Source organism: Muntiacus reevesi, chromosome 1 (genome assembly GCF_963930625.1).
Source record: "Muntiacus reevesi chromosome 1, mMunRee1.1, whole genome shotgun sequence".
NCBI classification, from domain to species: Eukaryota; Metazoa; Chordata; class Mammalia; order Artiodactyla; family Cervidae; genus Muntiacus; species Muntiacus reevesi.
The window spans coordinates 161679287-161751375 of NC_089249.1; the positions used below are offsets into that span (position 1 = coordinate 161679287).

The 72089-nt window shown below is 41.8% G+C and overlaps 5 protein-coding genes, 1 non-coding gene and 1 pseudogene across 6 annotated transcripts; 3 read left to right on the top strand and 4 right to left on the bottom strand.

The window, feature by feature from the left end:
* Positions 1-4619: 4619 nt before the first annotated feature.
* Positions 4620-4691, bottom strand: TRNAW-CCA (transfer RNA tryptophan (anticodon CCA)). The gene has a single exon. It is a non-coding gene; the product is annotated as a tRNA-Trp (tRNA).
* A 332-nt stretch (positions 4692-5023) lies between these two features.
* Positions 5024-5962, top strand: LOC136153208 (olfactory receptor 2A12-like). The gene has a single exon (XM_065914810.1). The coding sequence runs from the start codon at positions 5024-5026 to the stop codon at positions 5960-5962; it is 939 nt and encodes a 312-aa protein (XP_065770882.1).
* A 9482-nt stretch (positions 5963-15444) lies between these two features.
* On the top strand, positions 15445-17261 carry LOC136150922 (olfactory receptor 2A5-like). The gene is made up of 2 exons (XM_065911838.1): positions 15445-15512; positions 16307-17261. Exons 1-2 carry the CDS (start codon positions 15445-15447, stop codon positions 17259-17261), a joined length of 1023 nt encoding a protein of 340 aa, XP_065767910.1.
* An 11108-nt stretch (positions 17262-28369) lies between these two features.
* LOC136153197 (putative olfactory receptor 2B3) lies at positions 28370-29317 on the top strand. The gene has a single exon (XM_065914800.1). The coding sequence runs from the start codon at positions 28370-28372 to the stop codon at positions 29315-29317; it is 948 nt and encodes a 315-aa protein (XP_065770872.1).
* Positions 29318-33883: 4566 nt separating this feature from the next.
* On the bottom strand, positions 33884-35290 carry LOC136151030 (corepressor interacting with RBPJ 1 pseudogene; annotated as a pseudogene).
* A 10281-nt stretch (positions 35291-45571) lies between these two features.
* LOC136153188 (olfactory receptor 2A12-like) lies at positions 45572-46519 on the bottom strand. Its single transcript, XM_065914791.1, has one exon. It carries the CDS (start codon positions 46517-46519, stop codon positions 45572-45574), a length of 948 nt encoding a protein of 315 aa, XP_065770863.1.
* Positions 46520-64672: 18153 nt separating this feature from the next.
* Positions 64673-65605, bottom strand: LOC136151087 (olfactory receptor 2A5-like). The gene has a single exon (XM_065912041.1). It carries the CDS (start codon positions 65603-65605, stop codon positions 64673-64675), a length of 933 nt encoding a protein of 310 aa, XP_065768113.1.
* Between the last annotated feature and the right edge of the window lie 6484 nt (positions 65606-72089).

Genomic DNA, 72089 nt, shown 5'->3' on the forward strand with positions numbered 1-72089 from the left:
TCTGGGAAAGGGGGAAATGGAACCAATGTCTGGGCTTGGTCCATGATGTATTCACTGCACCTAAAAAGGGTTGTCAGCAAGAGGATGGTTCTCTCAGCAAAGAAGAAATGGATAGTCATTCAACTAGTGTTTGCCATGATAAAATGTATGTAAAGCGTGATGTCACTGAGGTGAGAAAAAAAATCCACTTTCATTTAAGGATGGGAAAAAATTTGAGAAATATCCACAAGTCATAACTAAAATTTTCTTTGTCGTGTGGAAGGAACTAGAAGGTAATTATTTTCTCCTTTCTACCTTCCTGGGTCTGTGAATTTTTCTTGATGAACACGATCACTGTTGTAACTCAGAAACAAGGGAAGATTCTCTCAGGAGTTATCCTGGGTGTGAAGGAATCCAGACTAAGAATCAGAATTCTCGATTTCCCATTCAGCCTCCACCAACTTGCAGCTCAGGTAGAGCCCGGAGAAACAACTCAAGATCCTGGAAAGTCTGCAGTCCAATTGGGGGAAGGGGTGTTAGTAAAGCCGAGGGAAGGGCTGCAGGTGAGAGACCTGGGTGGTCCTGACTTGTCATCCCCACTGCCCACCTCAAGCAGAGTGAGCTTGCGGCCCTTTACAATCAGGCAGGCCTAGGTGGGGATCTCAGCTGTTTGTGCTTGGAGAGGGCTTTGCATGGCTCTGAACTTTAGCGTCCTCTTCTTGAATGTGGAAATAATGTGCTTCTTGTACAGAGTAGTTGGAGGACTAAATGGAATGATGCCTCTGAAGTGCTGGGCACACAGAAGGTGTTCAGTAAATGTTGGTTCCTTTCCCCTCCTAGCCCCAGGAGAACATGTATCCGACAGAAGCCCCCAAAGAGCTTTCTGCCTTTAAAAGTTGTGGCTCTTGAGTTTAGAGTGAGTTAGTCAATCACTTCCCACTGTACGTGTGACTCTGTCCTTCCTACCCGAGAGGCTGTGAGACTCCCCGCCTCTGGTCTGACTTGTGTTGGATCATGACAGTGGGTTCAGTGCTGGTTAGGAGCAGAGCCTGGTGGTCTGAAAAGAATCCCAGCTCCACACAGCCTGCTTAGTGCTCCAAGTTTCCTTTTCTGTACCTGTAAAATGAGGGTAATAATGCTGCATGAATTTAGTATACATCAAATGTCTTGCCCATAATCACTATTCAACACAAAGAAACCCAATGAGAAGTCTTGTTATGTTACAGGGAACACAGCTCCATCTCACAGAGAGGAAGCTAAATGACTTGGCCAGGTCACAGTGACCGGGTCTCTCTGACAACAAATCCTTGTGCATCGGATGTTTCCCCAGAGGTTTTTCCTGGGAGCCCTTAGCCGCTGAGCAGAGAGGCGGGGCCATCCTGTGATGCCAGCAGGAAGTCTGCTGGGGCTGCTGCCTGGCATTAAATGCAAGAGATGGGAGTAGGGATCAGCTTAAGCAGAAAGGGTGGGATCAGGGCATGAGAGCTTATCAAGGGGAAGAGGATGACCCAGACAGCCCCACTTACCCTCATAAGGAGAGGTGAGACAGGTAAGCCTATGGCATTGAAATGCAGACTGGGGACTCAGGAGAACAGAGGAGAGGTGGGAGAGTGCAGGGGCAGAGTCTGAGAGAGCACACCACTGGGGTCATAATGGACCAGTACTGAGCTTTAGCTCAGAATGAGAAAGTATTTTATGAAGGGTAGATTCAAGGCTACATAAACTTCCTTGAGAAACAATCAGCCCGCTGTCCTTGGAAGAATGTGAACAGGAGCTGGAACATCTTTTGCCAGGTAGGTTGCAGAGAAGATGTGTGCCCTGGTAGGGGCTGGATTCTCCAAGACTGCCTCCAGCCCCAACGTCTGATGAATCTCTGAAGTTGCCCAGAACAGATCTATGGGGTGTCACCAAGGACTCAGGGAGAGACCTGCAACACAGAACACAACAAAGCAAGATGCTCTGGACTGCTTGCTCCGGACCTGGGCCCGAAATTATCCTGAGCTCACCATCAGCCACTGTAGTCTCAGGCCCCTCCCAGACACAGACCTGAGAAGGACTGGGTGAGCCCTATTTGACTGGGAGGGGAAGACCAGGACTGGGTCAGGGTCTTACTCTGAAGGTAGCATCTGTCTTCAGTGTGTGGGGAGGTTGAAAGTTTCTGGCATTTGTCTAGGTGTGCCCTGGCAAGAGTGGGTGGATGAAGGTAGCAGCTGCCCCAGGTTTCCTGCCAGAAGCTCCTGAGAGCCAACACTGCTCCCTGGGGGTCAGCTCCAAGGGCTCTCTGGCCCATGGATTCTGTTTCCAGTTTTCAACCTTTTTCAGTCTAGTGACACTGCCCAGTTCTTTTTCTTCTTCCCACACTGAGAGATTCAGAGCACTTGGTGCCAACTCTCCCAATCTTCCTCCTTCAACCACCTTACGCCCTGATTCCTCCTGGGCAACAATCTTCTCTGCATCTCTGAGGAACAGGAACGAAAAGTGTAGGGAGAGAAAGAATGTCTATATTCTTTCTTTTCTCTTTTTACCCTAGCTTCTCCACGTCTCCCTGTACGTAGATCATTCAGTAAGTACTTACAAGGTCTTACCATCTGTCAGGCTCTGCATTAAGTAAGGAAGTTACTGTGGGGGAAAAGTAAAATTATGAACGGTGAAGTCAAACTGCTAATGGGTGATATGTCTGCCCTGCAGAATTTCCAAGTTATCTTGGACTTGCCTTAAGTTAAGACAGAACCCAAAGAGCTGGCCAGCTGGCATCCTGGAGTTCTGGGTCCTCATCTCTGTGACAGAACCCCCCTGAGACTTGGAATGCATCTCCTTTCTATGTCTCCTCCTTGTACCTGGCATCTCAGGTGACTGTGATGCCATTTCAGTCCTTGCAGCAGCTGGAGATCTCTTTAAAGTGTCTGATCGACCTTGGAGTCTGGTGAACAAAACTGAGCCTTGCTTTAAGGAGTGAAGCCAGGGTATTTGTCTACCTCTCTTAGTCTTTTCCCTGTAGGTAAGGGAGTCACCAAAAGGTTGAAGGGGGAGCCCGGTCAGATTTTTGTTTTAGAATGGGTACTCTGAAGTCCAGGGCAGAGAAAATGGACTGAAACCAGACTCTTAAACAGCAAACACATTCATTGACTATAAGGGAAAACTGAAAACTTAGAAATGGCAGCACATTTGTCAACTCTTGGCCCCACGAGTGAATATTCTCATATCTTTGGAATTCCTCTAAGGAAGAATGTGGCTTATAAGGTAGATATTTTTATTCCCATTTTACAGTTGAGGTAACTGAGACCTAGGAAGTAAACTAACAACCCAAGTTCACATAGAAAGTAAAGCCAGAGACAGGATTCAAATAAAACCCTCTGTCTCTAAATCTTTCTCCTTTTCCACACTCTTGTATGGTTTCTCTTCTTGGAGACCACGTGCCCCAAATACATAATACTTTATATAGAAACTGAGGCCAACCTGTGGGTACAATGTGATCTACAAAGTCTCTATGGTGAAAGGGATTTAATAAGAATAATTACCTGTCAGCTACTGGATAATGTCTGTGAAGGTCTTAGAAAAGGGCCTAGCATATGAGAGGTTCCAATTGCGTGCAGTCCTTTAAACAAAGTCAAGAAACCACCCAGTGTAGCAGATGTAGACACAGGTTCTTGTGAAGACTCATTAGTGGTATCTGAAGGAAAACAAGCAGATTGGAGAACAAGTAGGATGAATCCAATATAATGGTACCAGGAGAAGGAATAATACTGACAGCCTCAAGATTGCTTCATTCCCTGAGTACACAATACACATGACACCTCTTCAGTGATGCTGGCTTCTTCCTGTTCTGCATGAAGAAATGAAGGTTCAGGAAGGCGAAGTTGGGGAAGAGCTAAGAGTCAGTAAGAAGTTAAAGGATGGAATGAAATGCTGGCTTTTGTGGGGAGAAGAAACAGAAGGTAGGCATCTAGGGGAGTGAAAATTGATTGTGAGCATCAAATATGGTGAAGTAGTTCTCAAGATGTTTGCTTGCATAGCTTGGACCTGAATCCTATTACCTGTATATGGAGAACCATCCAGAAATGCAATTTACATTTATTATGTATCTGTCACATTAGGTCCTCTGTATGATGCTTTCATGCCAAAATACCAGTCAATCTTTGCAGCAAATTTGTAACAAAGAGATAATTACTCTCATTTTGTACTCAAGGAAGTGGCCTCAAAGGGTTAGAGGGCAGGGTAAAGTGCTTACTCAAGGTCATTCACTTAATAAACCTTAAAATCGGGACTTAGCACTCAGTGTGCCTTCTAACACACCATGACTTGTGATGGAGTAGGTGTTGGTCAGAGAGCTGTCCTCACTGGGAGCAATCTGAGGGTGTAATTAAAGTGGAAAAATAAACTGATGTCCTCAACAAGACCAAGTAGTTTTTCTCACTGTAATTTGCCAAACTGCATAATCTGTATGACAATGTTTATCTCTAAACACTTGGCTGCCTTACTAAGGAGAAGAGGCTGCTGAAAGTGAAAAGTGAAAGTGAAGTCACTCAGTCGTGTCCGACTCTTTGCGACCCCATGGACAGTAGCCTACCAGGCTCCTCCGTCCATGGGATTCTCCAGGCAAGAATACTGGAGTGGGTTGCCATTTCCTTCTCCAGGGGATCTTCCCAACCCAGGGATTGAACCTGGGTCTCCCGCATTGGAGGCAGACGCTTTAACCTCTGAGCCACCAGGGAAGCCTGAAGAGGCTGCTAAGAGGAGGTAAAGATCACCTACCTGATGCTTTCACTTCATAGCTGAGTAAAGTGAGGCTGAGATGAGGAATTGCTGGTGGGTCAGAGGCAGAGCCAGGCCATGTGGAAGCCCTTTCCTCTTCATAACTTCCCTGAAAGTGGTGGCAGTGGACAAGGGGAGGTAAAATAACCTGTCATGGGGGATCATGATGTTTCATTGTAACTGGACACTGACCACTACCCCAACCCCATCAGCAACACTTATCCTGGTACATAGTTTAGCTAATCTTCTGTCTAAAGTGGTGTCTTTCTTTTTCATTCAGAAGTAGAACACAATGCAAGAGCCTAATCAGTCTTCTGTGACTGAATTCATCCTTCTGGGTTTCTCCTTCAGCCCCAGAACCACTCCTCTCTTCTTCTCAGCCTTCCTGACAACCTACCTGCTGATCATTCTGGGCAATGGTTTAATCATCATCCTCATCTCCCTGGACTCGCACCTCCACACACCCATGTACTTCTTCATTGTCACCCTTTCCATGTTAGATCTGGGCTATACCACCACAACTATGCCCCAGATGTTGGCACATCTGGCAAGCCAGAAGAAGACCATCTCTTTTGCCAGCTGTGTGGCCCAAATGTACATTTTCTTGGTGTTAGGCATTACTGAGTCCTGGCTCTTTGCCATCATGTCTATAGACAGGTATGTGGCCATCTGCCACCCACTCAGGTACAAGGTCATCATGAGTCCATGGCTGTGTAGGGTAATGGTCTTGTTCTGTGGACTCTGGGGTGTCGTCTCTGCTCTTGTCTACACTGTTTTTGCCATGCGTCTGCCCTACTGTGGTCCCAACAAGATCAACCACTTCTTCTGTGAAGTCCCTGCTGTCTTGAAACTGGCCTGTGCAGACACCTCAGTCAATGACCAGGTAGACTTCATTCTTGGCTTTAATGTCATCCTGGTTCCACTTTCTCTCATCCTTGTCATTTACATCAATATCTTCATTGCCATCTTAAGGATTCGTTCAGCCCAGGGACGGCTGAAGGCCTTCTCCACCTGTGCCTCCCACATCACTGTGGTCACCATGTTCTGTGTGCCTGCCATGGTCATGTACATGAAGCCTGGCTCAGAGGCCTCCCCAGAAGAGGACAAGAAGCTGGCCCTGTTTTACAATGTCATCTCTGCCTTCCTCAACCCCATCATCTACAGCCTCCGGAACAAAGATGTGAAGAGGGCTTTCCTCAAGGTGATGGGCTGGGGCAGGGCCCCAGAATGAGGCTGTGAAAGAGGTGCTGGGGGGTCAGAGGAACAAGACTCATGATACACAGTCAATGCCCTAAACACTCATTCATATGACCCACCAGCACCAGTACCTCCCCATCCCCATGCCCAGCCTGGAATCTCAACTTTATTCAGGCCGTTGGGGACAGACCTATCATGTAGTGTCTTCCAGGCATATCAATCTTTTATTTTCATCTTGTTCTAGTCTCGGTGATTTACAAAAGAAGGGTATCTGAGCCATTAAAATCTTTGATTGAAACAGAGGAATGAGCATTGGGGAATGACTTGTGGCTGAATCTTGAGAAAGGTACAATAGCCTCCAGAAACTGCACTCATGGTATTAGGTCAGTTGGTATTAGGTCATGAATGACTTGTGGCTGAATCTTGAGAAAGGTACAATACCCTCCGGAAACTGCACTCATGGTAATAGGTCAGTTAGGGCAAAGACATGGACATTGCAGGACTCCTGGCCAAGGGAGGAGACAGGGTGAATGAGGCCATGTACAATCTGGCCCCCGTGGCCTTCCCAGACTCATCTCAGGTCACTCTGCTCCTCTTTCTCTCACTCCAAGTAAGCTGGATTTCTATCTTTGCCTTGAATGTGTCATGCTCTTTCCCACTCATTTCAGGGTTTCTACATAGGCTATGCCTTCTCTTCTCACCCTTAACCTCACCCCATTATGCCATTGATGTCCTATTCATCCGTCAGGTCTTGGATTAAACTGCAGCTGCTCAAAGAAGCCTTTCCTTGAGCTCCCAGAGTGGGTTAACCTTCCAAAGCATGCTGTAACTCTCATAATAACAAAGGCACATGGTTCTGAGTTCTCTATTAGACAGCAAGTTCCACAAGGCAGGGATCCTGATTATCTAGTTGAGTGCTGTATCCCTAGAATCTAGCCCATGCTGCTTACCTACTGGCCTTCAATGGATATTTTACGAGTGAAGGCGTAACAGTCCACCCAGTCAGAAAGGGAAGATGAAGTCAGTGAGTGGAAGAGTTGATGGATTCAGACTAGCAAAATGTAAGAAACACTGGCAGATACAAAAAGTGTGTGTGCAACTCAGTCATGTCAGACTCTTTGTGACCCCATAGACTATAGCCTGCCAGGCTCCTTTATCCATGGAATTCTCCAGATAAGAATGGCGAGGAGATAAAAAGGATTACATCTTGTTCAGCTATCATCACATGGAAGAAATGTTTTACTTTGTTATTAATAAAGATGAATTGAATCATTTTCATCATCAAACTAGCAAAGTTTATGTAAATGATGATGCCCAATGCTGGGAAGTATACAGTAAGACTTACACTCATGTTTGTTACTGAAAAGAATATCATTGGCTCTACCTTTTCAGAGCAGTGCCTTCCACAGAGTAGGCACTCAATAAATCTGTTAAATAAGGAATTATGTCTGTACTTACTAAACACTTTTGTGCCAATAAAGTTTTAAGAATTTTACATATATTCATTTACTTAATAAAAATATCATATGGAAAGCATATAATAATCTGTATCATGAACCTTCACAATGTTATAATCAGGTCCAGAAATTTCACTTCTAGGACTTTGTCCTAATGTTACAGAGTCCCAGCTTGCTGACTGAGAAGATGGCAGACTGATGTCTCAAAAGAGCCATATCATCTATCAGGGTCTGGATACCAGGTTCTTTTGTGGATCAGAGGTGGGGGGAGGTGATGAAACAATATAAAAAAACTGTTTAATCTTGCAAATATCTCCCAGAATGGCAAGTCTTAGGCACAGAATGTGTTAATTTCTTCCTTCCTGCCATCTACACAAGTACAGAGTTCTGAGCAAAGGCACTTTAGTTTAATAATCAGGCAGAGGGACAAGTCCCTTGGACAGCAAGGAGATCCAACCAGTCCATCCTAAAGGAAATCAGTCCTGAATATTCATTGGAAGGACTGATGCTGAAGCTGAAACTCCAATACTTTGGCCACCTGATATGAAGAACTGACTCATTGGAAAAGATCCTGATGTTGGGAAAGATTGAAAGCAGGAGGAGAAGGGGACGACAGAGGATGAGATGGTTGGATGGCATCACCAACTCAATGGACATAAGTTTGAGTAAGCTCTGGGAGTTGGTGATGGACAGGGAAGCCTGGCATGCTGCAGTCCATGGGGTCGCAAAGAGTCAGACATGATTGAGTGACTGAACTGAGTGAGAGGGGCAAGATTCTGAGACAGGCCATTATGTATGATTATAATAACAAAAGCAATGCAAAGCAAGTCAAAATGACAGTTCCAACAGGGAGTCAGAACTGGCTTTTCCTGGCAACACTAAGAACAAAGTCAGAAACATTGACAAAGTTTTCTGTTCAAATATATTCATCAAAGAACTATTGGAGGACTTCCCTGGTGTTCCAGTGGTTAAGAATCTGCCTTCTAGTGCAGGGGACATGGGTTTGATCCCTGGTCAGGGAACTAAGATCCCACATGTGCATGCTAAGTCACTTCAGTTTTGACCCCATGGACTCTAGCCAACCAGGCTCTTCTGTCTATAGGATTCTCCAGGCAAGAATACTGAAGTGGGTTGCTGTGCCCTCCTCTAGGGAATCTTCCTGACCCAGGGATGGAGCCCCAGCCTCTTATGTCTCCTGCAATGGCAGGGAGGTTCTTTACCACTAGCGCCATCTGGGAAGCTCAAGATCCCACATGCTGTGGGGCAAAAGAGCCTGTGTGCCTCAACTAGAGAGAAATCGTGCTCCACAATGAAAGGTCCTATATGTCATAATGAAAATCCTGCATACCACAACTAAGACTCAAAGAAGTAAAAATAAAATAAATAGTAGAGTAAATATTAAAAAAGAATGATTTGAAACAGCTGCAAATATCATATGTCAACTTTATGAAATACTATGCAACTAATATTATTTATCATATTTAAAGCATTATTCAATTACAGTGAAAAGTATGATATAATGTTAGGTGGAAAAATTCAAAATGTAAAATTGTATGTATAAAGTTAATCCAATTTTTATAAAATATGCATACATTCATATTTAAAAGCCTGAAAGGATATATATTAACATGTTAACATTGGCTCTCTCTGGATAGTAAGATTACAATTGATTTTTATTTTTGGTCACATTTTTCTCTACTTTCTAAAATTTCTACAATCAGCACAGATTGTCTTTATAGCAGAAAGAAATAAAGATGACTTGAAAAATACCTGTTATCAGAGAAAAGAAAGTGAGCCATGATGTTGGCATCATTTATTCATTCATCAAATATTAATTGATGCTTACTGGCATCTCATGTCAGGCATAATGCTAGGTTCTGTGGATGCAGGCATAAATAATGCAAGTCCCAGTCTAGTGGGGGAGAGACACATACTAAGAGTCGTATCCAACTCTTTGTGACCCCATGGACTGCAGCACGCCAGGCTTCCCTATCCTTCACTATCTCCTAGAGTTTGCTCAGATTCATGTCCATTGAGCCAATGATGCCATCCAATCATCTCACCCTCTACCATCACCTTCTCCTCCTGCCTTCAATCTTTCTCAGCATCAGGGTCTTTTCCAATGAGTCAGTACTTTGCATCAGGTGGTCAAAGGAGGGAGCTTCAGTATCAGTCCTTCCAATGAATATTCAGGGTTGATTTCTTTTAGGATTGACTGGTTTGATCTTGCTGTCCAAGGGACTCTCAAGAGTTTTCTCCAACACCACAGTTCAATGTATATGCAGAGTACATTGTGCAAAATGCCAGGCTGGATGCATCACAAGCTGGAATCAAGATTGCTGGGAGAAATATCAGCAACCTCATATTTGCAGATGATACCACTCTAATGGTAGAAAGTGAAGAGGAACTAAAGAACCTCTTGATGAGGGTGAAAGAGGAGAGTGAAAAAGTTGACTTAAAACTAAATATTAAGAAAACTAAGATCATGGCATCCAGTCCCATCACTTCATGCCGGATAAATGGGGGGAAATACCAGCAGAGCAGCTAAAACTTGGGTCCTGGTATTAACTGCCTAGCTGTACTCATCTAGCATGCCCCCACCTGGAGGCCTGAGTAAAGGGACAAAACTTCACACTGCTTCTGAGTTCTGCTGCTGCTGCTAAGTCACATCAGGTTGTGTCCGACTCTGTGCGACCCCATTGATGGCAGCCCACCAGGCTCCCATCCCTGGGATTCTCCAGGCAAGAATACTGGAGTGGGTTGCCATTTCCTTCTCCAGTGCATGAAAGTGAAAATTGAACGTGAAGTCGTGCAGTCGTGTCCGACTTTTCACAACCCCATGGACTGCAGCCCACCAGGCTCCTCCATCCATTGGATTTTCCAGGCAAGAGTACTGGAGTGGGGTGCCATTGCCTTCTCCTTTCTGTAGTTCTAGTTCTCCCCAATTCTTAGGATTCCTTTGGAGGCACATTTAGCCCTTCTTTCTCTATTCAGATGACTCCCTGCTTACTGAACAATCCCTTGAGGAATGGTGTCCCTTAGGATTAGAAGACTCCTGAGGTGACATCAGGATCTATTTGGCTGCACCCTTAGGGACTCTTTGATCCCCAATACCCATGGGCCTCATTAATACACCAATTAGGTATTTCCCAGGGAGTTGCTGAGATGTGGCAACTTCTGGAGAGTAGCTAAAACAGGATTCTCTTATACCCAAGGCAGTTATAGCACATGGGTGTGGAGGAAGGGTGTGTATTGGACTTGGGATAAGGTGAGGGTGAAAAGACAGGTAAGGGCATGAAAGACAAAACCAGAATCCTGGGGTGGGTTCTCCCACCAGATCTCTGTCAGCAATAGTCCTGACAGAGCATCACTTGTAGATGGTGCAGAAGCAGCAGAGCCCAGTGAAGAGTGGACTTTGGAGAAAGACCTGGGTTGTGCCCTTTAAAACAGTGCAATATCAGAAAAGCTACCCTGTTTCCCAATTTCCTTTTTTCTAAAAACTCATAGCTTTTTAGAAAGACTTGTTGTGGGATAAAATAGTAACAATAATAATAACTACTCACTTTAGAGCAATACTCTGCAGTCTTAGTGTTAAGCAAATTTACATGTGCTGTTTCAATTAATCATTAAGACAATCCTTTGAGATTAGTGATATCATTATCACAGGTTTCTAGAAGAAGATGTAGACACACACAGTTTAGGTAACACTCCCAAGGTCACTCTACTAATTAGCAATGGAGTCAGTACTCAAACCCAAGTCTGATTCTAGTGCCATATGTGCTGTGTTCAGTTACTCAGTCATGTCCAACTCTTTCGGACCTCGTGGACTATAGTACCATACTCTTAATGATTTTCTTATCCTGGATGTAAACTAATTGGCCCACAATGAGCGCTTAATGAAAATGGGTTTTATCTCTGCTTCATCCCCTACCTAATGACATGTCTAGTTGCACAGACTAAGACTGGAAGAGAAGCACATTTGAGGAAGATAATACAAGGACTGCCTGTGTGTTCTTGATTTCATTTTTCCTGTTTCCCTTTTAATGTTATTTCAGTTACCAACTTGCCAAGAAGAGGATTTTAGTTATTCTGGGCATGGATAACCCAGGTAGACGTCACCGAGAAAGAAGACCTGGGTAGTAATTTTGAAAGAGAAAGTGATGGGGAAACCATTGGACTGGGAGTCCATTCTTGCAATAAACTCACTCTTATGCCATTGACATAACTTCACAAAGGCATTAATCTGACATTTATTAGCAACGACCCATACATTGTGCTAAGAATTGGAGATAGGAAGGTAAGATATGGTTTTTCATCTTCAAGGAATTCCACAAACTGGTGTGTATACGGGTGTGGGGAATAATAAAAGCACATTAAAGGTGTATCAGAGCCCAGAGGAAGAAGAAGTTATGAGGAGACTTACAGAATACTTCCATGAATAGGATTTTTACCAAGAGATAAAAGCAGGGGAGGCCGTTTCAACTGGAGGGTGATTTAACATTAGCAGTAATAATAACTGACACTTATTGCTATAGTTTACATACACTTAAAATATCATTTAATCGTCACAAAAACCTTCAAGTTATATGCTATTCTCCCATTTTCGCAGATGATGAAATGGGATTTGAGATTAATGACTTTCTCTGGGTTGTGCTGTTGGTAAGTGGCAGAGCGGGACTCAAACCAAATTTGACCCCAGAGCCCTACTGTCTCCTTGGTTCATACTGCCTCACGGAAAATAGATTTGTGAAAGGACCTGGACTATTTGGAGGGTCATGAATGAGCTGGTTTGCCTTCAGCTGGAGAGAGCAAACCATTCTTGTAAAGGATCAGATCGTAAATATTTTAAGTTCTGTGGGACATATATGACCTCTATTACAGTTTCTCAACTCTTGTTGTAAGGCAAAGCAGCCACAGACATAAATGAATATTTTTTCAACCATATCAAAAAGCAAAAATCATTCCATTCCTAGTTAACAAGTCATATAAAGCACACAAGATGAATCAAAAAAGAGGAAATAAAGCTAGAATGCCAGGTAGATAAGAATCAAGTTCCAAAGTTTTGAAAACCAAGCTAAGGAATTTAGGCATTAGCTCATAGATAGTGAGAGTTTTTTTTAGGGTTTGTAAACAGGGGAATATCATGATCATCTCTGCCTTTTTTGAAAGTCATTCTGGCAGTGTGTAGATTGGGTTGGATGGAAAAAAGACTACAACAGAAAAGATCAGGGAAGACACTCCTCTTCTTCTTCAGCGAAAATATTCTTCTGAAATGTTTCTCTTCTCCACTCTGTCCTGGATGTTGTGTAGTCCTCCTGTGATTTACATATAGTTGCTACTTAACAACTTCTAAAATTGTCTATATTTTCCCAGTTTGATTCTTAGAACATTCTCTCAAAGGACACAAGAATAAAGAACTTTAAACAAGAAAGCATAACAAAGATTTAATGCAGGGTTTATAATAGTGTTCTCCCTTCAGCTTGTAGTCTGCTATTTTTCCTAAGCTTTCCTTTCTTCTTTCTGGATAGAGCCTAGGTGGGACCTTCTCAGGAGCAGGAGAGTAACCCCTCCCTCCTAGGTATCAATCATAGCTCCCAAGGGAGTTCCATATCTGCACAAATAAGACAGGAGGAACTTTAAACTATCTTTTGAAATTTTATATTACAGTTGATAAATACTGTATTCTCACTTTCTTTCAGACTTCCTTGGTTCTCATTATTAACATATGACTTTGTTTTGACTCTAGACTCTGTTATGAGGTTGGGTACATAGTGAGAAGTTGCCCCTAAAATGATAGATTCTATGAATCTTGGTGTCATTGAGCTTTGTAATCTTAGGATGTTTATGACAAAGCTTAATTTTAATGTAATACATCAAAGTCTCACATCCAAAGCAGTGATACTATACCTGAGTGACATGGCCTTATAGCTTATGCTTGAAAATGAAAAATGAAGATACTACTCATTATTGAATAGTATTAATCACCACAAGTTTCTTGTGTTTTTTTTTTTTTTTTTTTTTTTGTAGCTGAGCTTAAAATTTTCCTTTTTGCAACTTTTGCCAAATATTTCCAATTTTCTTCCCTTCAGGAATATACAGTACACATTTCTACCTTTTTATGCATGACAACCATCAGAATATTTAGTGAGATCTCTTAAGTTCCTCATAAGTCTCCCAGCTAAGCTTTCTCAGCCTCTTCCATTCTTTCATAAATAACAAGGTTTCATGGATTCCTTACTGATAAGCTCTTTTCTCTGTATAGAGAAGCTCTAGTTTGTGTTTTTCCTTTTAAATTGCAGGTTCAAAAGTTAAAAACAGTGCTCTGGGTGGCCCTTGGGTTTTTTGCTTAACTCTGATAAATATCAGTTTCCTTAGTTGTAAAATGCAGCTAATAGTAGGTATTGACTTTGTGGGATGACCATGGATAATGTATGTAAATGGTCTGGACCAGTCCGAGTTCAGAAATCTGTTGTTTAGTCGCTAAGTCATGTCTGACTCTTTTGCAGCCCTATAGACTGTAGCCCTCCAAGCTCTTCTGTCCATGTGATTTCCCAGGCAAGAATACTGGAATGGGTTGCCATTTCCTTCTGCAGGGGATTTTCCCAACCCAGGGATCAAGCCTATGTCTCCTTTGTCTCTTGCATTGCAGCTGGATTCTTCACCACTGAGCCACCAGGAAAGAAATCTGTTGATAGCTATGTAAATCCAAAGGAAAGCCTCAGAATGTGGTCAACTCCATTGCTAGCTCACTAGGAAGCAAAGTTCAACAACAAGGATAGCTCCCCTAAGTACAAATAGCACCAACTGATGCCCTTGGTGGGTCAGCTTGGACTCAGCCCTTTCATTTATCCAACATTTAAAATGCCTATATGCTAGGCACTGCTCTAGAACCTGGTAATATAGAATAAATCAAGAAGATAAAAATTCCTGAATTCTTGTGAGGGAAACTGATGATTTCAAAAAATCATTTTGTACATTAGAAGTTGCTAACTATTATGAAGATAGATAAAGCAGAAAATGTACGGAGTATGGGATATTTCAGATTCAAACAAGATGATCAGGAAAGATTCAAGTCTTCCCTGCAAAGATGACAATTGAGTAAATTCTTAAATGAGAGAAAAGCATGAACCATATCCACTAATTCTTATACTACTGCAAACAGCCTCTAATGTGAGTATTAATATAATTTTTCTCATTTATCCAAGCCTGAGTCCTGTCCACGGCTTTATGTAGTGTTATTTTAACACAAATTGTGAGCTATCAGCCAGATTTGTCATGCCAGTGCAATGCTCTAAATGTTGAAATTCTGATCCAAAGTTTTGAGATTCCCTATGAAAAACACTTGATAATTTGCAACGTTTTGCAATATGAACTTTCTGCTCTCTAAAAGTGTTGATACACAGGTCAGCTTTCTCTCACGAAGTTACCTGAAGTGGGTCTATTTTGTGTTTGTGTGTTCTTAGTCACTCAGTTATGTCCAACTCTTTGTGACTCCATGGACTATAGCCCATCAAGCTCCTCTGTCTATGGGATTTTCTAGGCAAGAATACTGGAGTGGATAGCCTTTCCCTTCCCCAGGAGATCTTCCTAACCAAGGAATCAAACCCAGGCCTCCTATATTTATTTGCAAGAGGACACTTTACCGTCTGAGCCATCAGGGAAACCGGTTAAACCCTGCATGAAATTGGTGTGAGGGACACATTTGGGACTTGGACTTTGAGTCCTGGCTCCATCATTTACTCTGTCTAACCTTGGACAGGTGATTTTATGAAAAGGAAGTAGTGATACTGACCTCAGTGGGTTGTGGTGATAATCAAATGAGATCACATTTATTAAAACATTTTCATAGAATGCCATTTCATAAAAGACCATTTCCTTCTTTGGTGTCTGGAAAAGGTGTGTATCCAGCAGTTATGGTTCTGTTGCAAAATGACTAAGAAAAAAGGATGGTCAGCCTTGTGTTCTGTGTCTAGGCCGGCCAAGGTGAGATGGAGGATTGAGTTCAAATCACACTGAAGATCCATTCCGACGCAATGCTCAACTCTCTCCTGTGAGTAACATGGCTATGGAGGAGTCCTTACTAGTTTTCAAGAAAAGCTTCGTGACACACAGGCACCTAATTTCCAGGTAAATAAGCTTCATTTTCTTGAGAAATGCCAGGAGCACAGACATGTTCTCTAGGTTTCAATTCTTGAGTCTCTGGTTGTCTTTATATGTCAGTTGTAACCACTGCAGGTAATGCTGGAATGGTGGGAGTGAGGGAAATAAAAGTTCTATAGGAAAGATTTCTTTTCCCAAAATATCTTCCTTGAAACTTCCCCTTTTTCTGAAAATTTATGGTATGTGGGTTTTCAAAGGTACAGCATCAGAGAGGAAGGCAAAGGCAAGAAGCAAGGGTTTTTGTTTGTTTCACCTTTACACTGTCCTTGGTAGCACCTGCTTCTCTTGACATTTGAAAGAAAGACTTTAGGAACTATAGAGTGCTCTACAACTTTTTGGTTTACCGTAAAACATTTAATATTTCCCTAGCCTCCTTCCTTTGGTGTATGGGATGGGTATGTGTGTGTGTTCTTCAAAATAAGATTTATGCCATGTACGTTTTTTCCATAGGGCCCTTGGAACTTTATTAAAGCTAATTAGACAGATCAATATTATTTCTATAATCCCTACCAAGTGCCTAGAGCAATGTGAAGCCAATTTGGACAGAATGTTCCCTGGCATGGAGAAGGATATCTTGGTTTGATTGCTTGCTTAGTTCTGAGATGCCTTCAGTCCCTGCAACTGTGGATCTTACACGGCATTCTCTCACTGAGACCACAAGGTATGTAGGAATATGTCCTTTTTTTCATTTATTTTTATTAGTTGGAGGCTAATTACTTTACAATATTGTAGTGGTTTTTGCCCTTTTCTTTCCCCAGTAGGAAGGCCGCCTATAGCCAAAGTTGGAAAAATCAAAGCTCTGTAACCGAGTTTATCCTCCTGGGCTTCTCCAGAAATCCCAGAACCAACTGGATCCTTTTCTTTCTTTTCCTCTTCCTTTACTTATTTACAGTCCTGGGCAATGGTCTCATTGTTACCTTGATCAGAGCAGATGCACGGCTCCACACCCCCATGTACTTCTTCCTCAGCATCCTCTCTCTATTGGATCTCAGCTATGCTACCACCACAGTGCCCCAGATGTTGATCCATCTAGTAAGCAAGAGTAAAACTATCTCTTATGTTGGGTGTGTGGTCCAGATGTATGTTTTCCTAACCTTGGGCATCACTGAGACCTGGATTTTTGCAGCTATGGCCTATGACAGATATGTTGCCATATGCCACCCACTCCATTATGGGGTCAAGATGAGCCAAACCCTGTGTGTACTCCTGGCAGTCAGCTCTGCCCTCTGTGGTCTCACCTGCGCCCTCGTCTACACAGTCTTTGCAATGAATCTGCCCTACTGTGGCCCCAATGAGATCAACCACTTCTTTTGTGAAATTCCTGCTGTCTTGAAGTTGGCTTGTGCAGATACATCCCTCAATGACCAAGTGGACTTTATCTTGGGCTTTGTATTGCTCCTGATTCCGTTGTCCCTCATTCTGGCCTCATATGTTCGCATCTTCATTGCTATTCTAAAGATTCGCTCCACCCAGGGCCGAATCAAGGCCTTCTCCACCTGTGCCTCACACATCACTGTGGTCACCATGTTTTGTATTCCATGTATGGTCATGTACATGAGGCCTGGCTCTGAAGCCTCCCCAGAAGATGACAAGAAGCTGGCTCTGTTCTACAATGTCATTTCTGCCTTCCTCAACCCCATCATCTACAGTCTCCGGAACAAGGATGTAAAGAGGGCTTTCTTCAAGTTAGTTGGAACGAGTGAGGACACTCAGTAGGCCACGGATGAGGGCTGTCTGCTGTGCCTCTGGTCTCTGTCTATGACATCCACACTTTCACTAAAATCACTGGACTAAAGAAGAAGCCCAGAATAGGGAAGATATCTAGAAAAAAACACTTTTGCATTTAATTAGGCTACTGGAAACATTAGGAAAGAAAGAATTGTGTTCAGGGATGAAATAAATCATTGACTTTCTGTGGCTTTGAAAACATCAACTCATTTCTCTGAGATTTAATTTTTATATCTGTACAATGTGTTCCAGAATATTCTTTGAGCCTAAATAATAACTACCTTTATTGATCACTTTTCATATGACAAACATTGTCTAAGTACTTTATATGTACTTTATTTTAATTCTTATAACAACTCCAGAGGTATGTGTTATGATCTTCTTCATAAATTTAAAACAAATAAACAAAAAACTGAGGCACAGATTAAACAAGTTGCAAAGGCCACCCAGCTGGAAAGTAACACAAGTGAGATTTGACCCCAGGTTGCATAGTTTCAGAGTCCAGGCTCTTCTCTATTATATTATGCCACATCTCAAGGAGTCAGTAGAGCTTTTTGAGGCTCAGCTGAGATAGTGGATAGGATACCATTGAGGAAAATTCAAAATATTTAGGATTATGATTCTAAGTCACAGCTATAGGGTCAGATCCATCAAGTCAGAGCTCTATTGGCTACTTTAGATCTTCCTCACCAGTGTTTCACAGCCTAAGCAAGTAACATCTTGCAGTGGAATAGTAACTTCTCAATAAATGTTTGTTGAGTGATTTCCTAGCCCTTCTCCATCCCTGGTCTGTCCACCTCCACACTTCTTCTTTTAGAGCTTCTTCACTTTCATGGATCCCTCTCTTATTTCCATTGTACCTACCCCACCATGACTTTCAGCAATCCAGACCTATATTTACAAAGAGAGTATGTTGGTTTACACAACTGGCTTACCCTTAAATTTCCTCTGCCACCTTAGAGAACAGGGGGAAGGGCCCCAAACTTTAGTCTTGACATAATTTGATCTTGGAAAAACCACCTAATCTCTCTGGAGCTCAGGCCCCTATCCATAAAATGGAGTCTGATATGGGGATAATGATCATATCAGACTCTGACTATACCATAATATTATTCTTAGGTTCAAGTAGAAATAGGCCTTAGAACTTAAATAATTGTATAAATTATCATTCAATAGTCATTGCCTTCAAAGCCAGATACCTTAGAAAATAGTCATTACTTTATTAACAGTAGCTTGTATTTGTCAGCTACAATGTTAATATCAGGCTTATTGTGAGGTCAGAATATATGAGTTGGATACTATTGATGGTAATTGAAAGCATATAAGGGCTTCCCTGGTAGTTCAGATAGTAAAGAATCTGCCTGAAATGCAGGAGACCTGGGTTTGATCCCTGGGTCTGGAAGATCCTCTGGAGAAGGGACTGGCACCCCACTCCAGTATTCTTGCCTGGAGAATTCCATGGACAGAGGATCCTGGCGGGCTACAGTGCATGGGGTCACAAAGGGTCAGACACAACTGCACAACTAACACTTCCTCTTTCACAGAGTCCTACCTTTAGCACACACACACACATACACACACACACACACACATCAAGATTAGTGGAATGCAATCACATCAGTTTTCATTCCAATCCCAAAGAAGGGCAATGCCAAAGAATGTTCAAACAACTGCACTCATCTCACACACTAGTAAAGTAATGCTCAAAATTCTCCAAGTCAGGCTTCAAGAGTACCTGAATCGCGAAATTCCAGATATTCAAGTTGGATTTAGAAAAGGCAGAAGAACCAGAGATCAAATTGCCAACATCCTTTGGATCATCGAAAAACAAGGGAATTCCAGAAAAACATCTACTTCTGTTTTATTAGGGGCTTCCCTGGTGGCTCAAATGGTAAAGCACCTGCCTGCAATGGGGGAGACCCGGGTTCCATCCTTGGGTCAGGAAGATCCTCTGGAAAAAGAAACGCAACCCACTCCAGTACTCTTGCCTGGAAAATTCCATGGACGGAGGAGCCTGACAGGCTGTAGTCCATGGGGTTGCAAAGAGTCGGACACAACTGAGCGAATTCACTTTCTTTCTTTCTTTATGATTTATTGATTACACCAAAGCCTTTGACTGTGTGGATCACAACAAACTGTGGAAAATTCTTCAAGAGATGGGAACACCAGACCACCTTAGCTGAGAAATCTATGTGCAGGTCAAGAATCAACAGTTAGAACTGGACGTGGAAAAACAGACTGGTTCTAAATTGGGAAAGGAGTATGTCAAGGCTGTATATTGTCACCCTGCTTATTTAACTTATATGCAGAGTACATCATGTGAAATGCTAGGCTGGATGAAGCACAAGCTGGAAACAAGATTGCCGGGAGAAATATCAATAACCTCAGATATGCAGATAACACCACCCTTATGGTAGAGTGAAGAGGAACTAAAGAGCCTCTTGATGAAAGTGAAAGAGGAGAGTGAAAAAGCTGGCTTGAAACTCAACATTCAAAAAACTAAGATTATGGCATCTGGTCCCATCACTCATGGCAAATAGATGGGGAAACAATGGAAAGAGTGAGAGACTTTATTTTGGGGGAGCTCCAAAATCACTGCAGATGGTGCCTGCAGCCATGAAATTAAAAGATGCTTGCTCCTTGAAAGAAGAGCTATGACCAACCTAGACAGCATATTAAAAAGCAAAGACATTATGTTGCCAACCAAGGTCCATAGAGTCAAAGCTATTGTTTTTCCAGTAGCCATGTATGGATGTGACAGTTGGACCACAAAGAAAGCTGAGCACCAAAGAATTGGTACTTTTGAACTGTGGTATTGGAGAAGACTCTTGAGAGTCCCTTGGACTGCAAGGAGATCAAACCAGTCAATTCTAAAGGAAATTAGTCCTGAATATTCATTGGAAGGACTGAAGCTCCAATACTTTGGTCACCTGATGCAAAGAACTGACTCATTGGAAAAGACCCTGATGCTGAGAAAGATTGAAGGCAGGAGGAGAAGGGAACGACAGGAGATGAGATGGTTGGATGGCATCACTGACTTGATAGACAGGAGTTTGAGCAAGCACCGGGAGTTGGTGATGGACAGGGAAGCCTGGTGTGCTGCAGTCCATGGGGTGGCAAAGAGTCAGACATGACTGAGCGACTGAACTGAACTAAACTGAATCGTATCAGCTGCCACAGTAACCAGGAACTAAACTCATGCTGTCAAAGTAAATTTAAATTTATCTCCTCTGGGGTCAGATAAATATTAATTGCTTTGTAAAAAGCAATACAAGATAAATCTTGTAAATTGGCTACTCTCTACAAGTCTAATAGGATTCAATTATCAAAATATTCTAATTGCACTTAGTTGCTTAGAAACAAGTTTTATTTGTAAACCAAGGATTATCTGGATGTTGAGAAAACACTAAAGAGTACTAAATGCTAAGAGTACACTTTGCTTATTAGCAACTTTCCCCAGGAGATAAATTTAGGGGAGTTGACATCCTAGAGAGCTCTTAGCAATCCCCAAGCATTAAGGGAACATAGGCCCTAAGAGTGATATGGATGGATTGTGAGAAGGGAAGAGCCTACTCTAGTCCCAGGGTTTCTGCCTGAAGGCTGTAGCCTCTAAGAAGAGAAGTCTGGAGGAAAGAGGAGCCTTGATTTTCTGGAGGAAAAAGATGAAATTGTCAGCAAGACATTCTGATTGTGTTTCCTGAGGGCTTATTAAGAAAATTGTTCTGGGGCCATTAGAAAGGATATGTGAGAGGACTTCCCCAGCAGTCCAGGGGTTAGGACTCCATGATTCTAAAGCACAGGGTGCAGATCTGATCCCTGGTTGGGGAATTAAGATCCCACATGCTGCATGGCATGGCCAGTAAATAAATAAATAAAAAGGAAGGGCATGTGAGGATTATCTGCTGACACGATTGGACCTTATTTTTCAGAGCTCTCAGGGCAGTAGAAACCCACAGCAGGCCCACCTAATTTCCCCACCTCCCAACATGATCCCTTACTCTGGCCAGTCCTGACTCCCCAAGTCTTTGCATAGGCTACTCCACCTGGAGTGTCCGCCTCACTCTTGCCTACTATCCCCTTACTTGTTCATCAAGGCCTCGTATGGGTCTCTTCTCAGGAAGCTTTCTAACTACTTTCATCTAGGATGAAAGATTTTTTTCTACTCCCCAAACTCAGTGCCACCAACTAAACTCTCAACTTTGGCCTCAGAAACACATAGAGATCTTAAAGGGTGTAGCTTTCGGGAGGGGGGATCGGGATGGGGAACACATGTAAATCCATGACTGATTCATGTCAATGTATGGCAAAAACCACTATAATATTGTAAAGTAATTAGCCTCCAACTAATAAAAATAAATAAAAAAGAAAAAAAAAGGATCTAACTCTCATCTCATCCCTGAGTCCCTTTGACAATAAGAACTACTTACGCATCATTCAGACATATTTGCATAAAGCTATTTCAAATGCTTATGACTACAAATGTCCTTTCCCCACATTGATGATTTGAAAAAAAAAACAAAACTCAGTGAACTGGAAATGAAAGGAAATTTCCTTATTCTGACCAAAAAAAAAAAAAAGAAAAAAAGAAAAAAATCTACATTAAAACCTCCAACTAACATCACAAAATGATGAAAGATTAAATGCTTTCCCTCCTAAAATCAGTACCAAAACAAGGATGCTGGCTCTCAACAATCCTATTCAAAATAGCACTGTAAACTTTAGCCAGTACAATAAGGCTAGGAAAGAGAATACAGGAAAGGAAGAAGTAAAATTGCATCTATTTTCAAATAACCTAGTTGTCTATGTGAAAAATCAAGGATTCTACATTAAAACTCCTATAATTAATTAGTTTAGTAATGTTACAGGGTTCAGGATGAATACATAAAAATCAATTTTATTCCTATATACTAGCAATGAACAATTGGAAACTAGAATTAAATACATAATATTATTTATGATGGGCTTCCCAGGCAGCTCAATGGTAAAGAATCTGCCTGCTAATGCAGGAGCCACAGGAGATGCAGGTTTGATCCCTGGGTCAGCAAGATCCACTGGAGAAGAAAATGGCAACACACTCCAGTATTCTTGTTGAGATAATCCTGTGGACAGAAGGTCCTGGTGGGCTACAGTCCATGGGAGTTGCAAAGAGTCAGAAACAACTGAGCAACTGAGCATGCATGAACATTATTTTTAACCCCATAAAAATAAAATTCTTAGGAATAAATTAACAAAACATAAACTTCATACCCTTCAAAACAGCCTAAAGAGGGTAGATTTTGCAGTAATAGAGATAAAAGAGGCATGACATCATCCATTAAGAACCACGACGCCACCATCTTAAGAACCATTAAGAACCAGATTTACATCTGGAATGATCACTCTGGCTCTCATGTGGAAACTAAATTGAAGGAGAAGGATACCAGCTGCTGCACTCATTCAGGCAGGAACTGATGAGAAACTGAACTATTAAATAAAAGAGTAATTACTGAACATGAGAGGTTGGTTTTAAATAAGAGGTCTTTATGAGGTAGACTCTATGGGTCTAGGTACCTCATTAGGAAATGGTGAGGTAGACAGAGGAGTCAAGGATGAATCCCAGGTCTGGTTAATCAAATGAGTGATGGAGCCATTCACTGAGACTGGGAACAGGGGATTGGGAAGGGAGGTCAGGAGGACAGATAATGAGTTTAGTTGGACTAAGGGAGCTTGTGGGACCCTCGTTATCTATTGAATTGATGAGGTTAGCACTCAAGAGAAAGGTCTAAAGATAGGAATCTGAGTGTCATTAGCACTTCTGTGGAAACTGAAGCCATTGGAGGGGATGAGATCACCCAGAGGAAGAGTGTAGAAGGAGAAAAGAGCTACAAACAGAGTTCTGTCCAGTACTACAGGTATCTTGTCCAATACTGCACCATCAGTTAAGTGGTAGAACCAGGATTTGATCACAGGTCTTTGAATTGTTCAAGGCTTTGCTCCTATGTTGGAGAAGGAAATGGCAACCCACTCCAGTATTCTTGCCTGGAGAACACCGTGGACAGAGGAGCCTGGTAGGCTACAGTCCATGTGGTTGCAAGAGTCAGACACGACTTAGTGATTAAACCACCATTGCTCCTATGTGGAATATTTATCAGCTGTTCATCCTGATCCAGGTTCCATGAAGGATCTCTTAGGGCATATTCACTTCTCTACAGGATGCCACAGTCTTTTGAAATCCTAAGATATAATGCAGACCAGTACCCAGCAGGGCATGATGAAGACAGGGTCCTGGGGGATGAGTGCAGAGTGTAGCCCTTTCCTGATCCCCAAACCTATTCTTTATGGTGCATAGAAACCTTCCCTGGCTTGCCTGCCCAGCCCTCCCAACCCCTCTGCCATTTCTCAATCCAAGCACTTGCTCTAACTGATACTCATATTTCTGGCCCGTTGAACTGTAAAGCTGAGTAGGGAGCGCCTGAAACAAACAGGAGGCATCGGGATGGGAGGATCAGACTCTTGAGTGTTTGGTCTTCAGTGCTACACTGAGAGGGTGAAAAGTGAGTCTGGGGCTTGGGAGGGCTGCTGTGGGGCTTGGAGAATCCCACAGAGGCTCATTAAAAAATCTGATCTGTCCTCCCTGAGGATCAGGAGCAGAATGCTAAAGGAGGACCCAGCAGGCCCCCAATGCATCCCACCCTGAACCCGGCACCAGGTAAGGAGAAGGGCCTGAAACAGGGAACTGAAGCATGCTCTGTCACTCCTGGGCAACCCTGTGTTCCCCACATGTCTGGCTGTGTGCCTGCCTGCTTCCACCTCCTTTCCATCCACATCAGGCCACCCAGGCCTGCTCCCTGACCTTTGTCCTCCTCTGTTCACTGATTTCTCTGTGAACAGTGATCTGTCTGTCTCTTTGTCTATTCTTTCCTTCTTTATTTGTTTTCTGGGTGAGCTCCTCAACTGAGGGAGAGGAAAGTAGAAGAAAGTGAAGGCTGTTGTATGGAGCTGAGGCATTTGACTCTCCTCTGAAGCCCAGTGAGGATACAGGTCAAGACATTGGTAAGGATAGATAAAGGTGTTGAGGACAAGTTAATAGAAGTTGGAGCCTGGAAGGAGACATTACAAGTGGGAAGAGCTGTGAAGTTCTCATTTGGGAAGGGGAGAGATGTAACTGCTACTAAACAGGATATTGGTATCCTAGCACTGCTTCCTGGTACAGCCTTAGGCCAGGCCTTGGGATGGATGGAAAGACGGCTCATAGTGGGCTTGGAGCTCCCCACTCACTTCCTCCTGGTCCTTCTATCCCTCTGCACATTCCTCACTCTGGTCCCTGAGTATGTGGTAAAGACTACAAGTGGGATGCTTACTGAGAGACTACTACGATGGTCCAGGCATCAGGCATCAGGTCCAGATGAAGCTGAAAGAAGAAGTGCATAGAAGGATGACAAAGTCCTAACTCCTCCAGAAATGGTGAACCAGAGACCTTCCTACCTGACCAGCAGGACTGGTCGCAGTGACACTTTGTTTGATCCTCTTATGGGGTCAGCAAGTTCACTATCTCCCAGGTCAGTTGATCCTATCCATGATCTGCCCTCACTAATGTAAGTTAGTTATATTTTGCTGGAACTTACCTCCCTAGTATAATTCACAAGTGCACTTTTTAGGACCTGGAACAAGTCTCATCCATCTTCCACATGAAAACCTTTCAGAGAGTAGGCCCTCAGCTTCCAGAATTCTCCTACCCTTTCATTCCACATGGCAAACACCCCTACTTACCTCAACTCTTCCTCACATCATGTTGTTTCCAGACGTTTCATTACAACCTCTTTCAACTTACCTATTGTCCCCTTAAAAAGTGGCCCCAGAAGGTGGTCTGGCTTCTGCAGACATAGTTCCATGACACCTCCTGTGATCTCACAGTATCTTTTCTCAGTTTTGTCACTTTACGATGATGCTTTAGAAACACCGTTGTTTTGATCCCCTTTCAGTCTTCAGGTATTTCTCAGCTGAACTGGCTATGTATGAATGGCTCTGTGAGCACAAGGGAGGGACAGGGAACTTTACATTGGTGCTATAGCATTTCTTTTGGCTGGCATACACTTCTTGTTCTATCCAGTTGAGATTTGAAATCTGATTTGCAATCAGGTGATCAGAGCTTCTTCCTCACCACCTACATGAGATGTGAAGAAAGAACCTGTGAGACTGGTCCATGGGAATGTGATCTTGAATTTCCTGGTGGTCACAGTTAAATGTCAGAAATGACTGAGTGCATACACACACAGAGTTAAATGATCGGTATCCTCCTCATTCGTGCATCGTCCCCTTTGTTTTTGCTCTATTGAAACTGCCTCTCAAGACTGGTGCTCTTAGTTTTGTTGCTGTCTGCTTCCTCAGAGACCATACAATAGCACCTCTTTCCCTCTCTTTTGGATTTCCCCCAGTGTAATACACAGTCTGAACTCTCTTTTATCTTAAGAAAATGACAAAGGAAACAAAACACTCCGTCCACCTTATGTCCCAATCTTAGATATCTCCTCATCTCAGTCCTTCTCTTTATAGTCAAGTTCACTTCTCATAACTCACTGATACCTGATTTCTGACTTCATCACTCCATGGAAATTTCCCACATCCAAGCCACTAATAACTTTGGCATTATTACATTTTTTGAACAGTTTTAATTCCTCTTGCTCTCTCTATAGCATTTAGCATCATATGCACCCTTGGAGATGGTGGCTTCCTGAAGTTACACTGTCAAGCTCTCCTGCCTCCCTGGATGCTCTTGTTCAAGTTGATCTCTTCTCCTGCTGATCTCTCCAGTGTTCCTCCTCCCAGCTTGCATCTTTGGAGCCTCTACACTCTCTCTGAGTTATCTCTGAGAGTTCTCCTCCATTCTGTGCCTTAATTACCTTCTAAAGTTTGATTTTCTGCTCAAATCTCTTTCCTGAGCTCCAAGGCAATCTGTCTAACTCTTTGATGATCAGATCCTCAAGGACACTCAGTGTTTCAAACTCTGCATGTCTATAATAGAATTAATAATGACTTTCTGGCCATTTTCTCCCCCACTCCATCACTCTTTCTTTCACCCCCACCTGTCTTGTAATGGTAATACTGTCAACTTAGCTTCCCAGGTCTGAAACCTCAAACTCATCCTTGTTTCCTCCCTCTTCCTCATCTTCTGTACCTCTCAGTTACCAAGTCCTGCACACCTCACTCTAATCTCGCTTCTCTTCTTTGTTGTCAGGAATATTACCCTTTTTCTGTCTTTCCTTCATACCTCCCAGCTGGTCTTTCTCCAGTGTCTTTTCCTAACTTCCACCCAAACAGTGATTTTCTAAAATCTAAGCCTCAATGAATTACTTCTCTGCTTAAAACTCATCTGATACTTGACATGGCCTAAATGATCAAGTCCATGCTCATTACCAAGGTACACAATACCTTTTTCTTTCTATTGTTTGCAAACCAGCCTGCCCTCAGACCTTATCACATGTGTTCCCTGGTTGCACAAAGCTCTCTCTTCGTTTGACACTTTGTACCTACTACTCCATTTGCTTGCAAAACTCTTCTTTGATTTCTTTGCTTAGCTAATTCCTATTCATGTTTTAAGATTCACATCATGGGCCCTCTTCTTGGAGAAGTCTAGCTTTCAAAGCTAGTTCAGGAGCTCCTTTAATGGGTCCCCATGACCCCCTATACTTACTCTTGTCACAGCACTTATCATTTGAGTACCATTAACTGTGTATCTGTCTCCTTCCTATATGTGTTCTTTGAGGTAGAAGTTTTTTATTTCTGTATCCCTAGTGCTTAGCACAGAGCATTGACTGCCAGCCCATATTTCCATCAGAGTGCTAAATACATTGGAATGTGGTTTGTGTCTTTATTCTACTTCCCCAAAAAGACCGTGAACTTCTTCAAGATTAGGAATATACCATGTTTGTTCTGGTCTCTTTCAGTTTTTGTTTACCATTTGATGAACAACACCAGGAAGACAGTTTCACTGGAATGAACATCACTGAGCTTCCAGTTTGTGCCGGGAACAGTGCCGTGTATGCCATGCATGTCATATATTACTTCTCACAGGTTCCGTTCCTATTCCTGGTAGATAGTATGTAGATTTTACAGAGAAGGGAATGAGGCTCAAGGAGATTAAGTTATTTGAACAGGCCACAGTTGAAGTACCAAGACTTGACTATCCATCTTCCGATTTCAAATCCCATGTTCCTACACTAGAACCACTTCCTATGACTCCACAAACGAAGAATAAACTCTAACTTTTGAGATATAAACTAAACTCTGGGGCTCCCTGACTGTCATAAATCTTGACTCTAGGAGAAAAAGAGACCCCAAAGTACTGATTAGCACTGGGAGGGTATTCCCTTCAAGCAGAAAGGGTCAGAGATGCCAAAGTCGACTTTAGGCTGAAAAGACAGCTATTATTCTGCCTCAGTGATAGTTTGAGGGTCAAACAGGAAAACTTCTTTTCAGTTGTGAATCAGGCCAAGAAGAGGCCCAGTGGTGAGCAACTCCATCTGAAAGAAAATCAGATATGAGGAAGCTTCCAGAGACACCAAAGATTCAAGAAACACAGGCCTGGGTAAAATTTCCAAAAAATTTTTCATGTTTCTGGAGTCATATAATCTTGCCCATATTTCTGACTTGCCCTGCCTATATATATGTAGTGATCTGAAGTTTAAAGCACCAAAGGAAAGAGTTTTGAGTGATTTGGTTTTTTACAGGAGGGAGAAGGAAACTTCAAATCTTTGTCATCACACTCTATACCAAGACTAAGGCAGAAGAACCTCAAGCAATGAGCTGTGTGATGGTGGCTCCTGAAGCACAAGAAAGCAGGTGGCCTTGCTAGGACTAAGAGAGGGAACACAATGAGAAACTGGAAGTTTTGATGAAAAATTCATACTTGAGAAAATGAAAATCTCATAAAGTTTTCCCTCCCCTTCCCAAATTTAGCCTCATCCTAGATAGGCCTCAGTCAATGACCTGGGATTAATCCCAAGTAGTATCTGAATAAAATCACCGGCCTTGCCAACAACTGAACAATCATGGTAATTGATATGTATCCTAAGCTAGACTAATAGTTGGTTCATTTCTCTTTCTGCAGCTGAAGGAGAATGCAGGATTTCCTCTGGGAGAACCAGAGCTCTGTGTCTGAGTTCATCCTTCTGGGCTTCTCCAAGGATTCCCAAATTAATGCAATCCTCTTCAACATCTTCCTCTTCCTCTACCTCTCTACCCTTGTGGGCAACGGGCTCATTGTCTCCATAATCCACCTGGACTCCCGCCTCCACACACCCATGTACTTTTTCCTCAGTGTCCTCTCTCTGCTGGATATGAGCTATGTCACCACCACTGTGCCCCAGATGCTGGTGCATCTGGTCTGTCAGAAGAAAACTATCTCTTATGTTGGGTGTGTGGCCCAGATGTACATCTTTCTGGTGCTGGGCATCACTGAGGGCTGGCTGTTCTCTGTCATGGCCTATGATAGATATGTGGCCATCTGCTACCCACTCAGGTACAAGGTTATCATGAGCCCATGGCTGTGTGGGGCAATGGTGGTCTTTTGTGGACTTTGGGGGGTCAGCTGCTCTCTAGTTTACACTGTCTTCACTATGCGCCTGCCCTACTGTGGCCCCAATGAGATCAACCACTTCTTCTGTGAGGTTCCTGCTGTTCTGAAGCTGGCCTGTGCAGATACATCCCTCAATGACCAAGTAGATTTCATCCTAGGTTTCATCCTTCTTCTGGTACCCCTTTTCTTCATTCTGACTTCTTACATCCGCATCTTTGCCACCATATTGAGAATACGCTCAGCCCAAGGTCGGCTCAAGGCCTTCTCCACCTGTGCCTCCCACATCACTGTGGTCACCATGTTCTGTGGACCTGCCATGTTTATGTACATGAACCCTGGGGCCAATGCCTCCCCGGAGCGGGACAAGAAACTGGCCCTGTTCTACAACGTCATCTCTGCCTTTCTCAACCCCATCATCTACAGCCTCAGAAACAAAGATGTAAAGAGGGCTTTCCTTAAGCTAACAGGCTGGGGCAGGCCCACTGAATGAGGTCCCTGGAACACAGAAGGCTACGACCAGGCCTGAAACCATAGGTTCTGTGGTCCTTCCACCCTATTCCCTCCTATAACCCTATGGACAGGCAAGAATCACTGACTGTTAGGGGAGATGATATGTGAAAGTAAGTACCTGGGTGGGACATGATGATGGCTCCAGTGGGCTATCTTCAAACACCAAGAGACTAACTATGGAAATCTTGCCGAGCAAAGACCCATGTCTAATTCTTTCCTGTTTCCCCAGGGCCCAGCAAAGAGTTTGACAAATCAAAGCATTTACTGAAAGCAAATGTTGAGTAACTGAAGTCGTGAAGATTGGACCTATTAAATCAACTCTAGGTAGATGGGACAAGATGTCTCATAGGACTCAGATTAGTGAACTTTATTTTATCTCAATCGAGAGCATGAACAGATCTAAAGAAACATAGTTTCAGGGTAAAGGAAAGGTGACCTTTGGAATGGGATTCAAGGGTTGGTGATTGTCCATCCAGAATTTACATGATGTGCCCCTGCTATAGTGAAGAGATACTTTGAGGGTCTCTCAGTACACAGGTAAAATGTCACCCAAAAGAAATTGTAGTGGGTCAGAGCTCATATTTTGCAGCAAACCATCACTTTATAGGATTGTTGTGAGAAGTCAATGTAGGTAACATTCTCAAAACAGTGCTTGATACACTGCTTGCTTTACATAAACATTGCCATTCTTCTTGTTATAGTTGACTTCTTTTTCCTAATGACTCAATTACCAAGCTAACAGCTGAGACCATTTCCACTTACAGAGAGGAGCCATTCTGCTCTCTGGAAAGGGATAGCTAGCAATACAATTGAAAAGGTTGGTATTTGTGTATACTTCATTCTTGGTGAGTTCAAGAAATAGGATCTGTCACCAAGAAGCTTATCAGCAAAACTGTAGAAAAATAATATCCCTTCAAGATACCAAACAAAGAAGTCCTGACTGCAAACAACCACTGCTCCTCAGGGATACCTTCATCTATGTTCTCCCAGGGTAGAACTTTCAAAATAAATATTTGTTCAAATCTGAATTGAGTAATAATGGTGTTAACAGAGTACTTTATTCAAGAGGATATCAACAGGTATGGAAGGATATAAAGATCATAATCGGTGCTGGCTTCTCTTACCAGTGTCAGAGCCTTTTATCCATGACTGTGGCCACTTAGAGTCCCCAACACCTTCTAGGAGGCACAGAAAAATTGCTCCACAGAATCTTAGGAATTGTACTGGCCACACAGCATCTATCATACCAAGAAAAGCAAGGAATACCTCAGTGAAGTCTGAGTCAGAGAGGTAAGCTTTCACCTTGAGAGAATCACTTCCAAGTTTTGCTTTCACCCTTTCTACTACTAGAGAACAAACAGAAAAAGAGGCAGAAGTCCCTGGCATTTATTTTATCCTTGTCATCATCCTGATATCCCACAGTTTATAGAGCCATCCCAGACTTTCCCATTCCAAATTTAGCTTTGAATTTGAAAGTCTAAATCACCTAGTAGAAAAAATGACAGGTTATTCAAAGAAATGGTGTCATGGTGAAATATTGTTAGATTCTTGCTTTGAAACCAAAGGAAATTTAAAACTATTAGGCTCCCTTCTGACAAATACTGGGACTCTTTAGCATCAGAATTGAATATACATTAATTAATAGTCCTCAGTAAAAAAGTGATGGTTCCCATGAAGGTGATACAGATTCAATCTAACTGAGTACCAGTGAAGCTGCTTTGGACTCATTAAGAAAGAACTGATGATTGTGGTGTTGATGACAGTTAGGATGAATATAACCTGTAGAGGAAGAATAATGTTTGACCTTCCCACTCCACAGCAGGTTATAGAATGTTTGCTGACCATGTTTTGAAAAGTAGTAAGGAGCAAGTCTTGAGGAGAGATCCTGGGGCACTGGGAGAGCAGGCAAGCATGTACAAAGACTGGCAGGATGCACCAAGCCCCCAAATCACAAAGGCAAAGGAAGGATAGGAGTTGATGACGCTATCCAGGCTACATCAAGATATTAGTGGTACAATAGGAAGAAATGAGAAGACAAAGGGGTTTGATTAAGCCAGAGAACAGCATGGTAGGGTTAGAAGTTGGAGAGAAAAGAGAAGAGACTGTGTTGCAGAAAATTTAGAATTGAGAGTGGAGACTATTGAAAGAGTTTCTGAATAAGCCCATCTGAGAGTGTTGTCCCTAGGGAAATTTCAGATTTTTGGTAAAGAGATAGAAGGCAAATTCAGTGAAGAGACTTTGGGGTGTGGTTTAACTTTAGGAAACAGGATTTCAGAGAGAAGTTGCAGGGAGGAGAGATGAAACTCAGTATGGGATGGAACATATGGGATGCATGGATGTTCAGGGGCTGAATATTTTGGTAGGCCAATATTTTGTATTGACCATATTTTTGGCCAGTACATTGGCTAAAGATGAAATAGACAAAACAGGCTTGGAAACCCAGCTCCTCCATTTACTAATTTTGAGACTTCAGCTGCAGTTCCTAACCACACTGAGCAATTGTTATTGAAGCTTCAGATTTTCTCTACAGTAAAATGGAGATAATGATACTTACTTTGAAAGGTTTAGAGAGATTGCAGCTCTCTAGGTCCAAAAAAGAGATACCTCTCTAGGTCTAAATGGTTATAGAAGGGAAACTTGATGTAAAGGAGTGTTAACCACAATAAGAGTAACATATAAGAAGCTCAATATGGTATCCAAGGGCCAAGGGATAGTAGCCAAGGAAGAATAGACCTGGGAGGGATTCAGACCTCATCGGAGAAGGTATGGTTCAGGCACTGAATTGCAAAGGAGTTCACAGATATCTTCTGGTTCCTCCCTATAGCTCAGATGGTAAAGAACCTACCCACAGTGTAGGAGACCTGGGTTCAATCTCTGGGTTGGGAAGATCCCCTGGAGAAGGGAATGGCAACCCACTCCAGTATTCTTGCCTGGAGAATTCCATGGACAGAGGAACCTGGTGGGTTTTGGGATTCAGTCCATGGGATTGAAGAGGGTCGGACACGACTGAGTGACTAACACTTACTTACTTACTTCATGGATTTAGACAAGCCAGAGTTAGTCTGAAGTTAGTCTGAAGCAACCTATAGGTCACCTTCCAGGGTGCAAGTAAGCTGAAACTATATATTTTTAAGGTGAACTTATATATTTTTAAAGAAATATGAATTGGACGTTTTTAGCCATTGGTTTGCTTGCATTCTCTGAATTCTGAAGCTATTTTAGTAGCTTTGAAAAGTTCAGTTCAGTTCAGTTCATTCACTCAGTTGTGTCCAACTCTTTGTGACCCCATGGTCTGCAACGCGCCAGGCCTCCCTGTCCATCACCAACTCCCAGAGTTCACTCAAACTCATGTCCATTGACTCAGTGACGCCATCCAAACACCTCATCCTCTGTCACCCCCTTCTCCTCCTGCCTTCAACATATGTGAAATGAAGAACAGATGTGCAGTGACTGACAGCCTTAGAAAGAAGTGATAATTGTTCACTAATCATTATGCATCTGCTATTTATGTAGTGATTTATGGCCTGAAGAGCTAGCAGTAAGTTGCATTTACTCAGTTATTTGGTAAACAGTATTGTTGAGAAACTACTATTATTCAATTTCACCTTGACTGCTGAAGTTCATTCATGTTTGTAGTTGCTTAGTCGCTACGCTGTGTCCAACTCTTGTGACCCCATGGCTTTAGCCTCCCAGGCTCCTCTGTCCATGGGATTTTCCAGACAAGAATACTGGAGTGGGTTGCCATTTCCTTCTCCAGGGGATCTTCCCAACCCTGGGATCGAACCTATCTCTCCTGCCTTGGCAGGCAGTTTCTTTACTACTGAGCCACCAGGGAAGCCCCCCCCATGCATGCTAAAATCAAGCAAAACAAGAATACCCTGCACTCGTGTTGGGAACTGCTGGTTCCTGCCTGTCGTTCAATGTATGGAATTGTATTTTAAACCAATGTGACGGATAATACTTCCTACACCCTGATTATACTTTATTTAAGGGCTGTAATGGCAGAGGATGTGATGTAAATGAGTTCTTTGAAGTATACCTCTCAAATTAAGTGAATTGATTCCATTTTCTATGCGCCAAAAAAAAAAAAAAAAAAAAGGCAGAGGAGGAGGGACGAAGGAAGGTACACAGTTTTTAAATCCTTTAAACTACTTGTATCAATAACTTACTATTTTCTTTACCAGTGTGAACTGCTGTCAACCTGAGTTCTCTCTCTCTCTCTTTTTTTTTTTTTTGAGTAATAAGGGGTTTTTATTTCAGTATAGGGTACAATAAATATGTGTCAACAGAATATATTTTTACAGCCTCTAAATAGATTACTTACAAATATTTGCAAAGTTTATTCTTATGGGATTCATGTAGTTTTGTACTTGATGTAACAGTTCACAGAGATGAAAAATTAAAATAGAGCCTCTTATTAGAAAGACAACAGTATACAATTTAGCCCTTGCTAAAGGTATTCAAGAAAAAAGTGGAGATATTTTTATTCTCGGTTAACCGTCGCATGGAAGTCTCTAGTCTCTACTTCTGCTCCATTCTTTTGGCATCACTCTAGTATGTTTATCTCCCGATAATGCTCTCTATGCACTTTCCCTCCTCTGTACGCATCCATGCCACGGCATCTGGCGTCACTTCTGTCCCACTCTTCGCTTGGACTGCGCCGCGGCCGTTTCCTTATTTCTCTCGGCTTGTAACTGCTGTGACTTCTGCTTCGGCTTCTCCTCCTCTCATCCCTGCTCTGTCCTGCTGCTCCTCTCCTTTCTTCCAGATCCTCTCTTCTCTGGATTCTGGTCATGGCTTCTGGGCTTTCTGTCAGAATCAGAATGGCTCCATTTGCTGTTCTCCCCAGAACTCTCTTGTTTTAAAAACTTAGGCTTTTCCTTGTTACTGTGACTGCAAGAACGTTCTTCACCCCATTTTCTCTTCTTAGACTTGTCTGTCTCTTCAGAATCACTGTTGTTATTCCCTGAACCCTTGTTTTTCTTTCTTTTCTTCTTCTGTACTTTTTTCCTTTGCTGTCACTCTCACTGCTGCTTTCTGAACTGTCACTAGGGGAGGAGGAGGAGGAGGAAGAGAGTGGGAGGGGGAGGAGGAGGAGGAGGAGGGCTTGTTTTTATGTTTTTTGTGTTTACTTCTGCTCTTCTGAAGCTTTTTATTTTTTCTGTCTTTTTTCTTTTTCTATGTTTTCTTCTCAAGTCGATCTAATTTCCTGAGGAGTTTCTGTTTTTGTTTGATTGTTAATGACTTTAAAAATTCAACTTCTGGATCTTCTTCACCCTCGCTTGCAGCATACTCCTGTGATGGATCATTCACGGTCAAGTTTCTCCCCAGTACATTTCGTTTCAGTGCAAACCCACTGTTCCTCATCTCCGCTATTAGCTCCAAGGGGTGCATCGATGGCCCTGAGCCATCAGTGGGAACTGAACTTGCATTAATTCCAGAAAGACCAAACAAAGGACATTCTCGATCTGTGTTGACATGACCCCATTTGTGACATTTAACGCATCTCACATTTCGAACCTGATTACCAAAGGGCTGACCTCTGATGTTCATGTCATCTTTGGCATATTTTTCCCGTGAGGCCCCTTTCTGCCATTCAAATTTTTATTCGGTCTCTCCTTCTGTTTCTTCTGTCTCTTTGTTTTCTTTCTTAGCCCCTGGTGAAACCTCATACATGAAATTAAGGCCATTCTTTACACATTCATCTCCCATTAGCAATCTATTATCATATGATTCTTGTTCTTTTAGATATTGTTGCATTAACTCTTCTTGTTTCTTCTTATCATATGATATTTTCTGTTCTGCCATCCAAACTTTTTTGATGTTGAATTTAGAAGCAGGATGAAAGTCCTTCTTGCACATGAAATTGGCGAAGGATTTCCCCATTTTGGAGGCTGAGCTGGGGTATGCAACCGCTAGGTCTGAGAGCAACGTAAACAAACTCTGCCACCTAACCGGAACTGCACCTCCTGTTTTATTAAAACTCTCAATATGTCCCATGTATAATCCAAAATCTCTAATTAATTACTTATTAATTACTATGTGTGCTAAGTTGCTTCAGTCATGTCTGACTCATTGCAACCCTGTGGGCTGTAACCTGCATACTATACATTAACCCATTCAATATGGTGTAGATTGTCAAACATAGATCAGGGTAAAACACTGTGGTATTCTGAAAATGTGATCTGTTTGCTCAAAATTTTGTTCATTGAAATTAATTTACAAAAACAAAATTCACTCTTTTTGCACTAGAAAATCATTTTCATAATGCTACAAGAAAGGGAATGATGTAAATATATATATATTTTTCTGTTTGAGAATATATAATTCTCAGATATCTCTAGCTTCCTAAAAGTATGGTCTCTAAACTGGAATGGACAGAAGGGGAGTCAATAAGCTGCCTTCAACACAGGGGAAAGTCCAACCGCTAATGGGGCCTGCCTGCCGCATCCTACCTGCGCAGAGCTTCCAGATAGCATTTGAGAATGTCTCAAATATATACCACCAGGGTTCAGCAGACATTAAGAAAAACCACCTCATCCAGAAAAATAGTCCTATACAAGTGTATATTCTCACTATATGGCAGACAATGTTCTAAGGGTTTTATATATATACTACCTCATGTAATGCTGACAGGAGCCTCTTTGGTAGATACTATTATTATGTCTATATATAGGTTACAAAGTACAGAAAAACAGCAAGTATGAAGCAGAGCCAGGTGTCAAACCCAGCAGCGTGGCCCCAGAGTCCACACTATCAACTTCCACTTGGCTCAACTTGAAAAAAGGAGGCTGAAATGCACAGGGAGGGGCTGGGGAAACAGAATGAAGAGAAGAGAAGAAAACTTTTAAAAAACCAAAACTATAATTCATATCCTAAGAGATATGATTGAACATATCATCTATAGAATAAGTAAGTGATATGAAAGAAGAGCAATCAGAGAATAAAGAACTCTAGGGTGATAAAATAAAAAATGAAAACTAAAATAAATATTCAATGACAAAGAAAAAAATAAAAGAAATCTTTCTTCTAAATAAAACTAAATCAAAAGAGGTTCAAATCTGACTAACAGAAATTCCAGAGTTAGAACAAAGAAAATAAAAGGAACATTGTAAAATAAAATTTCCCATAATTATAGAATCTGAATCCTTCCAAATTCCCTAATCCAAGAATGAAAACAGGCCCACACCAAGGCAAATCACCACAGAACTTCAGATGCTGGGAGAAGGAAGCTTCTAGAGAGGAGAATGAGAACTAGCATGGCACTGACTTCTCAATGGCAGCACTTGGGGCTGCAAGGCAAAAAAGCAGTGCCTGCAGTATTCTCAGGAATAATCCCACACCAGCCACTTAAAGGCAACTGCAGAGATGCAAGCAGATACAAGTCCACCTCCCGTGTTCCCTTTCCTGTATACCAGAAAGTGGTATACAGCAGAAGGCGCAAGCTAAGATAGGAAAACATGGGACCCAGGAAATTGTGAACCCAAAGTAGAATCTCTAAAGAGACAGGGGACAGGTGTACGACAGATCTAGATTAGAGTGGGAAAATTATAAGGTGGGTAAGATGACAAAGCATTAAGAAGAAATAAGGATAAATAAGGAAAACAAGGCACAGAGAAAGATATAAGGTGACAATTAACTCAAGAAAAAAAGCAAAGGCTGTACTACAAAGTAAACTTTTTTATAGTATACCTAACTGTAAAGTGATTGGTATTTAAACAATCGTAATGACATAAGCACTGATTACTGATTTATCTGAGATCATGATACAACTATTTGAAAGGTGATAAAGAAGAATAGGGTGGGGGGTGTACATTAAATTTTCATCTATCATAAAGGGAAGGTAATCAGGACTTAAAATCACTCTTAGTGCAATATAAAAAACTGATAAACAATAAATAAATGAACAAAACAAACGCATAGATACAGAGAACAGAGCAACGTTTGCCAGATGGGGGTGGGGGTGGGGGTGGGGGCTGAGGAGGAAGAAACGGGTGAAAGGGATTAAAATGCATGGTGACAAACAGAAGGTAAGTCTTTGGTGGGGAGCATGTTGTAAGAGACACGGAAGGGGAAATATAATGTACATGTGAAAATTATGTGACGCTATGAATCAGCATAGCCTCAATAAAATTAACTTTTTTTTAATTTTTAAAAGTTTTTTTTTTTAACTCATTTGAATCAGTTCTAATGAGATGGATGAAACTGGAGCCCATTATACAGAGTTAAGTAAGCCAGAAAAATAAAGAACATTGCAGCATATTAACACATATATATGGAATTTAGAAAGATGGTAAGAATAACCCTATATGCAAAACAGAAAAAGAGACACAGAAGTACAGAACAGACTTTTGAACTCTGTGGGAGAAGGTGAGGGTGGGATGTTTTGAAAGAACAGCATGTATATTATCTATGGTGAAACAGATCACCAGCCCAGGTGGGATGCATGAGACAAGTGCTCGGGCCTGGTGCACTGGGAAAACCCAGAGGAATCGGGTGGAGAGGGAGGTGGGAGGGGGGATCGGGATGGGGAATACGTGTAACTCTATGGCTGATTCATATCAATGTATGACAAAACCCACTGCAATGTTGTGAAGTAATTAGCCTCCAACTAATAAAAAAATAAAAATTTTTTTAAAAAAAGTTTTTTTTCATGTGGATCATTTTTAAACTCTTTATTGAATTTGTCACAATACTGCTTCTATTGTTTATGTTCCGGTTTTTTGACCATGAGCTATGTAGGATCTTAGCTTCCCGGCCAAGGATCAAACCCGCACCTCCTACACTGAAAGTCTCAACCACTGGACCACCAGGAAAATCCCCCCAAAATAATTTTTAAGCTAATTCTTTTTAATATTATTTAATTAAAATGTTTTAGAATTTTTTTCTTCAGTATCATTGTCTTTGTCATCACCAAGGTCACTTTTTGACTTCTCTAACTGTTTTACGGAGTACACCACTTACTACAGACTCTTTGAATCCATGTATGGTTAAAACACTGGGGATTTTATCCCAAGTTACAAATAGCCATTTATATACTGCAACATTTGGTTTTGTTTGCTTTGGTCCTGCTAATGAAATAAATGATTTCCACAACTTATCTACCTGCTCTCTTTTTCTTCTCTTTTTTTGCATGCAGTATGTTTTCTTGTAACAACCATACAAAAGATTGTTTGCTACATGTATGTAATATTTAAAGAATGATAATAAAGTGAAGATCTGTGAACCCACCAACAGGAGAGCAAATAGAAAATTACCACTTCCAGTGTGCCCCCTGATACATTCTTCTCATCCACACACACTCTCACTCTGTCCTGGACTTTGTAATTATTCTCTTATTTCTCTATGTAGTTTTACCACATATATGTATGGCTTTATGTAAAACATAGATTTTTTTTTCTATTTACCAACTTTATATACATGTAACCATAGTGTATGGATTCTGGGGCTTGATAACATCATGCTTTTGACTTTCATGTTATCTTGATCACTTGATAACTGAGTTCATTTTATTGCTCTCCAGTATTCCATCATATGAATCTAATGTCTCAAGAATATGCACCCATTGTTTTGTTGATGGACATTTGGGAAACAAAAGGCTTTTGCTATTTCAAAGCAGGTCACTGTAAACATTCTTGCATTCATGTGTATTCATCCACTTATACCGAGATTCTCCCAGTTGCATTGCCAGGATTAACATTACTGGGTAATGTAGTAGTACAATTCACACTCCCACCAGGTGTGTATGAGATGGTCCCGCCTCTACAAACTCACCACCCATTTGCTATTCTCCTACTTCCTACTTTTGTGGTCATCTAGCTCTTGAGAGTCCCTTGGACTGCAAGGAGATCCAACCAGTCCATCCTAAAGGAGATCAGTCCTGGGTGTTCATTGGAAGGACTGATGCTGAAGCTGAAACTCCAATACTTAGGCCACCTCATGCGAAGAGTTGACTCATTGGAAAAGACCCTGATGCTTGGAGGGATTGGGGGCAGGAGGAGAAGGGGATGACAGAGGATGAGATGGCTGGATGGCATCACCGACTCGATGGGCATGAGTTTGAGTAAACTCCGGTAGTTGGTGATGGACAGGGAGGCCTGGTGTGCTGCGATTCATGGGGTCGCAAAAAATCAGACACAACTGAGTGACTGAACTGACTGACTGACTGACTGAGTGATTGAGAACAGGTATCTTATAATGATTAATGATATCCTTTCACATGCTTAAGGGAAATTCCTATTTCATCATTTGTGAAGTGTTTTAAGTCTTTTACTTACTTTTCTACTGTATTTTTCTTTGGGTAATTCTCTTATAGATTTATATACATACTAAATATATTCTATGTGCTCATCCTTTGTCATATATATATTTCAAATAATTACATATATATACACATATTGCAATACTTTCTCCCAGAAATTGGGGTTTGTATTTTTCCCCTCTTCACACTCACATACCCACTCATAAACACAAACATATACATAAAAATAAACACACTCACACACACTTTCAACTATGTGCACACACGTAGTGCTTGGCTTCTATCCAGCACCTGGGACAACAGAGGGAACCTGTGGGTGCTGTGGGCAAGTTGAGGTACCGTCAGGGCCCACTCAGCCCAGGGTGGTCAGGGAAGGCTGCCCAGAGCCCTCGCTGTCCTGGTGGAGCAGGAGGATGGGATAGGAGGTGCCTAGGAAGACAAGGCAGAGAGAGGGTGGCTCAGGAACCCAGGGCATTTGGGAGGGATGGTGCCAAGCTTACTGCTGCAGGTTATAGAAAAGCCCATGTAAAAATCAAAAAACAACAACCTTCATAGAGATTAAATTAACAGCGAATGAATTTAACAACATTTTCTTCAACCCCAACCGTTGTTCCTATAGGCTTCCTAAGAACAGCTGGTATGTGGAGTGCAGATTCCATGAGGACAGGGGCTGTGATGTCCTGTCACCAGTGCCAGGGATCAGTGATGACAGCTGACAACCAACCGTCCCCATCAGCAAACTGCAAGGAAGCAGAGACAGTAGTAAATCTGCTTTAAACCACAGAAGCTTCCTTGATTTCTCCCCTTTTTACCTACCCATCAAGAGGCTCTTGCTTCTGTCCTCATCACATCTTTCAACACCTCCCCACTCATTGCCACCATCCAAGCCTAGCACCTTCATAAATTATGCCTAGGTCGACCCCACTGACTGTTCCTCTTCAATCCAAGCCCCTCATTGGTACTCCCAAGCCATTCTTCTGAAAATAGTGTCACCCTCTCTTCTCCACCCTGATCCTCATCCCAGGTTCTTAAAAATAGGGAAGAAACAGATAAAACCTCATCACTTCACCCACAAGATTCACTCTCCACTATTTTGATTCCTGACTCTAGTTGTAGGAGAGCCACCAGATAGACTCCACATCTTCTGGAAGGAACTCTAAGAGACAAGACCTCTTCCCCAGTATCCAGGCACCCCCCTTCCCCACAAACCCGGAGGCAGGAAGCTCTCAAAAGTTGTAAGTTCCCCGCCACCAGCCACATCGCTCCTTACCTCTTCCCAGATGGAGAGAACATCCCAACAACCTATGGGACCCTTCGCTTTCTGCTTGAAATCCTCTGAAATGCTGCCTGGAATTTTGCCACACCATTGGTGCATCAGTACTCAACCCCCTGCCAAGCCAGCCCTGTTACATCTCTCAGTAAATGCTTTGGAACCATACTACCACCCAAATTTGTGTCTAAGTGCTATAGGTAAAATTACAATCTCACTGGAAGTTCACAGGTCCTTAGTCATTCATTATTCCCAGATGCCCACATCTCATTAAAACCTCATCTCATTCCCCAAATCTCCTCTTCTGCCTTTCCCTAGTTCTCTCTGTCTTCTCAACATTAACCCCACTATCAGCAGTCACCTCTCCCAACATCCTCAACCTGGAATTTTCCCGTGGATACCACATGCCCCTGAGCTCTCCAAGAGGGAAGTTCCTTTTCCTCACTCCTGGCCTATAAGTTCCCAAACATTCTCATCCCCAATGACCTTTTTTCTCACCTCCTTTCCAAGCATCTCAAGTCACACTCGAAGCAGAGCTTATCACCCATAAAACTGCATCACTTCCCCAGTAAGAATCTAAGCATTCCCAGTGCACCTAGAATAAAATAAACACTTTTCATATGGATCTGTAGGATTGTCCTTTGCTTACTTCTCAATGTTATCTCTACCTCTCCTGCTCATTTGCTTGTGACTATTTAAGCCTTCTTCCAGCTCTGCAGACAATTCAAAGCCCTTTCCTGAAAACTCAAAATCCTTTCCTGGGCCTTTCTACCTGGAATCTTCTTGCCAGAAATGCCCTTCTCCTGGCTCTTTGCATGGGTGATTCTCATCCTCGGGTATCAGTTAAATCTTAATTCGTGACCACAACCTTACCTGTCAGCTCTTGGTAAGTGGGTTTCCCTCCTCCATTTTTTCTATATCATAGAACACCTGAGAGGTCTACAACTTCATTTCTCAGTAATTAAGCTTAATTTTTATTTTATCCTATCATTCCACTGGTTGGAGAAAAAATAGAAACTAGCATAAAATTTTAAAAGAAATTGTATTCCAATTTAAAGAGAGAGAGAGGACCAGGGCTAGCTGCCAAGAGACAAAAAACCTTTCTTGGGTTTCCCTTCCTCTCCCTGATGCTAAGCTCTGGATAGAATACAACGTGGTGAGGTATGCGGTGGTGATGGGAGTGGGGTGAGGTGGAGCCTGGGCCCCAGTGTCTGGCCCCCACTGAGAGAATCTCCCTCCTATGAGGCCATCAGTCTCCACAGGTCACTGTGGTACCTTCATTAGTTGTGATGTTACAATTTCAAGACTGTAAATCTCTCCGTGTGTCTGTCTTGGTTTCCACAGGATCTGGTATCGGTTGGGTCTTAATGGATGCTCAAGAAATACTGGAATTGACTCTTCCTAAGACCTCTTGGTCACCAATGATACATGAAAGAGTGTTGGATGTCCATGCTAAGTCTGATGCTGAGAGCCCCAAGTGGGCTGCACACGTGCAGAACCTTTATTCTTCTATGGTTTCCTAATTCATTTTAGGGTTCATAGAAGATACACAAGTTTTACTGCATTTGAGTTTCATGCACCCCACCTACTGTGACATAGAATTTTAGAGACACAGAGGTCTTAGAAACCTGTGAAAGTGAAAGTGAAATTTGCTCAGTCGTGTCTGACTCTTTTCGACCCCGTGGACTGTATCCATGGAATTCTCCAGGCCAGGATACTGGAGTGGGTAGCCTTATATTTTCACATGCTTAAGGGCAATTCCTATTTCATCACTTGTGAGCTAAGTCTTTTACATATTTTTATATGTAAAATAAAACCAACTGAGCTATGAGGGAAGCCCAAAAATACTGGAGTGGGTAGCCTATCCCTTTTCCAGAGGATCTTCCCAACCCAGGAATCAAACCGGGGTCTCCTACATTGCAGATGGATTCTTTACCAACTGAGCTATGAGGAAAGCCCTTGAAGTTGAGGTGCTTAGTAAAGTAAGTCCCAGAGAAAGGTAGTAAATTGCCCAAAGGAACAAAACGAGTTAGCAAGGTTGGGACTAGAACTCAGGTCAATTAATGCCAAGTTCTGTGTCCTTCCACAAGATGATGCAGAATATACCACATCAGTCCCATGAACCATATCAGATCCATCCACCAAGTCTGGTCTGTGGGTTACATTGGCCCCATATAATACTGGCTTAAATTTCCTTTCTTCTTTTATAAATTTTTATTTGAGTATAATTATGTGTAATGTTGTGCTTGTCTCAGGTACACTGTAAAGTGAGTCAGTTATACATGTATCTGCTGTTTTTAGAAACTTCCCATATAGGCCATTACAGAGTATTCATTAGTGGCTTGATTCTCAAAATGTTGGCTACGGATAGATATCTGTTGTTTACATGTACCACTTTGACTGCTTACATCACCTTGACCGTCTACTGTGTCCATGTACCACGTCACTTACAGGTACCATGTTTCATGTTGATTGCAAGTATTCTCTTGGTTTCAGTGCCCCTAGAGTAGGTTATATTATCACCTCCATTATTTGCTGCTCTCACTGTAGAAGGAATATACATCCATCCCCACTGTCATGTGACCTGCATTAGTTTTCTGTAGGAGGAAAATACTTCCTGCCCTTTTGCCATGAGGCTTAACCATAGGATGTTTTTGACCAATAGGATGTGAGCAGAGAGATGAGTGTCACTTTTGAGTGGAAACTTTAAGAGGTATCATACTAAGTGAAGTAAGTCAGATAGGAAAAGACAAATATTATATGATATCATTAATATGTGGAATCTAAAAGAATAACACAAACGAACTTACTTCTGATAGCTTCAGCTTAGCTCTCAAAATGATAGCTTACACCTTGTCTTGGGATCCTGGATGAGCCCCCAGGATGATAGATGAAAGTTTATGGTGTTCCATTGGATTTGTGGTCTCCAAAGGAAAAGATTTAACTCCAGGACCAAAGACAGGCTCAGTCACTCAGAGTTTTGTGTAGTAGAAATTTTGTTAAACTGATAGTGACAGAAAAAGGTTTCTGACATAGACATCAGATGGGGGTAGAAAGATTACCCACCTCACTAGTGTAAACAGAGGATTGAATAATTTTCTGCTAACTGCTGAGAACAGACAAAATACTTCAAGGCTGTGAAAATTTTGCCCAGACCCTTTCCTGTAACATACATCCTTGGGATCAGCATGAAATTAGCCAGAAGGAACAGGTTAACCCAGAGCTCAAGGCTATAGAAGTTGTACCCAGACCTTCTCCCAAAGGATGCATTCTGAGCTCAAAAAAGCATGTCCTTGAGCAAGAAATACTGCTGCCTATAAGGCCTACATGTCTAAAGCAAAAGAATGTGAAAAAGAAAGAATGTTCACCTCCTCCTTAAAGGGCCCTTAGACTTGGACTCCTTATCAACCTGGCTAAGTTAATATTCTAACTTACAAAATAGAAATAGATTCACAGACACAGAAGACAAACTTATCTCTACCATAGGGTAAAGGTCAGGGAGAAGGATAAACATAGAGCTTGGAATCAATATATGACACTACTATATATAAAATGGATAACCAACAGGGGCCTACTGTATAACACAGGGAACTACTTTCAATATGTCTTAATAATCTATAAGAGGAAAGAATCTGAAAAAAAATAGATTTATATATACATAAATACATATAACTGAGTCAGTTTGTTGTATACCTGAAATTAACACAACATTGTAAATCAACTATACTTCAATTTAAAAAGAAAGAAAAAAATATATCTTCCCTTATGCCTTCTTGTTTGTAAACTGGAAAAAATGTTCCCTACCTGTCTTTATTTCTTCCTTCATAAGCGTCAGCATACATCCATTCTCACTTAAATAGAGTACATGGAAATAGATTAGAGAATGAAATTAAATGACTAAAGATTAATTTTTATGCCTCCATTTTAATGTGATGCATCTTAGTTTCTAAAAATTTTGTAACCTAACAAGTTTAATTTTACCTAGTCTGAAAGATAATTATATATAAAATATTGCCAAAAGTTGTATTTTTCTCCTATGCATACATATTTTATTCACATGGTTCCATGCTGTATATTCTTCACAATAACCTGTTATATAGCATATTATTCTATTGTTCTTCTGATCATTCTGTCAGATTCTTCAAAAAAATGTATTAAAACATTAGGGAGGGAGGTGAAAGTGAAGTTCAAGAGGGAAGTTCAAGAGGGAAGGGACATATGTAGACCTATGGCTGATTCATGTTGATATATGGCAGAAACTATCACAATGTTGTAAAGTAATTATCCTCTAATTCAAAATCTTAAAAAAGAAAAAAAATGTATAAAAACATTAAAAAAGAGTTATCATGTACTAATATTTCAGCCATTATTCCTTTCTCTGTGTCATAAGACTAGTATTTTCAAGATTGAACCTCCTACTTTGGGTGGGATCGAAGAATCCAATGGCAGAAGGCCACAGTCTGTTTACATTTGACATTGAATATGAACAATAAATGAACTTTCACTGTTGTAAGTCACTGAGATTGAGTTATTGTGCCACAATGTAGCAAGTTGATCAAGACACCCATGTTAGTTTCATGTTCCACCTTTGTGCAACTGACCAAGTACTATGTTGTTTTAGATGTATAATGTTGGTTTCATGCACTATAGATACTCCACCTTTTCTCAACATTGACTACCTTAGACTCTGCCTGCCTCCCAATTCACCAGGCCACTCTACCCTTCCCCATCACTTTGAGAAAAGCCCCCTTGATGTCCTTGTTCCTCAGACTGTAGACCACAGGATTAAGCAGGACAGTGAACACATTATAAAAGAGTGAGATCTGCTTGTCTCGCTCAGGGGAATATCTTGAAATGGGCTTCGTGTAGATGTAGGTGGCTGGAGCATAGAAGAATGTGATCACAGTCAGGTGGGAAGCGCAGGTGGAGAAAGCCTTGCAGCGGGCCTGCATGGACTTGATCTTGAGAATGGCCTGGGCAATACGGATGTAGGAGGCCACAATGAGGGACAGTGGGGCAACAAGCATGAAGACACTGATGAAGAGGCCTACCATTTCAATAAGGTGTGTATCCATACAAGCCAAATTTAGTATTGAGGGGCCCTCACAGAAGTAGTGGTTGACCCTATTGGGCCCACAGTATGGCAGCCTCATCGTTAAAAAAGTGTGGATAAAAGAGACGAAGAAACCACAGGCCCAGGTCCCAGCCGACAGCTGTGTGCATAAGCCCCAGTTGAGGATGATAGTATAACGCAGTGGATAGCAGATGGCCACGTATCGGTCATAGGCCATGACTACAAGGAAAAAACACTCAGTCAGGGCCAGACCGCTAAACATGTACATTTGTAGCCAACAACCAGCAAAGGAGATGGTCTGAGATTGAGCGAGAAGATGCACCAGCATCTGGGGCACAGTGGTGGTGACATAACTCATATCCAGCAGGGAGAGAATACAGAGGAAGAAGTACATGGGAGTGTGGAGGTGCCTTTCCAGGCATATCAGGGTGATGATGAGCCCATTGCCAAGGACTGAGCTCAGGTAAAGAAGAAGGAAGACACTGAAGAGGATCCTGTTGGTCATGGTGTCACTGGAGAAGCCAAGCAGGATAAATTCAGAAACCCAGGTTCGGTTCTGGCTTGGAGACATCCACATGATGGGTGTATGAGGATCACATTTATTTAAATGCCATCTAAAATATGATAGTTGAATAAGAACTGGAGGCAAACAGGCTATGATTTTAATTTTGAGCCCACTACTCACCTAGCGCCTTGCACAGTTACTTAACCTCTCTGAGCCTCATCTATAAAACAAGGCTAATAACACTCATTTTCAGGGTGTTTAGGAAGAGTTGGGGCAATGTGTATGAAACATCTAGTATTAAAACAATGACTTAAAACACTAAGTAGTAATAAATACTCATTTGCAATCTCCCAGGCTTATTCCCCAATCCTCAGAGGAAAAATTGATTGCTCAAATGTCCAGTAACAATCAACTTACACAATACCATCTCCAGCTCCCAAACCTGCAGAAGTGGTCTTCCCTTCTGCCTTAAGGTCATTTGTCTGGATGTGTTACAAGCCTCTTCTTGCCCTGAGAACATGTTTCTTTGACAACTGACAATAGGAAACTTTATCAATAAAGGGTGACAGGGGGGGCAATGTGATGATTGAAGGAGGAGACTGAGGTTAGGGTTTCAATTTCTTCTTCCTCAGTAACTAACCTGGAATGCCAGTGGGTTGGTGGGGACCATCCACAGTCACATACTCAGGCCACACACATTCTTCCTACCCAGTGATCACTTCTAGGAGCACTCTGTCCTATGACTCCACCCTAACCTCCAGTAGCAGACTGTGTATTCCCGTGGCAGTCACACCCTCTCTGAAAAAGTCTGAGCTTAGTTGGTTTTCTTTTTTTTTTTTTTTTTTCTGATTAGAGAAGATAGTGGTGTCAAGAGGAGGAGGAAGAAGGAGGGAAAGTGAAAGTCGTTTAGATGTGTCCGACTCAGTGCGACCCCATGGATTATAGAGTTCATGGAATTCTCTAGGCCAGAATACTGGAGTGGGTAGCCTTTCCCTTCTCCAGGGGATCTTCCCAACCCAGGAATCAAACCCTAGTTTCCTGCACTGCAGGCAGATTCTTTACCAGCTGAGCCACAAGGGAAGTCCAAGAAGGACGAAAGTAACTCCTAAATCCTTAGGCCCTGTGAACTCTTCTTTAGTTATAAGACAGTAGATGCTTTTTTTCTTTTTTTTATTTGCTACTTCTGGATTTCTTCAAGTTCCTTTTTATGCTTTCTAGCAGTTATCTACCTTTAACTATTCTAGTCAAGGCTATGGTTTTTCCAGTAGTCATGTATGGATGTGAGAGTTGGACTATGAAGAAAGCTGAGCACAGAAGAATTGATGCTTTTGAACTGTGGTGCTGGAGAAGACTCTTGAGAGTCCCTTGGACTGCAAGGAGATCCAACCAGTCCATCCTGAAGGAGATCAGTCCTGGATGTTCACTGGAAGGACAGATGTTGAAGCTGAAACTCCAATACTTTGGCCACCTGATGTGAAGAGCTGACTCATTTGAAAAGACCCTGATGCTGGGAAAAATTGAGGGCAAGAGAAGGGGATGACAGAGGATGAGATGGTTGGATGGCATCCCTGACACAATGGACATGGGTTTGGGTGGACTCCGGGAGTTGGTACTGGACAGGGAGGCCTGGCGTGCTGTGGTTCATGGGGTCACAAAGAGTCGGACACAACTGAGCGACTGAACTGAACTGAACTGAACCTTTAATTAGCTAACAATTCTGTATAGTAAATTTTCCCTGTTCACATTACTGGTGTGTTCTGTCTCCTGACAGGATCCTAACTGAGGCAGATACTAAATCTATGGGGAGTGAGTCTGATAAGGAACAGAATGCTAGCTTGTAACAGAATGATAGCTTGTAACTACAAGCTATCTATCCATAAAGTAATTACTAATTATGAAAGTAAAAAGTGGTAGCTATCAGTGGAAAAGTCGGACATCTTAACTGAGTGATTCAATTAATGTCACCAATAAGGAACAGATAGACACCATGTGTCTCCATATGTGAAATCCTTACAATAGACCACCTATATATTATTTGAGATAAAAAAGCAAAACCTGAATCTAATCATGAGAAAACATCAAAGAAACCTAAATTGAGGAATATTCTACAAAATAATTAGCTTCTAGTCTTCAAAAAGTATCTATCATGAAAGACAAAGGAAGTTCTAATCTGTAATAGAAGCAAGGAAACCATAAAAACAAACAAAAAAAAACTATTGGAAAAGGTAAACCTAGAAAGGGGGAATACTACAAATAACATTAATTTGATAACTGATAAGCCTGGAATATGAATTAAATTAGTTTAGATATGTGTGTAAGTGTTAAAATTCCTGAACTTGACAACTACTATTCTCTTACATCTAGAAACTATTCTCTGAAATATTAAAGGGTAAATGAACATAATATTTACAAATTATTCTCAAATAGTCCTGGAAATTACAAGAATAACAATGCTAAAAATTTAATAAATGTAGTTATGGGACATACAGAATTTCTTTGTAGTATTCTTTCAGCTTTTCTGAGGGTTTTTTACTTCCAAAAAAAGTTTTTAAGTGTGAAATAAAAACTGCTTCAGAAAAATAAAAAGTGAGATAATTTAAATGGAGTTCTTCAAGCAGAAAGAAAGTGACAGAAACAAAAAAATTTTAAAGGAATGAAGAGCCTCTCAAAGAAAGGTTAAATATAAATTAATAATTAACATAAACCAATAATAAAATTTTGTGAGATTTAAAACAAAAGACTAAAGATTATGGCAACAATACACAAGAAGTGGAATTAGTAACTAGAGTTAGTGTCTAAAGATTTTGCATAGTTGGAAAAATGGTAAAACTAATCTCTAGAATTAGACTGCAAAAAATCAAAGATTTATGTTAAAATATCTAGGAAAAATCAGTAAATGAATGAATACTATATAAAACCAACAGCCTAAAATAGGAGAAAATTAACTAATAAAAATGTTCATTGTTCCAAAGTCATGCTCTTTTAAGAGAGGAAGAAAATCAAACAAAAAATAGCCAGCTCAATAGAAAATAGGTGGAACTTAACTATGTATGCAATTACTTTAAATACAAAAGGACAAATGCTTTCATCAAAGGCATATTTTCAAACTGAGTTTTTAAAAACCCTATATATTATTCACAAGATGCATACCTTATTCAATCTGCAATGAGTAAATTTATCAAAGCAACATGTAGTTCACCTTAAATAATGTTGCATCAGTTATATCTCAATAAAGTTGGGGGCAGGGTGGGCAGAAGGAATAAACCTGAATGTAAGGACATAGATACACTAGGAAGAAAATACATTACCCAAATATTAACTGAAAGAAATGTTGTAGCTTCATGAAACATTTGTCAAAATGGACTATATGCTGCATAATAAATGTAAACTCAAAAAATCCAAAGCATGAAAATCAATCAGAATATACCCTCTAAACCATGATATTGACTAGAAATCAATTTCAAAGTAAATATAATGAGTAAATATCTGACTTCTTTGAAATTAGCATACACTTCTAAATAATTTGGCTTCCCAAGTGGCTCAGTGGTAAAGAATCCTCTTGCCAATGCAGGAGATGCAGGAGTTGCAGGTTCAATCCCTGGGCTGAGAAGATCCCTCAGAGAAGGAAATGGCAACCCACTCCAGTATTGCTCGTGCTTCTGCCCAGTCGTGTCCGGCTCTGCGCAACCCTATGGACTGTAGCCTGCAAGGCTCCTCTGTTCGTGGGATTGATTCTCCTTCAGGCAAGAATACTGGAGTGGGTTGCTATTTTCTCCTCCAGGGTATCTTCCCCACCCAGTGATAAATCGAACCCCATATTCTGTGTCTCCTGTGTTGCAGGTGGATTCTTTACCTGCTGAGCCATCGGGGAAACCTTTAATATTCCTGCCTAGGAAATTTCACAGAAAGAGGAGACTGGCAGGCTACAGTCCTTGGGGTCACAAAGAGTCAGGCACAACTTAGCGGCTAAACAACAACAACAACTAAACAATTTATGGGATAAAGAAAATCTAAATGGAAATTAAATATATTAAATAAATGATGATTAAAATAAAACATTATCAGTGCTTAGGGCAGGAACTTTATAGCTTTAAATTCATATGTGAAAATATTTTTTAAAGGCTAAACTAAACTGAACTTTTCATTTCAAAAAGCTAGAAAAGGAGCTACAAATCAAGCCCAAAAAGAAGTTGAAGGAAGGAAATAATAAAGATAAGAGCAGAAAACAATGAAATGGTAAAGAAGTTTACAATGGAGAAAAGTTGACAGCACTCAAATTTTTCCTTTGAAAGAATACCTAAGTCCTTAACAAGTTTGATAAAGAGTAGTAAATAAAACACGAATTACCAACATCAGGAATGAAAAAGGGAACATTACTATGATCCTGAAAGTGAAGTGAAAGTTGCTTAGTAATGTCCAATTCTTTGCAACCCCATGGACTGTACAGTGGGTAGCCTTTCCCTTCTCCAGAGGATCTTCCCAACCCAGGATTGAACCAAGGTCACCCACATTACAGACTCATTCTTTACCTGCTGAGCCACAGGGAAGCCCAAGAATACTGGGATGGGTAGCCTATCCCTTCTCCAGCAGATCTTCCCAACCCAGGAATCAAACCAGGGTCTCCTGCATTGCAGGCAGATTCTTTACCAACTGAGCTTTCTGGGAAGTCCACTATAGATCCTACAGGCCTTTAAAACTAATTTCAAAAATTACAACTTTATAACAATAAATTTGACGATTAAACAAAATGGATAAATGAAAACACAAACTGCCAAAACTGACAAAGAAGAACTAAAAGTTAGAAGAGTTCACTGTCTTTCCAGAAAATTGAATCAATAATTTTAAAATATCCTAGAAAGAAAACTAGGTCCAGACAGCTTTACTGGTGAATTTTTCTAACATTTCAGACAGGAATAATATCAATCATAACAAGCTCTTTCAAAGCATAGAGAAAGAGTGAAATAATTTTACGAGACCAGCACTAACCCAATACCAAAAAATAAGAAAAACATCATAGGAGTATATCTACCTAAAGAAACAAAAGACCTATACATAGAAAACAAGAAAACACTGATGAAAGAAATCAAAGAGGACACAAACAGATGGAGAAACATACCGTGTTCATGGGTTGGAAGAATCAATATTGTCAAAATGACTATTCTACCCAAAGCAATCTATAGATTCAATGCAATCCCTATCAAGCTACCAACGGTATTTTTCACAGAACTAGAACAAATAATTTCACAATTTGTATGGAAATACAAAAAACCTCGAATAGCCAAAGTAATCTTGAGAAAGAAGAATGAAACTGGAGGAATCAACCTGCCTGACTTCAGACTCTACTACAAAGCCACAGTCATCAAGACAGTATGGTACTGGCACAAAGACAGAAATATAGACCAATGGAACAGAATAGAAAGCCCAGAGATAAATCCATGAACCTATGGACACCTTATCTTTGACAAAGGAGGCAAGGATATACAATGGAAAAAAGACAATTTCTTTAACAAGTGGTGCTGGGAAAACTGGTCAACCACTTGTAGAAGAACGAAACTAGAACACTTTCTAACACCATACACAAAAATAAACTCCAAATGGATTAAAGATCTAAATGTAAGACCAGAAACTATAAAACTCCTAGAGGAGAACATAGGCAAAACACTCTCCGACATAAATCACAGCAAGATCTTCTATGACCCACCTCCCAGAATATTGGAAATAAAAGCAAAAATAAACAAATGGGACCTAATGAAACTTAAAAGCTTTTGCACAACAAAGGAAACTATAAGTAAGGTGAAAAGACAGCCCTCAGATTGGGAGAAAATAATAGCAAATGAGGAAACAGACAAAGGATTAATCTCAAAAATATACAAGCAACTCCTGAAGCTCAATTCCAGAAAAATAAATGACTCAATCAAATAATGGGCCAAAGAACTAAACAGACATTTCTCCATAGAAGACATACAGATGGCTAACAAACACATGAAAAGATGCTCAACATCACTCATCATCAGAGAAATGCAAATCAAAACCACAATGAGGTACCATTACACGCCAGTCAGGATAGCTGCTATCCAAAAGTCTACAAGCAATAAATGCTGGAGAGGGTGTGGAGAAAAGGGAACCCTCTTACACTGTTGGTGGGAATGCAAACTAGTACAGCCACTATGGAAAACAGTGTGGAGATTTCTTAAAAAACTGGAAATAGAACTGCCATATGACCCAGCAATACCACTTCTGAGCATACACACTGAGGAATCCAGATCTGAAAGAGACACGTGCACCCCAATGTTCATCGCAGCACTGTTTATAATAGCCAGGACATGGAAGCAACCTAGATGCCCATCAGCAGATGAATGGACAAGGAAGCTGTGGTACATATACACAATGGAATATTACTCAGCCGTTAAAAAGAATTCATTTGAATCAGTTCTAATGAGATGGATGAAACTAGAGCCCATTATACAGAGTGAAGTAAGCCAGAAAGATAAAGAACATTACAGCATACTAACACATATATATGGAATTTAGAAAGATCGTAACGATAACCCTATATGCAAAACAGAAAAAAAGACACAGAAGTACAGAACAGACTTTTTAACTCTGTGGGAGAAGGTGAGGGTGGGATGTTTCGAAAGAACAGCATGTATATTATCTATGGTGAAACAGATCACCAGCCCAGGTGGGATGCATGAGTCAAGTGCTCGGGCCTGGTGGGCTGGGACGACCCAGAGGAGAGGGAGGTGGGTGGGGGGATCGGGATGGGGAATACGTGTAACTCTATGGCTGATTCATATCAATGTATGACAAAAACCACTGAAAAAAAAAATAAATAAAATTAAAAAAAAAAAAAAAAAGAAAAACATCACAAGAAGGAAAACTCATAAATGAGTCTCATGGGCATTGGTGCAAAACTCCTTAATATATTAGAAATTTTAATTTAACAATATATTAAAAAGGATAGCACATCATAATCAAATTGGATTTGATTACTATAGGAACTCTAGATTGGTTTAGTATTTGATAAGCAAGTACTGTAATTCAACTGATTAACACAAGTTAAAGGAGAAAAATTATGTGATATAGAAAAAAGATATAGAAAAGTATCTGGTAAAATTCAACAATCAACTAAGATTACAAATAAACCTCTTAGCAAAGTATAAGATAACTTTCTTAATGTGACAAATATTATCTCTAATAAAAGAAATGACCTACAGTAAATGTAGTACTACAAGGAAATACTAACAAATTACTCCTTAACACTGAAAGTTAAGCAAAAGTGTTCACCATTGGAATTTCTACTATCCATTGTACTCGTGGTCATAGCCATTGAAAAAAGTCAAAAGAAAGAAATAAAAGACCAAAGGATTGGAAAGAAAGAAACAAAACTGTCATTACTTGCATAACACCTGGTTGTGTAGGTAGAACACTTAAAAGAACTCAAAGACAAGCTAGAATTAATAAGCACACAAATATCCAACATGTTGTTCTATACCAAAAACTAGAAAATAATTTACAAGAACATTTTAAAAAACCAAAGATGTAGTAATAACTGTAATAAAATATGTAGGAAAACATTATTTAAGAAATTAAGGTAGAAAAAAATAAGAAATTAAGGTAGGGACAACTAAGTGAAGGAGTACATCATGTTCATACATGGGCTGGAAAATTCAACATTATAAAGATGCAAAATTGATTTATAAATTCAATGCAATCCCCATCTAAAGGCCAGAAGGTTTTTTAACAGAAAGCTGACAAGCTGGTTATAACATTTATACAGAAAATTTGAAGAATCTCGACAAAAAACCAAAGCTGGATGACTTACCAGATATTAAGGATTACCATAATGCTGTGATAATTAAGCAAGTATGAAATTGGTACAAAAATAAACAAATAGATCAATGAAACACAATAAAGTCTAGCACAGAGTCAATCAATTTATGACAAAGTTGATTTCACAATGCAATGAGGAAAGCACTGTCTTTTCAACAAATTCTGCTGGATCATCTGGATTTTCACATAGGAAAAAAAAAATTCTTTCTGTATACTACCTCACCTTGTGCACAAAAATTAATTTCAAATATATCATAGATTTAAATTATAAAGACAGAACAATAAGATTTTTAGGATCAAACACAGAAAAATATCTATGTCACCTTGCAATAGGCAGAGATTTTTTAAAGTTAATGCAAAAAGCATTAACTATAGAGAAAAAATAACAAATTATATATCTTCATATAGTTACGTATACAGATGATTATATGCAATTTTATATATCAGGGGTCTCCAACCCCTGGGCCACCAGAAGCAGTCCATGGCCTGTTAGGAGCCAGGTCTCACAGCAGGAGGTGACCAGTGGGCTAGCAAGCAAAGCTTCATCTGTGTCTCCCTGTCATTGGCATTACCACCTGAACTGTTCCCATCCCACAACTTCCCCTGTTCCTGGAAAACTTGTCTTCCATGAAATCATTCCCTGGTGCCAAAAAGATGGGGGGACACTATAATTGCACATAATTATATACACAGATTATATTAAAATGAAGAACTTAAGATTTGTATCCAGAATAAAGAATTCTTACAAATAAACAGAAAAGCAAAGCCTTCCCAATAGAATAATGGGCAAAATATTTTAAAAGACACTTCACAAAAGAGGCTATCTACTCAGTCATCAAGTAAAACTCAACCTTATTAGTCATCCAGGAATTGCAAATTAAGACCACAGCTCAGCACCACTACACACTCACTGAGACAGCTAAAATGAAAAATAAATGGTGTTGGCAAGAATAACCAAAACTTTCTTACACTGTTGATGAGAGACTAATCTGTACAATCCCTCTGGAAAACATTGGTGGTGTATCTTAAAATAGAGGGCTTCCCTGGTGGCTCAGATGGTAAAGAATCTGCCTGCAATGTGGAAGACCGAGGTTCGATCCCTGGGTCATGAAGATCCCCTGGAGAAGGGAGTGGCAACCCACTCTGTATTCTTACCTGGAGAATTCCATGGACAGAGGAGCCTGGCAGGCTACTGTCCACAGGATTGCAAAGAGTCAGGCAGGACAGAGTGACTAACACTTTCATTTCACTTAAAGTAGAACATATGCATTCCACATTACTCAGCAATTCTATTCCTAAACTTACCCCACATACGTATATATACATACATATATTCTAGACATGCACAAAAATGTTCAGAAGATTAATCAAAATACCCCCAAAGAGGAAACTACCCAAATGGATGAAAAACACTGCAGTGTGTTCATATAGAGGCTGCATCTGGTGGGGGTAAAATCCCACAGGAAACATCAAGCTATCCTCAGTCTTCACTATCCCTGCCCCCATCTTCTCACCTGACCAACGGACCACCTACATATCCCTCAAAGCCATCCCTTCCTTTGTCCTGGGTCAGGAGCCCAGCATTTCTCATCCATAATCTTGTACAAGTCCCTCCTTAGTCTCCCTGCCTCTGGACTCTTCCTTTAATGCATTCTCCATTTGGACTACTATAATGATTGGTGAAAATACAACACTGGCCTGGCTGTCTCCTGCTTAAAACTCTTAAAGCATTCCCAAAGCCAGATCATATTAGACACAGAGCCCTTCCTAAATGACCTACCTCCTGTAGACTTGAGCCACAGCACGCAGCTCTGTCCCCCATCCCATCTTCTCCATACAAGTTTAATTCGAGCAAACAGCAATGCCAATTTCATGTAATGTCTCTTCCTCTATCACATCTGCAGATGCTTGCCTAGGTCTCCAGCATGGAAGAATATATCCCCTGTATCCCCACCACCCACACACACTGTTACATATCTAACCTTTTCCACATTAGGACCCAGTGGAAACAGTGACAGATTTTATTTTCTTGGGCTCCAAAATCACTGCAGATGGTGACTGCAGCCATGAAATTAAAAGATGCTTGCTCCTTGAAAGAAAAGCTACGACCAACCTAGACAGCATATTAAAAAACAGAAACTACTTTGCCAACAAAGATCCATATAGTCAAAGTTATGGTTTTCCAGTAGTCATGTATGGATGTGAGAGTTGGACCATAAAGAAGGCTGAGTGCTGAAGAACTGAGGCTATTGAACCGTGGTGTTGAAGACTCTTGAGAGTACATTGGACTGCAAGCAGATCAAACCAGCAATCCTAAAGGAAATCAGTCCTGACTGTTCATTGGAAGGACTGATGCTAAAGCTGAAGCTCCAATCCTTTGGCTACCTGATATGAAGAACTGACTCATTGGAAAAGACACTGATGCTGGAAAAGATTGTAGGCAGGGGGAGAAGGGGATGACAGAGGATGAGATGGTTGGATGGCATCACCGACTCAGTGGACATGAGTTTGAGCAAGATCCGTGAGATGGTGATGGACAGGGAAGTCTGGCGTGCTACAATCCATGAGGTCACCAAGAGTCAGACACGACTTAGCAACTGAGCAACAACAACAAAGACCCAGCTTAGCATTATCCCACTAGGAAGCCTTTTCAGACCTATTCCACCGTCTCCCACTCCCAAACCTTGATTAGATGCTTTCTCTATTTCTCAGAACCCCTTGTGGTTAATGGCAAGTTATAACCCTGGTAACCCTAGAAGGTTCTGATAAAAGCTCTATAGCATCTCAGGAAAAAATTTTCCCTCTCATATTAGCTTTGTTCTCACTCATTGACTTGGAATGTCTATTATAAAGTATGGATAAGGGTGTGAGTATATAACCTCCTTTCAGAAATAGTAATAACTAACGTTTAGAGAAAAATTTCTATGTGCCAGGCATTGCTCTATGAACTTATCCTCATAACAACTCATTGAGGTAAATACTACTACCTCTTTTTACTGATTGAAAAAAATAAACTAAATCATACAGAAAGTAAGTGATTTGCTCCAAATTATACAATTTTTGTGATGGACCTGGGATTTGAACGAAGGCATTTTGGCTTCAGAGCCAACTCTTAATCATTAAATTCTCCTACTACATGGCTACAGGTTCTAATTGGGAGGGGTAAAGAATGCAAACTGCCCCTATCTGCGCCTCCATTTGAGTTCCTTGAAGTTTGACACGAGATACTACAGAGTCATGGCCTACAGTTTATGACCTCCAGACAAGACAGAATCAGACTCCTCCTAGGATAAAGAGCGAAACTGGAAGCCATAGACTCTCTCTCCTGATAAAGCTTCCTCCATCTCTCCCACCACTTGGATGTGGGAGCCATGGGGTTACTCTGGAAGTAGAGGGAATCCATAGAAAGAGACTTGGGAAATACCATCCAACATGCACGCATGCTCAGTCACTTCAGTTGTGCCCAATTCTTTGTGACCTATGGACTATATAGGTCCTCGGTCCTTGGGATTCTCCAGGCAAGAATACTGGAGTGGACTGCCATGCCCTCCTCCAGGGGATCTTCCCAACCCAGGAATTGAACCCATATCTCCTGCATCTCCTGCATTGCAGTCAGGTTCTTTACCTGCTGAGCCACCTGGGAAGCCAGGTACCAGACTAGAGCTTAGTAAATCCTTGTAAAAGCCTCCCTCTTAGTCAACCTTGATTTCCATAGGAATGGGGTCATCATTCAGTGAAAAAAAAAAAAAAAAAGAAGTCTCCTAAGATTCCGTTAGCCCAGCAATCTCTGTCTCAACTTGCGATAGCCAAGGTCTCTAGAGGGGCAGTGGGTCCTAGTCATTGTGGTCACTGATGTCATTGTTAAAGGCTTCTCCCAGCACAACCACCATTGTCCTTTCATGACATCTCTTAGCTGGACTTGGAGATCTGGAGCTTTCATTTTCTGTTTCTAGCTCCTAGAACATGGGTTGGCAGAGAGGACATTTCCATATATATTTCCTAAATGAACAAATGGAAGAAGGTGGAGGTCTAGGAAGAAAAAAGGGGAAGGGATGGAAGTGTGAGGCAAGGAGGAAAGAAGAGTGGGGAATGAGGGAGGGGCTAGAGGGATGCTGGGCACAGCACAGAGGACCCAGTGGCTGGGTGACCCTGGCCACAACTGACCACCAGCCCCACAGATGCCTGGATCCCACCCACAGCCCCAAGCCCAGTGACCATCTCACCCCTCTGGAATCCACAGAAACAGTTCACACTTGTTCTTAAGGGAAAGGGACTGAACAGGAAATATTCAGTTCTCCAGGGAGGCAGGATTCCAGGCAACCCAGTCTCCAGAAAAACACTAGGTTTCTGAGAGGTGGAAGGATGAACTCCCTGCATTTTCTCCATTGCTCAGCTCCTTGCACTTGACCTGGCCAGCCCTGACTCCTGAAGGCCTTTCCTATCAGTCCTCAGGTGTAGATGGAGGGAGCCTCAGCCAATCCAAGCTCCTCTCAATGGACCAAGCTGCTGAGGCTTTATTGTCCTGCCTCCTTACCAGACTTTCCTGGGAGAGCAAGGGGAGGGACATCCCCCTGCCCCCTGCCTCCTGTCATCACCATTCCTGTGCCCCATGAAGATGCCAACTGGAATTCCCTGAATGTTGTCAACAAGAACCCTACAAGGAAGACGTCCCTGTGGACAGAGCAGGAGAAAACCTCCCCATTGGGCAGGCATAGTGACCTGTCTATTTCCTTTTCCAGCCTTCTGGGTGATATGACCAGCCTAGGGGAGAGGATATTGTACCTGGTCTTCTCATAGAGATGTCAAGAACTAAAGGCCTCATGTTGATTCTCCTCTTACCTTCAAAATCCCTGTGCCCCAACTTGTCAATTAGAACATGTTTGGGTCACATACTTATATCTTCTGAACAACCTTGAACAAATCAAAATCTCCCTCTATTCCTGACCAGAATAACAACTCTATTGAACTCTAACTGAAATTCTTCCTGCTGTCCCAGAGCTGATTCTGATTACCAATGGAGTTGGGCCAGATGGAGGGATTGGTAGGAGGAGGAAGACTGGACTCTGGATGCTGAATTCTGAGCCAGGTCGGCCTGCAGGTCTCAAGGAGATGAGGGTGGACTGGAAAGAGGGAAAAAGCTAGGGCTGCGGCAGTCCTAACAATGGGGGACTCTCTGTGGAGGTTGAGAATACCTCGGAAGGACTCTGGGAATTATCTCTGGTTTGCTAAGACAGGTGCTCCAGAAAGTTTTCTAATTTTATGTCTGGGGAGGGAGCTGAGGGAAATGGCAGGAGGAGATGATGGTACTAAGGATCAAGAGCACATTAGTGGTCCTTTGGGACAGTCTCACACACAAAGCACTTTCATGTGTATTTTCTCATCAGCTCCTCCTGGCACACCTCCGGGAGGGAGCATTGTGATCCTCGTTTTACAGATAATGACAATGATGGTGACCCACTGAATACTTGTGATGGGCCAAGTCTTGAGGGAGTCAGTGAGGCTCATTTTGGTCACTTCACTGCTAAGTCATTAAGGACCTTTAAGGTCAACATGTCCACTTCCTTACTCTCTTTTACAGTCATGAAAATTAAGGCTCAGAGATGCAAAGTCATTGCCCTACATGAGTTAGTGTAGGTGATTCAGACTTAGAAATCCTGCCTCCTAGCCATGTCCCATTTGACCTCAGACTTCTTCCTCTGCTTCATTCTCTATCAGTTGGCAGAAAACGCTGTCTACCTGTCCAGTGATAATTAGTTAACTGCAGCCATCTCATCATGCATGCCCTCAACATTTTGATCCCTGGGAATTTGTATCCCCCAGTGCTGTAAATCTTGTTTGAGTCAATGAAAGTACACAAAGCTCAGATAAGGTAATAGAATAGTAATAATAATGATAAGAACAACAAAACAATAACAATAGTGATGTTAATTATTATGTGTGCATGCATGCTAAATCACTTCTATGGTGTCCAACTCTTTGTGAGGCTGTGAGCTAAGGACTGCCAGGCTCTTCTGTCCATGGGATTTTCCAAGCAAGAATACTGGAGTTGGCTGCCATTTCCTCCTCTGGTTATTATAATAACAGTAAAACCTTATAGGTATTGTTTTGTATGTGCTTTACTTATAATAACCCATGTAATATTCAAATGTCTCAAGATGACATCTCATCTTGAAATTCAGTGGAAACATTGTTTTGACCACCAGTGGAAACACTCCCTACTGGAACACTAACATCTCCAAACTAGCAGAGCTCAGAGTTCCTGAAATAGGAAACAAATATTCTGTGAGTGAGTTACTGGTTATAAGAGTCACAGAATCCACTCCCATTTCATGACTTGATTCCCATGTCCATGCATTCTGGCATTGGAGGAAACAATGCCATATAGTCTCTGACTCAAAGCTTAAACTTAACATCATGCTTAACTTAAAGAAGTATGTAAGATAGGGTTCTATTCTTTCAAAGTGTTGTTATCTATGAATAGCAATAATGGAGTCTTAATAAATCATTTCATCTTTCAACTTTTCCAGCTTATTCCAAGTGTTGGAGGTTAGTTAAGGTCACTGATTCTATAATTATGAACCCACAGAAGTGAAATGAGTTTCTTGATCAGATGCAATGCTGTGGGGATTCTCTGATGGTGGATTAGGCACACTGTGAATTCATAGATAATGATGCTAGCAAAAGGTTTGTAGGCAAGGGAAGCAAATTCATATCTAGAATATGCATATGCTCCCATGAAAACAAATCACTGTCCCCTCCCTGATGGAAGAGATCCAATATAATCAAGCTGCCACAGGTGGCAGCTGTTCTCCTGAGGCATGGTGTCATAGAGCTGATCTTTGCTATTTGTGATTTAAGCACTCATCAGTAGTGGCAACCAGGTCAGCCGTGGAAAAAGGAAACCCTGGTCCTAAGCCCATATGAATAGCCTCCACCCTTGCTTAATAGACATTTTGTTCATGCATCCACTGAATGAAGGTCTCGGGAAGAAGCCTGACTGACATTCACAGAGCGTGTCATTTTTTCCACCTGATTTGTCTCCACTGAAGCTGATAGGCTTTCATGAACATTCACATGGGACACACAGATTCTGTGTTCACTCGAAGGAAGTCCATCCACATATCTCTCCTTTCCTCAAAATTTCATGCCACCAATCTTTATATCTTGTTGTGGCATAGTTACTTAGTAGCTTTTGCTCATTTTTGCATTTTCCTATGGAAATAAATCTGTGAAAACTTTCTATCTTTAAAAGTTTTAAGTTTGGTAATCTACATCTCCCTTGGAAACTATCCATTCCATCTAAGTTTGCAATTTCACTTGCATCAGTCATTCAGTCAGTCAGTTCAGTCACTCAGTCGTGTCTGACTCTTTGTGACCCTATGAATCGCAGCATGCCAGGCCTCTCTGTCCATCACCAACTCCTGGAGTTTACTCAAACTCACGTCCATCGAGTCGGTGATGCCATCCAACCATCTCATTCTCTGTCTTCCCCTTCTCCTCCTGCCCCCAATCCCTCCCAGCATCAGGGTCTTTTCCAATGAGTCAACTCTTCACATGAGGTGGCCAAAGTATTGGAGTTTCAGCTTCAGCATCAGTCCTTCCAATGAACACCCAGGACTGATCTCCTTTAGGATGGACTGGTTGGATCTCCTTGCAGTCCAAGGGTCTCTCAAGAGTTTTCTCCAACACCACAGTTCAAAAGCATCAATTTTTTGGCGCTCAGCTTTATTTGCATAGAGATCAGCCAACAGAGAAAGCAGAGTTGTGGGACTTAAGGGTTTTGCACAGGAACACACAGCTGATAAGCGGTAGTTTACCTATCTGCCCAAACAGAAACTTTGAGATCATTAGTGCAGAAATGGATCAAAAGGGAAAAGAATTGGAGAGGCTGACATTTCAGTCTAGTAGCAAAATATTTCCCCCAAATAGATGAACTGAGTCCCACCAGACAGGTGCTATGATCCACTCTGCCATTTTCTTTGTTCAAGGAAACAGGAAAAAGTAAAAAATAAAAATAAAACATAAAACAACAATCCTCATAGAGACCAAATTAACAGAGAATTAATTAACAACATTTTTTAACTGCACCCCTTAGTACCTGTACACTTCCTAAGAACTGCTGGTTTGTGGACTGCAAATTCCATGAAGACAGGTGTTGTGACGTTCTGTCACCAGTGCCAGGAATTAGTGATGACAGTTGACGATCAATGGCTCCCATCAGTGAACTACAGGGAATCAGAGATACTGGTAAAGCTGGATTAAAACCATGATAGCTTCCTTGATTGCTCCCCTTTATACCTACACACCCAAGTCATCACATGCTCTTGCTTCTTTCCTTGTCACTTCAGCACTTCCCCACTCACTGCCACCATTAAGCCTAGTACCTCAGAAATTATGCCTAAATCTAGCCCACTAAATGTTCCTCTTTAATCCAACCCTCTCATCCATGGCCCCAGGTCATTCTTCTGAATATACTATGGCACCCTCTCTCCTCTACTCTGGTCCACATCCCAGGTTCTTAAAAACAGATGTTGTCTATCTTTAAAATAAAATCTATTATCATCTTGAATTATGAACTCTGTTACTATCTATCCAAGTAGAGAGACAAACAAAACCTCATCACACCACACACAAGACTCTCACTCTGCATTATCCTGATTCCTGACTCGAGATGCAGCAGAGCCACCAGGTAGACTCCACACCTTCTGGAAGGAACTCCAAGAGCCAATAAGACCTCTTCCCTAGTATCCAGGCAGCCTCCTTCCCCACAAAGCCAGAAACAGAAATCTCTCAAAAGTTTTAAGTCCCTTCCACCAGCCACATAGCTTCTTACCTTCTCCCCAGATGGAGGAACACTCCAACAGCCTTTGGGACTCTTCGTTTTCTGCCTGAAACCTCCTGGAAAAGTTGTCTGGAACTTTGCCACAACATTGGTGCCGCGGTACTCACCTACCTAAAGCCCTGCTTAGCTCAGCCGTGTTACATCTCTCATCCACAAGATATCTGAGTTATCAATGAGGCCTGAAAGAAAGCTGGATTCCCATGCTAACTCTGAGGCTTGTGCCAGGGTTCTTATAGAGTCTCATATGTCATTTGGGTCCCTTGAAAGAATCAGAAGCACTGTTTAAAATGTACTATACCTGTAAAAATTTTAATTCTTCTATGGTTGTGTAATTCACCCTACAGTTCACAGAAAATACACTAGTTTACTGCATTTGGTTTCATGCATTTCAGCTACTGTGACATAGAATTTTGGAGACACAGAGGTCTTAGAGACCTTTCAATTTGAGGTGCTCATTCTATAGATGAATAAAGTGAGATCCAGAGAAAGAAAGTAAATGGCCCAAAGTTACATAACAAGTTAACAAGGTTGGAACTAGAACCCAGGTCAATTAACATCAAGTTCTGTTCCTTCCACAAGATAATGTAGAGAATACCATATCAGCCCCATAAACCATATTCCTTCCATGCATCAGGCCAGGACCATGGGTTACATTGGCTCCATATACCATTGACTTAATTTTTGATGTTGGTCACACAGATTTATTACTTTCCTGTACCACTATGATTGCCTACTACTTGACATTCTACTATGTCCATATATCATATCACTTTCAGGTACCACGTTTCATGTTAGTTATAGGCATACTATTGGTCCCAGTGCCTTTGTTGTAGATTACATTATCACCCATAGTATTTGCTGTTCTCACTGTAGAGGGAATACACATTCATCCCCAGGTCACATAACTTGTATTACTTTTCTGTGGGAAGAAAATACTTCCTGCCCTATTGTCAGAAGGCCTAAACATAGGACTTGCTTTGGTCAATAGGATGTCAGCAAAGAGATGTGTGTTCAGTTCAGTTCATTTCAGTCACTCAGTCGTGTCCGATTCTTTGTGACCCCATGAGCTGCAACACACCAGGCCTCCCTGTCCATCACCAACTCCCGGAGTTTACTCAAACTCATGTCCATTGACATATGTGTTACTTTTGAGAAGAAGCTTTAAGAATCGTCATGTATTTCAGCCATTGCCCCTTTCTCTCTCTCGTAAGTCTGACCTGTTCCAGATAGGGCCTCCTCCTTCAGGCTGGATCCAAGAATCCAATGGCAGAAGACCACAGTCTACTTACAACTGATTGGAACATGACAAATAAATAGACTTATACTGTGTAATCCCATGAGATTATGGAGTTGTTTCTAACTGCACCACAATGTAGAAAGATGATCAAGACTGCCATCCTTAGTTCCATGTTCCACATTTGTTCAATGACCGAGTACTGTGTGGGTTCTGTTGTATAATGTTGGTTTCATATGTTATAGATACTGTCCCTTTCCTCATCATTGGACACTTTACCCCAGACTCCTCCTGTCTCCCAGTTCAGCAGGCCAGTCTACCTCCCCATCACTTTGAGAAAAGCCCTCTTCATGTCCTCATTCCTCAGACTGTAGACCACAGGATTAAGCAGAGCAGTGAAGACATTATAAAAGAGTGACACCTGCTTGTCTTGCTCAGGGGAATAGCTTGCATTGGGCCTCATGTAGAGGTAGGTGGCTGGAGCATAGAAGAATGTGATCACAGTCAGGTGGGAGGCACAGGTGGAGAAAGCCTTGCAGCGGGCCTGCATGGACTTGAACTTGAGAATGGCCTGGGCAATACGGATGTAGGAGGCCACAATGAGGGACAGTGGGGCAACAACCATGAAGACACTGATGATTAGGTCCACCATCTCAATGACGTAGGTATCCATGCAAGCCAAATTTCGTACTGAAGGGCCTTCACAGAAGTAGTGGTTGACCCTGTTGGGCCCACAGTATGGCAGCCTCATGGTGAAAAAAGTGTGGATCAGAGAGAAGAAGAAACCACAGGCCCAGGTGCCAGCTGACAGCTGTGTGCACAGGCCCCAGCTGAGGATGACAGTGTAACGCAGTGGATAGCAGATGGCCACGTACCGGTCAAAGGCCATGACGACAAATAAAATGCACTCAGTCAGGCCCACGGCACCAAAGATGTACATTTGTAGCCAGCAACCAGCAAAGGAGATGGTCTGAGATCGAGAAAGAAGATGCACCAACATCTGGGGCACAGTGGTGGTGACACAGCTCATATCCAACAGGGAGAGGATACAGAGGAAGAAATACATGGGAGTGTGGAGATGCATGTCCAGGCATACCAGGGTGATGATGAGCCCATTGCCCAGGACTGAGCTCAGGTAAAGAAGAAGGAAGGCACTGAAGAGGATCCTGTTGGTCGTGGTGTCACTGGAAAAGCCAAGCAGGATAAATTCAGAAACCCAGCTTTGATTCTGCCCTGGAGGTATCCACATTTTGGGCCTATAAGAGAATGATATACATTTAAATGTCACCTAAAATATGATAGTTTAGTAAGATCTGGAGGGAGGCAGCTGTGATTTTAATTCTTGGCCCACCACTTACCTACTGCTTTGTACAGTTACTTATCTTCTCTGAGCCTCAATCTCCTCAACTATAAAATGTGGCTAATAATACTCATCTCTCAGGGTTTTTAGAAGGAGTTGGGCAATGCATGTGAATCATCTCCTGCAATGCCTTGAAACACTAAATAGTAGTAAATGCTCATTTGCAATCTCCCCAGGCCTAGTTCCAACCCCTCAGAGGAGAAATTGGTCGCTCAAGTGTCTAATAACAATTAACTTCCACAATATCTGCTCCAGATCCCCAGCCTGCAGATGCAACCTATCTCTCTGTCTTAGAAATTATTTGTCTGGATGTGCAACAAGCCTTTCCTCACCCTGAACATTTGTCTCTCTGGCAGCTGACAGAGAGGCATCTCAATAGTGGCTCCAGGGCGGCGATGGGGGGACAGGGGAAGCTGTGGGGGGGGGTGGGTTCCCTGATGGCTCAGATGATTAAAAAATGTGCCTACAGTGCAGAAGACCCAGCCAGGTTTGATTCCTGGGTCAGGAAGATCTCCCAGAAAAAGGATTGGCAACCCATTCTGATGTTCTTGCCTGGAGAATTTCTTAGACAGGGTATCCTAGAAATGTGATGATGGAAGGAGGGAGGCACTGAGGTTGGGGCTTCAATTCTCCTTCCGCAGTTGCTCAACTAGAGAGCCACTGGGTTAATAGTGACTAACCACAGTCACATACTCAGGCCACACACACTCTCTCTACCCAGTGGTTGCTTCTAGCAGAGCTCTGGCTTGTGGCTTCACCCCCACTCTCAATTCAGTTCATTTCAGTCGCTCAATCGTGTCTGACTCTTTGCGACCCCATGAACTGCAGCACGCCAGGCCTCCCTGTCCATCACCAACTTCTGGAGTCCACCCAAACCCATTTCCATCGAGTCGGTGATGCCAGCCAACCATCTCATCCTCTGTTGTCCCCTTCTCCTTCTGCCCTCAATCTTTCCCAGCATCAGGGTCTTTTCAAATGAGTCAGCTCTTCTCATCAGGTGGCCAAAGTATTGGAGTTTCAGCTTCAACATCAGTCCCTCCAATGAACACCCAGGACTGATCTCCTTTAGGATGGACTGGATGGATCTCCTTGCAGGCCAAGGGACTCTCAAGAATCTTCTCCAACACCACAGTTCAAAAGCATCAATTCTTCGGTGCTCAGCTTTCTTTATAGTCCAACTCTCACATCCATATATGACCACTGGAAAAACCATAGCCTTGACTAGCCGAATCTTTGTTGGCAAAGTAATGTCTCTGCTTTTTAATATGCTGTCTAGGTTGGTCATAACTTTCCTTTCAAGGAGTAAATGTCTTTTAATTTCATTGCTGCAGTCACCATGTGCAATGTTTTTGGAGCCCAGAAAAATTAAGTCAGCCACTCTTTCCACTGTTTCCCCATCTATTTGCCATGAAGTGATGGGACCGGATGCCATGATCTTAGTTTTCTGAATGTTGAGCTTTAAGCCAATTTTTTCACTCTCCTCTTTCACTTTCATCAAGAGGCTCTTTAGTTCATCTTTGCTTTCTGCCATAAGAGTGGTATCATCTGCATATCTGAGGTTTTGAAATTTTCCCTGGCAATCTTGATTCCAGGAGACTCAAGTTTGTGAGTCATCCAGCCCAGAGTTTCAAATAATGTACTCTGCATATAAGTTAAATAAACAAGGTGACAATAAGCAACCTTGATGTAATTCTTTCCTGATTTGAAACCATTCCATTGTTACATATCCAATTCTAACTGTTGCTTCTTATCTTGCATACAGGTTTCTCAGGAGGCAGGTCAGGTGGTCTGGTGTTCCCATCTCTTTAAGAATTTTCCACAGCAGTTGAGATCCAGACAGTCAAAGGACTTAGCCTAGTCAATGAAGCAGAAGTGGAAGCTTTTCTGGAACTCTCTTGCTTTTTCTATGATCCAACAGATGCTGGCAATGTGGTCTCTGAGTCCTCTGCCTTTTCTAAATCCAGCTTGTACTTCTGGAAGTACGGCTTGAAGGATTTTGAGCATTACCTTGTTAACATATGAAATGAGCACAATTGTGCAGTAGTTTGGACATACTTTGTCATTGTCCTTTTTTCGGGTTGGATGAAAACTGACCTTTTCCAGTCCTTTGGCCACTGGTGGGTTTCCCAAATTTGCTGGCATATTGAGTGCAGCACTTTCACAGCATCATCTTTTAGGATTTGAAAATGCTCAGCCAGAGTTCCATTACCTCCGCTAGCTTTGTTCATAAGTAGGCTTCCTAAGGCCTACACACTTCACACTCCATAATGTCTGACCCTAAGTGAGTGACCACACTTTGTGGTTATCCAGGTCATTAAGACCATTTTTGTACAGCTTTTCTGTGTATTCTTGCCACCTCTTCTTAATCTCTTCTCATATCTTTTCTGCCATCTCCCACTCTCAAACATTGATTAGATTGTTTCTCTACTTTTAGAAACCCTTGTGATTTTTGGCAAGGTATAACCCTAGAATGTTATAGACTGTTCTGATATAAAGCTTGAGCTCTAGTTCCCTGAGAAAAATTTCTCCCTCTCATGGTAAGTTTATTCCCACTCATTGAGTTGGAATATCTATAATAAAGTATGGAAAAAGGGGTGAGTGGCAGGCTGCCCCATGGCTCAGTTGTAAAGAATCTACCTGCAAGGCTGGAGCTGCAGGAGATATGAGTTCGATCCCTGGGTCAGGAAAATCCCCTGGAGAAGGGAGTGGCAACCAATGCCAGTATTCTTGCCTGGAGAATCATATGCAAGAGGCCTGGTGGGCTACAGTCCATAGTGTCTTAGAGAGTCAGACATGACTGAAGCGATAGGCAGGCATGCACAAAGGAGTGAGTATATAAACTACTTTCAGAAAAGGTAATAGCTAATGCTTACTGAAAACTTTCTGTGTGCCAGGCATTGTTACATGAATTGATCTCATCCTCATAACAACCCACTGAAGTGAGTACTAGTACCTCCACTTTTAAGATGGGAAAAAACAAACTAAGCCATATAGAAAGTAAGTGATTCACTCCAAATTATCCTTTTTGCGTGATTTAACCTGGGATTTGAACCAAGGCAGTCAACTCTTAATCATTAAATTCTCCTGCTTCAGGGTAACAGGCTCTAAGAGGGCAGGGCAAAGAATGGAGACCGCCCCCATCTGCTCCTCAATTTGAGCTTCTTGAGGCTTGGTACAAGATACTATAGAGTCATGGCCTCCATGTTACATCCACCAGATGAGAAAGAATCAGGTCTCTCCTAGGATAAGGGACTAAAGTTTCAGCCACAGACTATCTCTCATGATACTGTCCTCCATCTGCTCCCACCACTTGGAGGTGGGAAACCATGGGGTTGCACTGGAAGCAGAAGGAATCCATAGAAAGAGACTTGGAAACTCATTACCATACTAAAACTTAGTAAATCTTTGTCAGATCCTTCCTTTTAGTCAACCTTGATTTTCAAAGGGAATGGGGACAGTCATTTAGTGAAAATAAAAAGTCTCCTAAGATTCCAATAAGCCAGCAATCTCTGTCCTAATTCACAAAAGCCCAGGTCTCTAGAGAAGAGGGGAGTGTAAACTAATCATTGCAGTCGCTGATGTCATTGGTAAAGGCCTTTCCCAGCATAACCATCATTTTCCTTTCATAATGTCTTGTATCTGGAATTGGAGATCTGGAGCTCAAGAAATTCATTTTCTGCATCTAACTCCTAGAACTTGACTTAGCAAAGAGGACCCATCCATATATATTTCCTAAATTAACAAATGGAAAAAGGAAGAGGCCTGGGAAGAAAGGATGGGGAGGGGACTGAGATGTGAAGTGGTGGTGGGGAGAAGAATGAGGAACAAGGAGGGGCTGGAGGGATGTTGGGGACTAGCACAGAGAGAAGCCCGTGGCTGGGTGACCTGGTACCTCTGAACTCCAGGCCCACAGAGGCCTGCATCCCACCATTAGCCCCAGCCCAGTGACCATCTCACCCCTCAGGCATTCACACATCGTGGAGAGACTGTCACTTGTCCTGAAGGGAAAGAGACTCAACAGGAAGCACCCAGGGAAACTGAGTCCAGGGAGGCAGGATTCCAGGCAACCCAGTCTCCAGAAAAGCACTAGGCTTCTGAGAGGTGGAAGGATGAACCCCCTGGCTTCTCTTGATGACTCAGCTCTTTGCACTTGACCTGGCCAGCCCTGGCTCCTGAAGGCCTTTCTAATCAGGTGCTCAGGTGTAGATGGAGGGAGCTTCAGCCAATCCAAGCTCCTCTCAATGGACCAAGCTGTTGAGGCTTTATGTCTTGGCTCTTTGCAAGGCTTTTCTGGGAGAGGGAGGGGGAGGACCATCCCCCTGCTTCCTGCCACCGTCTCAGTCCCTGGTGGGGATGCCAAGATGGAATTCTCTGAATGTTGTCAACAAGAATCCCACAAGAAAGAGTCCTCTGGGGTTAGAGCAGGAGAAAAACCACCCCATTGGGGAGGCATAGTGACCTATCCTTTTTTTTCCAGCTTTCTGAGGAATATGACCAGCCCAAGGGAGAGGAAATTATACCTTATCTTCTTGTAGAAATGTCAAGAACTGAAGACCTCATGTTAATTCTCTTCTTACTCCTAAACCCCTGTGCCCCAATTGTCCATTAGAACATGGCTGAGTCATACTTCTATGCTTTACAGTGGGACATTTTCCACAAATCAAAATCTTCCTCTACTACTGACCAGAATAACAACTCTACCTGAACTCTAACTGATATTCTTCCTGCTGTCCCAGAGCTGGATTTGATCACCAGCAAGGTTGGGCCAGCTAGGACATTGATAGGAGGAGGAAGACTGGACTCTGGATGCTGAATTCTGAGACATGTCTGCCTGCAGGTCTCAAGGAGATGAGGGTGGGCTGGAAAGAGGGAAAAAGCTAGGGCTGTGGCAGTCCTAACAATGGGGGACTCTCTGTGGAGGTTGAGAATACCTCTGGGAAGGACTCTGGGAATTATCTCTTGTTTGCTAAAACAGGTGCTCCAGAAACTTTTCAATTTTATGTCTGGGGAGGGAGCTGAGGGAAATGGCAGGAGGTGGTGATGGTAATGATGATCAAGAGCATCTTAATGGTCCTCTAGTACAGCCACATACACAAAGCGCTTTCATGTGCCTTTTCTCATCAGGTCCTCCTGGCACTCCTGGGAGGGAGGTGTTATGGGAGGGAGGTACTATGGCCCTGGTTTTATACATGATGACAATGATGGTGATTCACTGAGCACTTGTGATGGACCATGTACTGAGGGAGTCAGTGATACAGGTTTTGGTCATTTCTGTGCTCTCTAGGTCATAAAGGGGCTTCAAGGTTAACATGTCCAGTTCTTTACTCTCTTTAACAGCCGTGAAAATTAAAGCTCAGAGAAGCAAAGTCATCACCCTGAAAGAGTTAGTGTAGGTGATTCTGACCTAGAAGTCCTGTTCCCTAGTCAGAGATCCATTCAATTGACCACAGTCTCCTTCCTCTGCTTCATTCTCTAGTAGTCTGAAGAAAAACTGTCCAACTGCCCATCTCATCATGCATGTCCTCAACATTTTGATCCCTGGGTGTTTGTATCCCCCAGTGCTGTAAATCTGGTTTGAGACAATGAAAGTACACAAAGTTCAGATAAGGTAATGGGATAGTAATAATAATGGTGAGAAAACAACCACAAAGCAATAACAATAGTGGTGATAATTATTATGTGTGTGTGCAAGCTAAGTCACTTCAATTGTGTCCAACTCTTTGTGACCCTATGCATTGGAGCTGCCAAGCTCCTCTTTCCATGGGATTCTCCAGGCAAGAATGCTAGAGTGGGTTGTCATTTCCTTCTCCAGAAATTATTACAATAATAGCAAAACCTTACAGGTTTTGTTTATTATGTGCTTTACTTACAATAACCCATTTATATCCAAATGTCTTGAGATGACTTCTCATCTTCAACTTCAGTGGGAACATTGCTTTGACCACCAGTAGAAACACTCCCTACTGGGAAACTAAGATCTCCAAGCTAGCAGAGTTCAGAGTTCCTGAAATAGGGGAAAATATTCTGTGAGTGAGTTACTGGGTGTAAGAGTCACAGAATCCACTGCCATTTCACTGCTTGATTCCCATGCTTATGCATGAGATGGGATGGGAGGAAACAGTGCCATACAGTCTCTGACTCAAAGCGTAAACTTAACATCATGGTCACCTTAAAGAAGTATGTAAGATAGGGCCATATTCTTTCAAGGCATTTTTACCGACATATAGTGATAACTGAGTCTTAATAAGCCATTCCACCTTTCAATGAGGCCACTTTATTCTAAGTGTTGGAGGTTAAGTAAGGCCATTGATTCTATAATTATGAGCCCATAGATGTATAATGAGTTTCTTGATCAAATGCAATGCTGTGGGAA

Excerpts from the sequence above, each read along its gene's own strand:
- LOC136153208 (XM_065914810.1), top strand. The coding sequence starts at position 5,024 with ATGCAAGAGCCTAATCAGTCTTCTGTGACTGAATTCATCCTTCTGGGT.
- LOC136150922 (XM_065911838.1), top strand. The coding sequence starts at position 15,445 with ATGGCTATGGAGGAGTCCTTACTAGTTTTCAAGAAAAGCTTCGTGACA. Across the intron at positions 15,513-16,306 it reads CACAGGCACCTAATTTCCAG|GAAGGCCGCCTATAGCCAAA; the intron begins GTAAATAAGCTT and ends TTTCCCCAGTAG.
- LOC136153197 (XM_065914800.1), top strand. The coding sequence starts at position 28,370 with ATGCAGGATTTCCTCTGGGAGAACCAGAGCTCTGTGTCTGAGTTCATC.
- LOC136151087 (XM_065912041.1), bottom strand. The coding sequence starts at position 65,605 with ATGTGGATACCTCCAGGGCAGAATCAAAGCTGGGTTTCTGAATTTATC.
- LOC136153188 (XM_065914791.1), bottom strand. The coding sequence starts at position 46,519 with ATGTGGATGTCTCCAAGCCAGAACCGAACCTGGGTTTCTGAATTTATC.